We start from the raw sequence: 72089 nt of genomic DNA on the forward strand, positions 1-72089 counted from the left end.
GTGATGGGCACACATTTGTTTGGGTTTTGGTTCTGCTTGCATCAATCCCTCAAGTAAAATTAGAATTTGGATTCTGATATTTGCGATTTTTTTTTAATTTTCTTTATTTATTTGGAAACCAGATTGATGAACAAGAAATCCAGTAATTGTTTTTTTTAGGTGGTGTAGAACTGTGGTTTTGGTAGTGTTTTTTTGTTTGTGAATTTTATGTAGTTCTATTTAAATCTTAATATACATATATAAATATGTAGCAAAGCCACTTCCTAATTGAATTGAATGAGAAGTAGCAAAAGACAATGGTAAATTACATATACCATAATTTGTACTCAGTAATTGAGCATTCTTGACAGAATGGTAGCGCCAGAAACATGGAGGATAATAACAAAGCAAAGTTAACTGAAAAGCTCTACACAGCAAAGATCTGGAAGCAGCTGCAAAGGCTACTAAGGAATCTTATGTAAAAATTGGAAAGCTGAAAATTGTGTACCTCTTTGGCAAGCTAAAAAATGATCAGTTTAGAGTAAGTATTAGTTCTTGGCTTTCTAAATTTCAGCATGAATTTGGCTTGCCACTGTATAGATATCTTACTGAATATTCTAAAAATAGCTACTCATGTGAAGTGCTTTTGGTAGATGCATAGCTAGAAATCTGTATTGGCGACAGGTTATTTTTGTCTCTCATGTTAAGATTGACTTTGGATTTATGCATTTGGGCAAATTACTCATCTGTCTAAATCCCTGCTAACTATGAGTTGCCAAGTTCCTTCAATCATCACATTGGGAAATATATGCCGATTTCAATAGTTCTCTGACTATCTGCAAAGAATTACCTCATGACTTAGAATATTACATACAGGATTACCTAAAAATATTGTCTATTTCTCTTTCACATGGTTGACAAAATTGATTAGACTCTAAACTTTTCTATTTGATTCCCAATTAGAAATCGATTTTTTTTTTTTTTTTTGAGTTTTTTGCAGACATGAATTTTTTGTTAATTGGATTTTGGTAATGAAAATAAAATCTTTGGGCAATTCCAATGGACATGTATCTTTTCTGGATTCTTATATAAATATTAGCTCATGATTTAGGGAATGAAGTTATTTTTGAAAGAAGTTGAAGGAATACACAAACAAAAGAATTTCAAGAAGAGACTTTTTGGCTAATTATATTTTGTAATCAATTATATAGGATGGAGGGGAGAAACTTGGCCAATGCTACCTAGAAGAAATTTGAGATTGCAAGCATGGTGGAAAAAGACCACTGAAGTTAGGAGATATGAAGGAGGAATTGCAAAAGTACACCTTTTAATTCAGGAAAGAAAACCAAACCCGCAGCATCGCGCGGGAAGGATTATCTAGTACATATATAAAAGTAAAATGTTCTGGTACTGCTGAATGAATAGTAATACAGAGATTTTCCGGATTTGCCCCCAAAAGAGATAGACATTTACGCTTTCGTGTCTTTGTTCTTCGCTTCACACAGTGTGTGTATCTTTTGCTTTGACACCTGGGGTGGTATCGTGTCTATGATACCTCACTCCACCGAGAGGTAAATAGACAGAGAGCTTCAGTTTGAGAGAGAAATAGCGTGAGAGAAAGAGAGAGAGAGTGCGTTATATCTATCTAGGGATAGAGAGAGAGTTTGAGACTGAAGAAGAGGGAGACGGGAAGAAGTTGATGGTCGATTGGAACAGAAATCGAGTGAACTGATCATCCCACGTATTCTACGATGGGTTTGAATTTGTTTGATTTACTTTTTTTGTTGGTCTGTCAGTTTTTCCATGATTATACGGTTATGGGTTTGAATTTGTTTGAGCTCCAGTTTGTTGTTCCTGTTCAGAACTAATCTAAGTAGTTTTCAATTAACCTGGGTTTGGATTTGTGGTTTTCTTTTCAGCAAAAGTAAGAGAAGAGTTGGGTTTCTGTTCTTGGTAGGATTTGGATGTTCTTCGGTTATACGGTGGCTTCCTTGATTTCATGGATTTGTTTTGTGATTTTTTATTAGATTAGTGTATGTGATTTGGCTTTGTTTGGTAGTCTGGGTTTTATATTTTCAATGGTCCCAAGATCCAATTTTTTTTGAAGATTCTGAGGGAAAAGGATTGGGTTGAAAAGAAATAGAACAAGAATTTGGGGTTCATTTGTCGGTTTGATTCATTAGGTTGCAACGATATTTTGGGTCAGCCATATTTGAAGCATCATCAAAGCTAAAGGTTCTGTTTTTAGGAGTGAATGAAAAGAAGCACCCCAGGAATCTTCCAAGGACTTGCGCACTTATTCATAGTGATGTAACCTCAAAGCTCACTCTTGCCATCTCACAAACTATAAACAACACTTGGGTAATCCTGATCTGCAAAACCAATATTCGGTGGATATAGTACACACACAGCGTCAAAAAAATTATGGTTGTTTTTATTTAATCAAATTTTTTCCCTGTTTTTTTTTTTTTGTTAAATCTTTTTAATATGCAATCTCTGAATTTGAATTTGCTTTCTGCCTTTCTAAGGGAGACGGTTGTGAGATTTTGCAATGGACTTCTAATTGAGTTTTATGAATGCTTAATGAACTAAAGCTAATGATCAATGTATTAATGTCTACAGTTAACGTAGAGCAGATTTTTCTGAGGAAAGAGGTCTTACTTTTGGAGTCTCTGTTGGAGGTAAACTTCATCTAATTTGGTTAGTTTTGTTTGTTGTTTTGATTAGCAGAAGAAAATAAAGTGTCTTCAGTTTTGTTTATTTTTTATGCTATTTTTTTTTTCTGCATGCCATTGTTACACTAATGTATCTTCATCTGCATTTTGTTTTCTATTTACAGATTTAATGCAAAAAAGGTTGTGTATCATTAGATTGCCACTCTTCCTTATTCTACTGTTTAGTGTTGTCATTAGAGAAGCCTGTATTTTATTTTTAGTTTTCTTTTCTGGTATATCATTATGTATCTATGTTATTCTGCAGAGTTATCATTGTTTCTTTATGTCTTTCACGTGTCTTTCTGTATTGAACATTTGATTTATTGTTTTTTTTTTTTTTTTGATTTAAGCAAAACCTATCACCTTAAATCTTTATATTTAAATATCGTTAGGGGATTTTCTGTAGAGGGTTAAATTAGATACTTGATCACATGTCTACAACTAGCTTTGAAATATGTTGCTCTTCAAGTTTTGTTGTTATGCCTTTTGCTTTCTGTTGTAAGTTTTCCAAGTGTGATCATTTCTCTCTGTTATTGTTATTGTTATTAGTTGAATGAGCTGACACAGAGATCAGGATTGTAAAGAAGGACGAGCCAGGAACTTCAATGCAGTTGTACTTGGTTCTGGACACACCTGCAAATGGCATAAAGCAATATTGTCAAGTAGATTTTGCAAAGCAACGTAGTGGTAAGTAAATTTGTTTATTTCGGGTTCCAGGTATTACAAAGTAGAACTCTCATACAAAGAGTGGTCCTCTTTTGTTTTGCAGATATCGGTAACAGCGAGCTATCAAATTTGCAAGTATTTTGAATTCAGGTATGAATGTTTAAATGATGTTGGTAATAAAAAGAAACACTGCTACCAGAGATATTACAAACACGGGCAGATCCATGTTTTCCAAATCCAAATCACTGAGACAAACGACTTCACAGTAAAAGCAATCTTTCCACACACAGATCATCAACCAGGTACCAGCACACCAGCTCATCCACTGTATGAAAAAAAAAGATTGGTTGATAGAAGCAAGAAACAATTGTTTGCTACCAATCCAGAGAAAAAACCTCCCTGGTAACAACTACATTCATTTCAACTTCATTTTTCCACTCATAAATTCTTTCACACCTTTTATAACTTCTTGCTTTCACAGTGATACAGAGACAAGCCTTGAATTAGCGGCCTCAACATCAGACACACTGAACAAAGAAAAAATAGATTGAAGTGTGATGTGGCTTTTCCTGTAAATACAAATGGAGGAAACACTTTTTTGAACAACCTCCACAACTATGTAGCACCTTTTGGCTAGGCTAACAACTCTTCAACAACTGCTATCACTTTTGGTATAAATGTAACTGGAGGAAGCACCATTTTGAAAAACCTCTGCTGATACGTGGTAACGAACATCAACACCTTTTCTCAGACCGATCAAATGTAGCTAGGTTAGCCTATAAGTAGAACAATATATTTTTGACAAGCTGTGTCAACAGCAGTTGTATTGTATATTTGCACGTTATCGAAACACTTATATTAATAGTAATGTTAGTTGTAAATATAAGTCTCTAGCTATCCAAGCTTGCAGATTCTGTTTGAACACCCACAGCAACGCGCGGGCACCTATTCTAGTAGATAATATATGTATATATATTATATTCCTTGGTGGCCACAATTAATTATTGGTAGTGCATAGGCTGGTGTCCCACCTTAATCAAATAGCTTACTGATTGCACTAGGGCAATCTAAGTGACGTTGAGTCAAATGAGGTGCATAAATGGTTATATGAGATGCACGTTAGATATTGTGTGGATGCTTGTATTGTCGAAGGTTAATATGACGTATGAGTCTAACATGTATGTGGTTTGTGATAGTATAACGAACTGCACATGATGCAAGATATGTGATGAACACGATGACATTTATACATAATGATGTGTATGTTATATGCATATGATGCACATGTGTTAGGAGCGGGAGTGTTGTTGCTTGTCGCGTCCCCCAAGTCATGTAAGTAAAATGAAAATTTGGATTTGGATTAGCCCGGTGGGGTACCTCGCTCAAGCCAGGGGTTTGAAGCAAAGGACCAGGTCATGGCATGAGCATTGAGCACGCGGATGCCGATGAGGTATGAACATATAGCTCCGGTATTGAAGTAACTATTGGCCATATTGGGGAGACTATGGCGTGGCCATGATATACCCCCAAGTATAGGTTAGAGGAATGAAATTTAACTTACTTAACCTGAATGTATAAGCCATAACTCGATTGTTTGGCTAATGTGCGATAGGAGTGTAAGAGTTGAGTTCGCTCATGTCAAGCGGGTGATAGGTTGTGTGAGTTTTGTCCTGTAGTCTGATTAGTAGGATGTAAAAAGAATTTAATTGTTGCGATCAACAATAGGTGAAAAATTACTGAACCAAAAAATGAAACTCACATGTATCGGTGAGGCATAAGCGTGATGTTTGCAGATGCCCAGAAAGTATAAGCGCGAAGCTCAATGATAGTCCTATTCGGGTGATACCTCCACTTGTGATAAGTGCTATGTATAAGTCCCCCAAGTGGAAAGAATGCTCGGGAGGTGAGATGACTCAAAAGCAAGGGATTGGACCTTAGCTTACCCCTTGGGGATACCTCGCTCGGGGCGAGGATTTGTTGCAAGGGATTGAACCTTGGCTTATGTAAGGGAGCTATCCTTTAATTATCCTGTTGCGATACCTCGCTCGAGTAGAGAATTTATGAGGGCTTTAGCCTCCTTGACCCAGTGGGGTTGAATGAGGGCTTTAGCCTCCTTGACCTGGTGGGGTCGAAATGAGGGCTTGAGCCTCTTTAACCCGGTAGAATCAAAATGAGGGCTTGAGCCTCTTTAACCAGGTAGGATCAAATATTAAGAAAATAATAAAAAGAATCATCGTCACCTCACTTTCACAATTACTCACCGAGTTACACAGCACAGAGATTGCGGCTAGGTAGGGCCGATCCATGCGTGACCCACCTAAGAAGAAATTTTACAAAAAATTTGGCAGAAAAATTATACTACCCAAACCTATGAAAACAAAAGAAACACTTTTAACATTTCCAACTCCAACGAGCATGCTTGCTCTCCTCAAATATTTGACTTCCACCAAGTAATATAATATAAAAGAAATTTAAACTCAAATCTCGACTCTCAAATTTCTACTATTACAACCTGTACTTACATGAGCATTTGCCAAGCATAATTAGCTATAATGAGCCATAATCATGCTACCGCCAGCGGTACCAACTCCCACCAACGGAGTGACCTACGGAAACACAGCCAAACAGGCTACCGCCTGAGCCCCGGCTCACCCCCAGATCACAGCTGACACACCGCCACGCGCCGCGCCATGATAGCATCAGAAGCTCTAGAAGCTGGGAACTGAAGCACATCAGTCCCACATTGAAAACATGGAAGAGGTCAGCCTCTTCCCCACCTATAAACGGTCCTCTTCTCTCTCCTCATTAATTACGCATTTGCTACTTACCTACTGTTATTCCGTCAACACAAATACATTGACTAACTTAGGCATCAGAGAAGAGAAGACCGCCCAACGCGGTCTCCTTCTGACACACTTTATATTTTACTTGACAGGTAGCGGAAGCTCTGATAATATCACAAGTAGCGGTCCGCCCACCGGACCAGCGTTAACTGAGATTTGGGCTATCGCTCGATCTTAGATTGATACACAACCAAAAGTTGGTGATTAGAGTAATCTAGGCGAACAACTGAAATAAGATACAAGTAGGTTAAACTTATAACCTACGACCAAGTTGGAAATGGTGGACATTATGCCTTGACTCCTATGCACGCCTGACCTCATCAAATAATCTACAGACTAGGCATAAAAAACTAGAAAGCTCAGGGAAAAGCATTGAAAATTATTAGAGTGAGTGGGCGAAAAATAAGTAATTTCAAGGAAATAAAACAAAATTTAATGCTTTCCCAATTTTAATCTCTTAATAACCGAGCATGAAATGCAAATTCGATAAGATACTTCAAATCACATCACTAGTACAAATCATCTTGTAAACTGATATAGGTATCTCAAGAAAAATTGTTGATTAAGATCGTCACAATAAGGTGTTAGGAAAATACTTTTAATCATTCTCTGATACTAAAACCTCATAATATACTGTAAATCGTCTCATTTAAAATACTAGATGATACTAGTTATCTCATGTCACCTGGAGGATACTGTCGACCAGGTGACGCAGCAGAGGGTATTATCTACCAGAATATGAGGAGATGCTTGCTAGAGTACTGCTAACTAACCATCTCATGCCATCTTGAGATTAATGTTGACCAAATGACGTATCGAAGGATACTGCTGACCGAAATACTATGAGGCGATGGCTAAAGGGTTTTGCCGGCTAGATAACACATCAGAGGGTAGTGCCAACCAGATAACGCATCAGAGGGTACTACCGACCAGAATATATATCCTGAAGGGTATTGCTGACTAGAATATTGTCTGGAGGGCACTGCCGACCATACTATTACCTGGAGGGTACTGCCGATCAGATAATGCAAGCATGCTCTGATAATATGATTAACCTGCTCAATTACATAATTCTGAGCTCATTAATTCTCATAATTTTTAAGTCATCATCTTTTTGAAATAAACTTTTAGTAGCTCGTAATTCAAATAATTCAGTAAATAAAATAAAAAAGACTTTCAGAAAGGAAACTCATTATTAACTTCGTAATTCATCAATGAATTGTCGAAAGCATAATTCATGAAATCTCGATAAACTATTTAAACTCAAAATGAACTCAATGCCGATAAATCTTCAATTAATGGAAATCAATAAATAAAAAAAATTGGATATTAAACTTCATCCATTATCAATTTAAATCAATATGAAAACTTAATATTCGGAAAATAATACTGCATGCCATAATAATTTAGAAACAAATGTCCACTCACAGTGAAACGACTTATTTTGTTGTTAGTTGAATTCCTCCTCGTGCAAGACTCTACCTAACGTCCTGCACAAAATGATAATTCACAAACAACCAATCAGAGGATCAAAAACTAACTTCAAAGTTAAAATGAAACCGGGAAACCTCGAGACCTTCTTTTAATAATTCATCATAAATCCCAAAATTTTGAAGTCACATCAGAATCAGTTCAAACTCTCAAGGTTTCGTCAACTCAATGATTCTAACATCCTAACAAAAAATGGGGTCGATCTAACAGTCGGATCGACACAAATCAAACCCCGAAAACTCTAATCTACTAAAATTCCGATCGTTGCCCAACATCCATGTGAGCCCTGGAAAATTTATCGAGCTAAGGTGAGATTTTTTGGGAGTTATTTAACGATCTTGGTAATTAATATTGTGCTAATAAATATTTTTCAAAGTTTTTTCAAGAGGTGAATTTCTTGATTTAAGGGTTCGATGGTAAGGTACACAACATCATGAGTTCGTGAATATTTATGGGAAATTATTTGAATACCTGAGCTATTTATTATGAATTTTCGAAGTTTATGAGTTATGGAAATTCATTTTAAATAAAAAGAAAATAGTGCGATCTAAGCTATTGAAATTATTCCTCGCTTGATTGGAGCCGTCGAAATTCATTTCAGAGTAGGTATATAAAAGTGTAGATTGGATTGAACGACCTAGATCACGCCGGAGAATTGCAGAGCTCATAACCCATTTTTATAACTCGACAACTTAGAAGCATAACCTGGTCGGAACTCCTTCGTCCGGCGATGATATGGCAGCGGATATGTGTCATTTAAATCCTCTCATCATCGCCAAATTTACTATGCCCTTGGATGATCCATACATTGAACGAGGAAGAAGGATCCAAGCCAAGAATCTCTCGGTGCTTCCGGCGGTTTTTCTGCATTTTCCGAAGACTCCGGCGATGGATTGAGCTGCATGTGGTACGAAAATTTATCCACTTATTACGCTCTACATGATAGTATAATTGGTTTTCAAATTTGGTTGGGTTTTGATGATTTGCGTTTTTGGGTTAGTTTCGGCTCTATCGCGATCGTTGTCACCCGGTGACTGTTCTAACTTCCTTGGGTCATCGTTGACCTCGAAGCATGAATTGACGAATCATAGTTAACCTCTAGAGTTTGGCTGTTGGTGTATGTTTACATGCCTAGTGTAAATTTTGTTTTGAGAATGATGAACTGGACTTGATTTCATTCTTGGATAACTAGTTATAAAATGTGGAATTGAGAAACTGAGTAGTTGTTATGATTCTGAGAAATGTAGTTATTGGACCATTGTATTGGTTTAAAAAAATAAAAAATTAAGGATTGTTTAAGGACACCTAGATTGAGTGTCTGGCCCAAATTTTAGTTACTTGTCTGAGTTGTAATAGAGCTAGTCTTATAGATATTCTTGGAGATATCTTCGTAGATATCTAAATCATTGTATGATTATGTTTCCTTGTAAGACTCTGATTCTATGCTTGTAATCCTCTATATAAAGAGGCCCATATTATCAATGAAAGCATAACTCATTCTCTCAATTCTCTCCCAATTTCTGATTTCCTAAAACACGTTATCAGCATGAAGCTCTAACCCTGAAATAAATAACCAAAACCTAAATTCGAATACAAAACCTTGAAGCCCTTTCTGCCTCCGGCTCACACCTTAAAGACATTGATCCCAGGAGTCCAGAACATCAATGGAATCTCAAGAACCGGCCGGAAAAGTACCGAACCGGCCCTCTGAAGCAGAATTAGATTTTCCATCGGTTAACCACCTTCTGGACCTCCGATTGCCACCAAATTTTGTCAATTTGATCCCAGGATTCAGGAACCGGAAGCAAAACCTTAAGAACCGGTCTAAAAGTCACCTAACCGGCAGCCCATGTGACTGAATTGCAAGCAGAAAATCGAACAGAAGCCTTTTTTGGGCAATTCCAGCCAGTTTCGGCCACCACCGCCCAACCACTGACCATAAGCATCTTTTTTTGGCCAAAAGTTCTGGCGACCCCCGTTTGTTCTTTTCATGGTAATTTTTCATTAAAGTTCCCGCTTTTGTGTACTTTTCTTTAAGATTTCAATTCCGTTTCTTTTTCTCGGGGACTTGCAACCTCCCTTCTTCTACCCCCTTTATTCTTTCATGGGGAGACCTAAGCCGAACTGTGGGGTTCGTCTATCTCCAAGCTTGGAGCTTATTAAGACCTCCAGACTTAGATTTTGTTGAGAATATACGATCGACCACACTCATCATTGTTTTGATCTAATCCAGTACCTCTTGGAATCGAATTTCTTGGAAGCGACTACTCTCAGAAATTCCTAATTTTTTAGGAGCAATTACGCTCAAAAAATTCTTTTGTTTCGTGGTAGCCTTTTGCTCTAAAACTAACCATTTTTCTTGTTTTCTTTTAGGATGAGTAACCTAAACAAACTGGACTTTGCTCCATTGGAAACAACTGGCTATCGATATCACAAGTGGGTTTGTGATGTCCGCCAGCATCTCAAGGCCCAAGGAATCCTAGATACGATTCTTAAGCCTAGCCAGGACAAGCTAACTGTTGTGCAAGCTCAAGCTTTGGAAGCAAATAGAGCAGCCTTTGAGGTAAATAAGCTAAAAGCTATCATCCTAATGACTCGTCATATGGATGATTCGCTCTAGTACGAGTATCTGAAACGCTTTGGCAATGTCCGTAACTCCTTGCTTCCTGACCTAGAAGTGAGATAATCTCCGCTTCTGTGATTTCAAGTCAGTTCTTGACTGCAACTCGGAAGCATTTTGCATTAAATCCTTAATGAAATTCTGTGGAAAAGATACTACCGATGTGATGTTGATTGAGAGGACTCTCTCTACCTTCCCCGTCTCTGCTTTGATGGTTGCTAAGAACTATCGAATCGATATTACTGTAGGATGGATCACAAGGTTTCAAATCCTTAATGGAGCCATAAATGTCGCTGAAAAGCATGATAACATCCTTGTGAAGAACTATAATTCGAGACCCGTGGGAACAGAGCCTATTTCGAAGTCCAATTATAGTCGCACCCCTAAGGGAGGGCGCCAAGGGCGAAACCCTAAATCTAGGGACAATTATAGACACTTTGGTCTATATTCTCGCTCTAATGAGGAAGGCAACCGCCAAACTAGGCGAACACGGAACCGAAGAGGTCAACATGGAAAGAGAAGGGAGGCAACGCCTCTGGCCATGTTGGTGGTGCCACCAACACTAAGAGCCATGCTAATGAAACTTTCAAAACTCCTCAATCAAGGGAGCATGAGCACAGAGATGTATGATCTCAATGTGGAGCATCTAGTAATTGGACACACATTTGTAGAGCTAGTGAAGATATCGTCACCGCCTACAAAGCATATTGTGAAGCAAGAGAAGCTCATTATGTGGAACAAGAAGATCATGAAGGTGATCTAGAGAGAAGGGTTAAAAACTTCAAATCTGGTTGGGATCAATAGATCGCCAATTCTGTTTCAGTTTTTATTCTTCCAAGAGATGTAATAGGCAATTGCCATATATTTCATAGTAAATGCCATTGGTTTAGTTTCTATTGGTATACATATACCTCCCAGGCACAAGTACTGGAAGCACAAGGCTCGTCTAGCCATTATAAAGTAAGGAAATAGCTCCCAGCTAGGGATCCCGATACCCCTTGGGGTGATATCGGGAACCCAAATGTCCCACACTGAAGGAAAGGAAACCAAGCTCTCACAAAACCACTACATGAAGGTCATCTCCAACGACCAAAAGAGGTAATTGTTTACTATCGCTTTCCATTATCATTATCTTATAATGACACTAACTTAGGCATCGAAGCGTTGAAGGCCAGCACACCTGGTCTTCCCTCTGACCTTCATTTATTTTACAGATAAGCGAGACCAATAGCGATAGTGTCAGGTCGAGACACTCCGTGTTTTAGCTGGATTGAACCCCTCTCGAGACAGCTGAAATAGTTTTTCTTCAAGTAGGCTCATCCAAAGTAAGTGTAATGTCTAGGAAGGTTTTGAGATAAGTGGTACTTAAGCGAGCTTTGCTCTACCGACATCTCTCTACTCACCTGGTCATATTTATTTTGGAGTTACCGAATGAAGTCAACGACTACCATTGTTTTGCATTAGCTAGTATTTGGATTAGATTCTCTTAATGGTTAAGAAACAATGATGTACTTCGTTAGCTTATGAATAAAATTTTGAGTCCTTTTCATTATGACTCAATTTCAATTATGACTCAATTTCAATTCTGAGCTTTTGAGGAATGAATCCTAGAGAACTTCAATGTCTTGCGGATAGTGCGACTACGCACACCATCCACCGCCATAGGCAATCATTCTTAGAGATGTTGCCTACACATTCCTCAGTGACTACGATGGCTGGGCCATCAAGTTTAGTTCAAGGACATGGAATAACACAAATTCCTCTTGTCAAATGGCACCTTGATTACTATCACAGAAATTCTCTACACTCATAAGGAAAATCAAACCTTATTGAACTATTCCAGCCAACGGATTCCATGCAAAAATGCATGTAGAGAACAGAAAAGAGTTCATTTGCACTACCTCTAATGATTGCGAATAAATGTACATCTTAGAGAAACTTTTCTGTCTCTCTATTGAACTGCATGCCATCACTATTCGAGTTATAAAATCCAATAGAGTTATGAGAGAAGATCTCTTGGATTTAGACACATATTGGCTTTGTCACGACATGATAGGTCATCCTTGTCATGATATGATAATCCGTCTATTAAAGACTTCACACGGACATCCATTCTTTCGAGCGAAACAAAGCATGAATAGAAGATTGATTCCTGGACTAAGTATGACCGCCGCCGCTGCCTCTAGCGCCGCCGCCATCCACCGCTAGCCTAGGGCTGGTGCAGTCCATATCCATGACCCCATGGATGGCATCCATCATAGTGATGGCACCACAGGTGATGCTGCAATCACCAATTTTGCTTCTAATAGCGCTTCAGACGCTCAGGCCTAACAAAATCCTTATTGGTTGCTTCTAAGGGCCCTCGCTCATTCTACAAAGCCTGTTCCTTATGAAAATTAGGACCGAGACCGTCCTATTGATAGGAGCATTTTAATGTGATATTTTAATAGTTAATTCCTCACATTTTGCTTAGTTAATTCCTTAACGAATCGATTTTTAATTCAATTTTTATTTTTAGGTACATTGGAGTAGATGACGATGAAATAAGTGTTAGGTCCATAAAATGATGGAGAAAAATGGAAATGCACTAAAAAGGTCAACTTTACACATTTTCCTACTCCGGCTAGGAGAAACCAAGCCAAGCAAGGAAGAAGGAGCGACCACCTGACCAAATGAACTTCAAATAAGCTGAAACCTTCCAGATCCATTATAGACATCCTAAGAAACATTTCTTATGAAGAGTGAAAGAGCCAAATAGAAGTGGAAGGTCTTCAAATAGTCAGCCCAATTTTCTGCAGAAGCAAAACTGGAAAACTGGACCTGTAAGGAGTCCAGCAGCCTTCCGGCCCAAAGGCATGGAAATAAATTCTGAAAATTTGACATCATAATCTACACTCATGGTGGATAATTTCATATGAAGAATTCATGGACAAAATCTGAAGTCTTGGTGGAGAATTAATTGAAGGAAAAATGAGCAAAAAGTGACTCAAACCTAACAAATTCCATTAAGTGTTTAAGTATTCAAACCTAACAAATTCCAATAGTGTTTAAATATTCAAACCTAACATATTCCATTAATGTTTAAATGCTCAAACCTAACCCATCATTATTTGTTTAAGGCCAAATAGTTTTGCTTGGTAGCCTATAAATAGAGGCTACAGCAAAGAAGAAAAACACATTCCTTCATCCATTTCATCTTCTTTGTCTCTCCATTTCCTTTCCATTTTTCTCTAGTTCTTAGTTTCATTTCCTTTCCACTCTCTAGTTTCAAGTTTCTGTATTTTCAAGTAAAGAGAAGAAGAGAAGAAGAAGCCATGAAGCCTCCTAGCCGTCATCATCCACCTTGTGTCGTGATAGTGAAGTCTTGCTTTCAAGATTCAAGATCAACGTTTCAAGCTCTTCATCATCCACTCCCTTCACGGTGTAATTCTATCTTTTTTCTTGTAACTTCTTTTGGTTTTCTTTGTTTGGATTTGTAGAACTATGAATTTTAGTTAACAAATAATGTTAAGGGCAAAGTTTAAGCCCATTCTTATGTTTGGATAAAAGTTGTGATTTCTTTGTGTTGATTTTTATGTTGCTTATGTGAGATTGCTTAATTGATTTTGGATTATAGAAAACTTTTATATGTATGTGTTCTTTGGTGGCTAACTTAGGATATATGCATGTTATTGAAGCTAGATTTAAGTAGTAAAGGCTTTGGACAAAAGTCGAAATCAATTAAGGAGGATTGCAAATAGGTGAACTCATTCATAACTAGGTTGTGCACTTTGGTTGACATCCTTTCTTTGTTCTTCATGCATTGAATGTGTTCTTGATTAGCTAGCTTTCTAGACTATGATTGCATGTTCAATAGATTTAATTTAGGTGCTTTCACTTAGATTAAATATTCAAGGAAAGTAAAATATGGGAAATCGTTTGCTTACTAACGTTTCAAATGGTCAACTTATTTCTCATGACATAGATAATCAACCAGTGTTCTAAAACTCGGCCGCCCAGGCCGCCTAGGGGGCGCTTAGGCGCTGGGCGGCGGGTCTCCGACTCGAGTAATGCCAAGGCGGAGCTGTTGGGCGGGCTGGGCTTGGGCGGCCAAAGCGGGAGACTAGGCGCCTGGGCGGGCGAGCGCTAGGCGGGTTTGAGCTTTTTTTTTTTTTTTTTTTTTTTTCTGGATCCATCGCTCTCCCAGCTCTGGAACCCTGAATCGCCGAGGTCTCTGTCATTCTCTTTCACTTATGTGGCTCAGACCTCGTGTTTTTAGAGTTGCAGGTTGTTGTTTAATGGAGTTTTACGGCTTGAATAGAGAGAGAAAGCAGAGGCTGTTGGCTTCGTCGAGAGGGAGAGAGAGAGAGCCAACTGTTTCACAGAGAGAGAGAGAGAGAGAGAGGTAGAATAGAAGAAAGCAAATATGTGGCTCAGGGCCTCAGGCTATTGTTTGTCAGGGGAAATAAAAGAGATAGTATGACGGCATGATGAGATAGGATGGGCAGGTGGTGACCGGTGACGTGCTCAGGCCAACCAAAATTGCTTCTAATTGTATAATAGAATACCACTTAGATTCTTCCTTTATTTAATTAAGTAAATATTTATCTTCTCAAACAAAAAAAAAAAGCAAATATTTAATTTTTGAGAGATAAATAAATATTTAATTACATAAATATTTATTTAAACACTATAAAAATTTAAAAATACAAAACCGCCTAGGCACCGTCTAGGTGCCTGGGCGCTCCTCCCCGGCCCACCGCCCGACTAGCGCCTAGCGATTTTTCGAACCTTGTAATCAACTATAGGAATTGTAATTGGATTTCATTCATATAATTATGGTTTTGATCTTTGTTCCTTGCATTCCACCTTTGTAAATGTGTTTTTACATTTTCTTTATTTTATTTATTTTAATTTTTGATTTTAAAAATCCTAATCCCCCCTTTTTACATTAACATGTATATATTTCTATTCTTTATATTAATTTTGTACATAATACTTTTTACTTTATTATTTCAATTCTTTATTTGTTTTTTTTGCAATTACAGGTGTACCGTCAATCCCCGGCTAGAACGATCCCTACTTATTCTATACTAACAACTACATTTTGCAGGGTTAAATTGCGCGCTTGCTTTTAGCCTATCAATTTTTGGCGCCGTTGCCGGGGAACGAACCCGGGTCACTCGCGTGACAGGCCGGAATACTTACCACTATACTACAACGGCGCATTATTATGGCATACAAGTTTTGACAGTCACAAAAGTCGAGTTCTAGTTCCTTGCATTCCACCCTTATAAATGTGTTTTTACATTTTCTTTATTTATTTATTTTAATTTTTGATTTTAAAAATCCTAATCCCCCCTTTTTACATTAACTTGTATATATTTCTATTCTTTGTTTTATTTTCTATAAATATTATACTTTTTACTTAATTTAATTCTTTATTTGTTTTTGCAATTACAGGTGTACCCTCAATCCCCGGCTAGAACGATCCCTACTTATTCTATACTAACAACTACATTTTGCAGGGTTAAATTGCGCGCTTGCTTTTAGCCTATCAATTTTTGGCGCCGTTGCCGGGGAACGAACCCGGGTCACTCGCGTGACAGGCGGGAATACTTACCACTATACTACAATGGCGCATTATTATGGCATACAAGTTTTGACAGTCACAAAAGTCGAGTTACAAGGAAAAAGATAGAATTACACCGTGAAGGGAGTGGATGATGAAGAGCTTGAAACGTTGATCTTGAATCTTGAAAGCAAGACTTCACTATCACGGCACAAGGTGGATGATGACAGCTAGGAGGCTTCATGGCTTCTTCTTCTTCTTCTTCTCTTCTTCTCTTTGCTTGAAAATGCAGAAACTTGAAACTAGAGAGTAGAAAGGAAATGAAACTAAGAACTAGAGAAAAATGGAAAGGAAATGGAGAGACAAAGAAGATGAAATGGATGAAGGAATGTGTTTTTCTTCTTTGTTGTAGCCTTTATTTATAGGCTACCAAGCAAAACTATTTGGCCTTAAACAAATGATGATGGGTTAGGTTTGAGCATTTAAACATTAATGGAATTTGTTAGGTTTGAATATTTAAACACTAATGGAATTTGTTAGGTTTGAATACTTAAACACTTAATGGAATTTGTTAGGTTTGAGTCACTTTTTGCTCATTTTTCCTTCAATTAATTCTCCACCAAGACTTCAGATTTTGCCCATGACTTCTTCATATGAAATGATCCACCATGAGTGTAGATCATGCTGTCAAATTTTCAGAATTTATTTCCATGCCTTTGGGCCGGAAGGCTGCTGGACTCCTTACAGGTCCAGTTTTCTAGTTTTGCTTATGCAGAAAATTGGGCTGACTATTTGAAGACCTTCCACTTCTATTTGGCTCTTGCACTCTTCATAAGAAATGTTTCTTAGGATGTCTATAATGGATCTGGAAGGTTTCAGTTCATTTGAAGTTCATTTGGTCAGGTGGTCGCTCCTTCTTCCTTGCTTGGCTTGGTTTCTCCTAGTCGGAGTAGGAAAATGTGTAAAGTTGACCTTTTTAGTGCATTTCCATTTTTCTCCATCATTTTATGGACCTAACACTTATTTCATCATCATCTACTCCAATGTACCTAAAAATAAAAATTGAATTAAAAATCGATTCGTTAAGGAATTAACTAAGCAAAATGTGAGGAATTAACTATTAAAATATCACATTAAAATGCTCCTATCACCTATGCAAAGGATACAAAAATACTCATTCTGTTTATACAAAGAATCCGAGGGCATTCTGTGGACCAATTTAACCAACTTACGGATGTTTAAATATTTCATGATGTTGATTGACACACAAACACGCTGGTCACGTGTTGTGCTATTGTTCACTTGTCATGCTACTTATACTACACTCCTAGCACATATCATATGACAACGGGCTCACTCCTTGGAGCATCCTATTCAGTTAACTGGACTTGACAATGATAGAGTTTTTACATCGAAGACTTTTGATGATTATTACATATTACTGGGACTGATGTTGGACATCATATTCCCATGTACACACCTAAATGGTCTCGCGGAAACGGCTACGATGGTAGCTCGGACATTGATAATACGCATCAATCTCCCAATATCCACTTGGGTTTATGCAATATTGCATGTAGCTATACTAATTCGTCTACGACCTACCGCCACCCAATCTATCTCTGCGTTACAGCTAGTGATAGGGCACAAGTATTTTATACTTACGCATATTTGAGTGCGCTATTTATGTGCCTATTACGCCGCCACAGCGTACTAAGATGGGTCATAACAGACAAATGGGCAAATACGTTGGATATGAGACTCCAACAATTGTCCGCCACTTAATACCCTTGCTAGGCGATCTCTTTACCGCATGTCTTGCGGATTGTCACTTTGATGAGACAATCTTCCCGTCGTTAGGGGATATTAGAACACGGATGTTCAATAGGAATGACAGGAATTGTCATGGTCTGTCTCTATTTTATGTCTCATCTCGATCCCCGCTAAGGTGACGGATCACACACATCTGCTGCAAACATGCCTACAAGGATAGACATCCCTACGAGAGGAAGCAGTGCGACCCCACATGGAAGTAGGCATGGCATCAATGCTATAGAGAGTGGCACTCTGGCGTTACAAGCAATTGCCCCAGCTAGGATGCTTGGGAGGCCCGTGGGTTTGAAGGATACTTTGGCACAATCCAATCCTTTCATCATCGACACTCAAAATCCGTCTCATGAGAATTTTCTGGATTATGATTATCGTTGGGGGACGCTTCAACGTCAGAACATACTCTTGAGAATATAGAGCTCTCTGAAAAATACACTAGTGTACATGAGACGTGGGATAAAAACTCCATCATGTTTGATGATGTATTCACGCATTTCATAGTGCATGAGTTTGTTGAGTCTGATGATATCGAACCACGCTCCGTTTGATGAATGATGAATGCCAACGTAGAGAAATTTAGCCTAAATGGAAAGATGCGATCTAGGTTAAGTTGGATTTTCTACCGAAGATGAAGGTTTATAGAGCCAGTAATGCCAACATCTCCTGACATAAAACCTATTGACTAATGGGTCTTCATTATAAAGCGTGATGAGAAAAAGAGATGGTAATCTCGCCTTATGGTGCAAGGCTTCTTATAAAACGCCATGGAATCGACTACGAGGAGACATATTCTCTTATAATGGATGTCATTGCACTCTACTACCTTATCAGCTTGGTAGTTTTTGAATAACTGAACATGTAGCTTACGAATATGGTCACTACGTATCTCTATGGAGATCTAGATACTGAATATACATGAAGGTTCATAGTGAACTTCATTTACCCAAGTCAAGTGGCTCTAGACAACAGAGCGCGTTTGCAATGAGGTTGAAACGCTCACTAAGTGACTACTTGATTGGGATGGGACATATAAATGCTTGCTTGTTTCTATGACAAGTTCCAGATTCTATTGCGGTTCATGTTGGTGACATGATCTTCATTGGAAACCCTTAAAGAGTTAAGGGAAACCGCTGAACACTTGAAATCCGATTTCGAGATGAAGGATCTTGGGAGAATACAATTATGTCTCGGTTTGAAACTTGAGCATCGTGTTGCTAGATGCTTAGACGTTTTGACAAGGTCAAGCTTTCAAGCATGCTCATGATCATCCATAGTCTTGATCCTAAAAAGGATCCTCTTCATCCGAAGGATAATGACGAAGATGTACTAGAGACAGAAGTGCCCTACATAAGTACAATAGGCACATTATTGTACTTAGCTTAATGCATAAGACCGAACATCTCATTTGCAGTGATCTTGTTAGCTGGATATAGCTCTGCGCCAACGTGACGCCACTGGATTGGTGAAAAAAAGTTATATCTTTTGATACTTGAGATGTACGATTGATATGAGCATGTTCTATCCTTACAGAGAGATGATTGATTTGGACCCATCACACACCAAGAACGTCGCCAACACTGGCTTGCGTTACCTATCCCCATCCCAAAACAACATTAGTGTTTTCAAAGATTTTGCTGATGTTGGGTATCTCTCTGACCCACACAAAGGTCATTCCCAAACTAGTTATGTATTCACCATGGGTAAAACCGCGATATCTTGGAGGTCTACAGAATAGACCCTAGTCGCTATATCTTTGAACCATGCAGAGATTATTGCTCTTCACGAAGCGGTTCGTGAATGTATATGGATTGGTACCATAATTCCGCATGTTTGAAGCAATTGTGGTTTGAAGTCTACCACAAATGAGCCTACGAGCATTTATGAGGATAATGCTACTTGCTTTGAACAAATGAAGCAAGGCTACATCTAAGGCGATATCACCAAGCATAATTAGCAACAACAGACTCTCCTCAAGATCAAAGTGAACTAGGATCGATCTAAGGACAATGTGGCAGACTTGTTCACTAAGTCATTGCCCAATTCCACTTTCGAGAAACATGTTGATAGCATCGTTTACGGAAGTTATCCGAACTCCTATGATCGTAGTCATCAGGCGGAGATTCAAACATCAGGAGGAGATGTCTACATGTATGGTCTTGAAACGTGAGGGTGTGTTGTACTTTTTTTCTCCTTCGACCGAGGTTATTTTTGTCCCACTGGGTTTTTGTTACTCGGCAAGGTTTTTGACGAGGCAACGAGAGGAGCACCCCGTTTGGGCGACACAGGGGGAGTGTTTAAGGACACCTAGATTGTGTGTCTGGCCCAAACTCTAGTTACTTGTCTGAGTTGTAATAGGGTTAATGTTACAGATATTCTCGGAGATATCTTTGTAGATGTCCAAATCATTGTACGATTAAATTAAATAATTTTATATACTTTCTAATTGTCAAAAACAAAAAAGTCAAAACTTAAATAAATAACTAATAAGAAAATTTATTATTTTTAGAAACTAACTACCCACTTCTAGATGGGTGACCACCCACTTCTCCACACCCATAGGGTGTGAACTCATAGTTAGTTGAAACACGTACTAAACGTGTATAAAACTTCAATATGCGTATAATTGAAAAAAACTTCAGTATGGTGTATTGAAATTGTAGACTTGGTTTTTTTCGCGTATTATTGAGTTTGACCTTTTAAAACACGTTTTATACACGTATCCTTTTTATACGGAGAAAAAAATACTTGAAATTTGAAAAAAAAATTAAAGCACTAATTAATTAAAACGTGTATAAAACTTCAGTATGCGTATAATTGAAGAGAAACTTCTGTGTAGAGTATTGTAATTCAAGCGCCTGATTATATTTTACTTGGGTGCCATATCCTTTTTTTTTTTCATGTTTTATCACATATCATAAATGATATATAAAATAAAAGCAAGAGTTTAGAGTAGATTATTAGTCATTTTCTTACAAAAATAGTGTTTTTTATATATTCGTATTTTTGAACTCGTTTTTTCTACTACTTGCCGAATTATACATGTATAATTCAAACTTATAAATTTGCCGTATCGCTTTTTTTTTGACCGAATATTTGACCATATCGTTAGACTAGGTAAACAGAATAATACACGTACGTTTCTTTGCCGAATTATACTCGTCCCGTTTTTTACTAACTATGGTGTGAACAGGTGGCATCTTTATTGGAGAGAAGAAAAAGAAAGGATGTGCAGAGTATCATCCCCAACTCTCTTGCCCTCTCATTCATAAAAGAATTCTGCGGAACCCTAAGACCAAAGAGACTTCCATAACTTATCTTAAGTTTCAAGGTTAGGCAACTTCCTAGACTCGATCCCCCTGAATCCGTCCCTACTCTACAAAGAAAGTTTGCATATGTGAATTGGGTGTAGATCACTAGATTGATAAGATTATTTACCAATACATAACTTTAAGAAATTGGATTTATATCTAATCATCTAACGGTGCAAAACTAGTGTCAAAAGTTGTGTCTGTGGCTATTCCATTATAAATAGCAAAGCAGCACTTGCACCTTTCTTCAACTCACACAAGCTGTTCATACAGAAAAATGTTTCTCCAAGTTTTAGCATCTCAAGCTCAAAGGCCAGATACCGTTGCTCATATTAAGCGACCTTCAACTAATTATGCCCCAAGCATTTGGGGTGATCATTTTCTCTCTTATGCTACCACGGTAGGATATATATAATATGTCTGTAGACACGCATATTTTTCTTCAAGTTAGCAATTCCCAGTAATATATACTCTATTGATTTTAAATATAAACCTTCAATTGGGCATCATTTTATTATATTACATCATTGCAGTACCATGTAAGCTATATATTTGTACAATCCCTTTTTTCTGAAAATCATACAGTATTTATTTTCGTCAATTTGCCCGTGTAGGAAGTAAACATTGAACTTGAGCAGCACGTCCGAGAACTGAAAGAAGAGGTGAAAAGCATGCTAATGGATCCCGTTAAAAATCCTTCACAACAAATGGACTTGGTTGATGACATTCAACGCCTAGGTGTGTCCTATCATTTTGAAAATGAGATTGATGGAATTTTGAAACAAATTCACCATAACTACTCTTCTGGTAGTGATGATGACCTTTACACTACAGCTCTCCGTTTTCGCTTGTTGAGACAACAAGGTTATAACGTTTCATGCGGTAAGTCATCCATTTGTGTGTCAATTCCAATAGCTATCTCGCTTTATAGAGTGCTAAATTAGGGGAAAATAGTATATGTTGCTGGATACGTATAATATTAAGTTCGTCATGACTTTGTAAACTCTTATTTGAATTTCTATGCCCATGCATTGCCAATATACTGATAACAATCTGACCTGAAATTTGTCCATATATCTCTGTCTTTGTGTGTATATAGATAATATGATAAACAGAGACTCGTCTAATGGATTGCTTGGTGATGCAGATATGTTCAATAAGTTCAAGGAAGGAAATGATCAGAAATTTAAGGCATCTCTTCTGAGTGATGTATCAGGACTATTAAGCTTGTATGAAGCCACCCATCTTAAGATACATGGAGAAGACATACTCGAAGAGGCACTAGCCTTTACCACCACTCATCTTGAGTCAATCAAACACAGTTTAAGCCCATCACTTTCGCAACAAGTAGCCCATTCCTTAAATCAACCACTTCGGAAGGGCATTCCGAGGGTGGAAGCAAGATATTACTTGTCAACCTACCCAAAACATGATTTACATAACGAAACTCTCCTGACTTTTGCAAAGTTGGATTTCAACCTACTCCAGAAAGTCCATCAGAAGGAACTATGTGAAATCACTAGGTTAATTAACTATCCAACTACGTGTATGTGTGTGCATATATATACACACTAAATCACAGAAATGCTATTTTGTTCTGTAATTTAATTGTAGGTGGTGGAAGGACTTGGACGTGAGAAACAAGCTGCCGTTTACAAGAGACAGCATTACCGAAATTTACTTCATCTGGACTTTGTCAGTGTACTTCGAACCTCAATATGCCTTTGGTAGGAGAACATCATGCAAAGTCACAGCCATGACATCTATCATCGATGACATTTATGATAACCAAGGCACACTTGAAGAACTAGAGCTCTTTACTGAAGCTATTAAGAGGTAAATTTATTACTTAAAATTAATTGTCACTAGCCCTTGTCTAAACTTGATCGCCCAACAATTGAAAGCTAGCTAAAAGATACACATGTAGGGATTTGCCCCAACACACACACACACATGGTTATAGTGAAATTCTCCACTAAAGTTAAGCGTGCATTTTAAAAATACAAAAATTGGCAATTCGATAATTGCATAATAAATTTTAAACAATTGGAACCGTTATACCATCATATTCCAATTTTAATCTATAAGTAACTCTACAACATTTCAGCCATCTATTAAAGATTGTGAAGCATTAAAGATAAATGTAGAGTGTTGGATATAATTGAAATGGTTAAATAATTTCTGTTTTTCCTGAAACTTTGTAGGTCATATATTAATTGAGTGGCCTAGAATTAAGAGGGGTAGTCTAGATCATCAAAAACAATTTGAATGAGATTTTAAAAGTGCAGTTAATTAACCCTACGTGAGAATTAAATATAGTTATATACATGGTTTGTTTTTTATAATAGAAATTGCTATAATTGGAATCAATAGCTGACAACAGCCAATGACTAGAGTCTATCCTCACTTAGTACAAGATTTCTTTCCGGCTAATCCAAAAACCATATTCTAAGCAAAACAAACTCATTACAAGTCGATGTTAAGCTCACTATAATTAGTGAACTTATGAACAAAGAAATTACATGTCTTCTGGGGCAAAATCATTTACTAGCCTCCCATTAGCCAATCACGCAATTGTGGTATTAATAGAAAGTTACTTTCTAACCAACAAATAGGAGCAACTCCTTATTCATAAGCCGCTTGAAAGCTAATCTTATGCAAATAATTACCAACTCCCGCAGAAGTTATGATCCGAAACGATTGGTCTTGAACCATATACCGACCCAAGTGCCCAAAAATGTTTCACCTCTTAGGCGAGGCCCACCCTCACCACTAAGTGATACATGAGGGTGGCAAGCACCCTCCTTACAAGCCCACAAAAGAGAGCCCAACAACCTAGATTTGAGCCAAGGTCCAAACCCGTGCAAGGTGAGCAAAAGCCCTAGCCCTCTACCAAGCAATTATCGTCGCCTTCATGCTTTCCGGCAAGCGGCCCTTCCTGCACAACATCACCACGTCAGCCACTGATAACAGCGACTACCGCCACTCGAGTTTGCCCACCGGAGATCAGAGAGAGCCAAGTAGAGCAACACTCTTCTTGAACTACTGCTCTAAATCTTGAAACCCCAAACCGAGCAGCGCAACATATCATAACAAGATCTCAGACCCACGTCGAGCGAGGTCGATCTCCGTTAGAAAACCCAGCTGCTCCGGCAAACAAGCACTACCGCCACGCTCTATCGCCGACGAATAGCAACTGCTCTGCATATCAGAATGGTCAGGCCCTGTTGCCGCAAGGGTGACACCTCCCAACGGCGAAGAGATCTCGCCTCTACTAGAATAAACGGATGGTTAGGCTGCCGCCGCTCTCCCTCTGCTCAACCTCTAGGGTTGCTCGAAAATAAGTATCCAGTATAAATACAACAAATCAATAGTGTTTATGTTTAAGAGTATTTTTGGGTATGTTAAAATATGTAGGACTAACTTCTCAATTATTTACTGTTTGATTAGGTGGGATATCCGTGCCATAGATCCATTACCAGATTATATGAAAGTTTGCTACAAGACATTGTTAGAAGTCTATACTGAAATTGAAGAAGAACTTGCAAAGGAGGGAAAGTTGTATCGAATCCACTATGCCAGAGAAGCTGTAAGCCCCATTCGCTCTAGTACTTTTTGATGAGTTTTGAGTCTATATACATGGTTTATGTACATAAAATACGACTTTCGTTACAGACTAAAAAATGTTAATCGGTTGTCTCTTATATATAGATGAAAAAGCAAGCTGAATGTTACTTCCTTGAAGCTAAATGGTTGCACCAGAAACACATACCAACAATGGATGAATATATGGCCCTAGCATCAATGACCACAGGCTACCCTATGCTAATAACAACATCTTTTGTTGGAATGGGAGATATTGCTACACAAGACTCCTTCGATTGGTTGGCCACTTATCCCAGGGCTGTAAAAGCGGCTACAATGGTTTGCCGACTCATGGATGACATAGTGGACAACAAGGTACATAATTGTTGCTATATATAGCAACTCTTGATCGATATATATTGTCCACTAAATACCATGATAGATCACTCAAGACTTTATAGTACATATAATAGTTGTTAGTTGATATATTGTACGTAGCAGGGTTCTGGTTCTGTATGTGAGCCAATCCCTCTTGTGTATGCATGCATTTTTTTTGTTTTAACTACAACAATCATTAGGCTTTGCATTTGAACCTAAATGAACATGTACGCTCTGCATTTGTAGTTTGAGCAAAAGAGAGGATATGTTACCTCAGCTGTAGAGTGCTACATGAAAGAATATGGTGCCACAGAAGAAGAAGCAATAATCGGATTGCGCAGAAAAGTAAGTGATGCATGGAATGATATAAACGAATCGTTCCTCCTTCCTAATGCTGTTCCGAGGCCACTACTAACCCGAATTCTCAACTTTGCACGTGCCATGGATGTTGCATACAAGTACGAAGATGGTTACACTACTCATCATGAGGTTGTGCTCAAGGATTTCATAATTTCTACACTTATCCAATCCGTGCCTGTATAAGCTTCAAATCCTGTTGGCCTCTCTCGATTAATCTTGTGAAAACTGTATTATATCGATCGAGTTTCTGCCCTCAATTTCCTTTGCTTCTTCTTCTCAAAATAATATATATAGTTTCAACTCTTTTGTAACCACCGCTAGGTTAATATAGTGTAATTCAAATATGCCACACCGATCATTTGGAATTCTTATTTGCTAAATAAATTTGAGATCTCTACCATTATTCTCTTTCAAAAACTCTTAAAAATGAGTGAATCTCATCGACTTTAACATTCTTCATGAACTTCCATGTCACGTCCCGAATTTCAAATATAGAATAACCAACAAGTTATTAATAAAAAGAACAAATCTGAAACACAATAATACGACATGTCTCATGCTTTTTTAGATATCAACAATATGAGACCGCACGTGGGCATGCATTTAATTTTGTTGTTTATCATTGTCTCGTGCCTCATATTTTTCTCGATTAATATCGACTTGTTGATATTCTCAAATTGGTGAAAGTATAGAGGGATGGAAAACATCCACAGACTCCGATAATACCCGACAACCCTTCCTCCATTTTTTTTAATATATATAGGAAAACAAAGTATAATAGAAGAGGACATCAACCTTACGTCTTATGAAAAAAAAAATAAAGATTTTACAATACAATAAACATATTCACACAAAACAAAATGCAAATAAAATTGAGAAAAATGCTCTGGAAACCCAAGTAAAGATCCAAAATGGGAGGAAGCACATGATCCTGGAAAAATAAGCAGCAACCATAAGAACCTTCACTAAACCAAAACATGGGCAAATATATACAGGGATTCCGAGTATATTAAGGCCGCAAAGGCTAGCAGCTAATGTGACAAAGATACCTAAATAGACAATTAAGAAAAAATATAGTAGTAAGAGTAAAGTATTTAAGCAAACCTGGAACTTATAAACTTTTATCATGCTTTAGTAGAAAAGGCATTATTATTATAGGCACCAAAATTCACATGGGCACATGAAACTTGATTTCCCATAAAGTTAGGAAAAGTAATCATCAACCATAGTCAACTACATCAAAGAGAACAAATCAAAACTTTGAAGTTGCAGTATGCATTACAAAATCTCCAATTGTAATAAACAGCCTTTGTAATTAAACCAAGTTATAACTTTCCATCCTCCATAGAGCTTGTGGACTTTGAAAGCCAAATGATTCTGCAGCACCAAAGATGTATTAAGAAGCTAACTACAGAGAACCATGATCTCTTACAAAAATAAAAGGCAAATTAAGCTCATTAGTCCTCATATTGTCGTTATGAACAAAGCCAGTAAAAGAAAAAGAACAAAAAAAATTATCCCACTCCACTTCTATGTGAACAATATACAGAAACATAACAAAATTAAGATACCTTCAAATGCATAGGCTTGATCTTCAAGGCCTATTCTGTGTGGCAGTTAGTAATTCACCCTTTAAGCACCTCAGAACTAATAGTAGACATAAATAAACATCACACACACACACACACACAAAAACCGAACTTTGCAGAACTATTGACATTTGACAGAAACAAAACTCACCAGCTAACAGTAAGTACAACACCATTCAACCAAATTAAGAGATTTAGTGCCTCTCCATTGCTCAAGTTTTGTGTTTGTTCGCTGATGTATCTCTTCCCCCTTTTTACTGAAATTGTGAAAGGCAAACATCCCCATTTTCATGAACGTACAAAATACAATTGCAATGCCAAATCTAGTGGAATGGGAACAAAACAGGAAACAAACGTTTGCATAAATTGCTAAACATACCTTGAAAAGAAGTAAAGAACTATCAGACTTGCTATTTAACGTGATACCAAAATTATCCAAAAATATAGATACAAAGATTTGAACATTCAAATGACAAATAGATATATGAAGCTTAGAAAACGTTAGAACCATTGTCCAAAAAAATAAAAATAAATAAATAAATTTAGAACCGTATGTGGAAACCTCGGAACAATGATACTAACTCTTAATCAAATTGCTTATTGAAAAGAGAAAATCTAGATGCATGACAATATGTGCACATGTACATATGCTGAACTCATAAAATTCAAGGAATGAAACTTGATGGGAAAATGAAAAAATAAAAGTAATAGAGGTTGTCCTTGTTACCACAGTGATAGAACTCAAAATTAATAAGTTGGGAAATGCCAGAACCAGCTTACTATGAGATAATAGTCTAGAAGTAAGACTTACTAGCATCTTAGCACAATCATAGCGAGGGTAGCACAAACCTGTTGAAGTTCATCACCATAGCGAGAGTTTTTGTTTGTTCAAATGGAAGCGCGAACAAAAGGTATGCCTTACTAGCATCTTGGTTCCATAAATGTATTCATGTTGTATTTTTATCTTTTCTCCATTTAATTGAACTTGGTTTTCCCCATTTCCTTTTTGGTTTCAGTTCTTATGTTTTTCTTTTTCTTTTCATGTCTCCAGGGTTTGGAAAGATGCATCTTTATATGGTGATGAACTTCAACAGGTTTCTGAATAGTTTCCATTATATCTCCTGGATCACAGTTACTGAAAGCTGAATACATGATCAGAACTTCCCTGTGACCATAGGATGGAATCTGATTTAGATACCCTTGAACAAGATTCAGTGCATTCTGCAGGGATGCGTCACCTGAGCATTCCAGTTTACCCATCAGAGCTTTAACATAAGACTCGGGACTCCCACTGAGATCCGTTAAGATATGAGCAACCCCATCTTTTATAGTCACAAGGCCTACTTGACTGAGCGGATTCTGGTAGAAATACTCTCTAATGAAAGCCTCAACATGCTTCGCAACGACACCCATTCGGCTAGGATGAAAATCCATTTCTGAAGCTGCCTGCAAATATATTAAAAGAAACCGAATGTTAAAAACTTAAAAGCCACATCAACTCACCAAGTAAACAAATATAAAAAACAAATACCAATTTCCGAAACACTTTTGGATCCATGCATCCCACACATACCACTTCATTGTTGATTGAAGATAATAAACCATTTACCCCAAACTAGTAATTCTAACCATGCTTCAAACCAGAAAATCCTAGGGATACAAAATAGTAATACTTCCAGTCTGAGTTCAATTTGAAGTTCCAAATTTTAGTAAACAACTGTTGCAGAGAAAAACCCTTTTCATAACCAAAATTCAATAAACTGTCCCGAAAACTCAAAAGGGTATGAACCATACTGAACATTGCTCAGTGTCACGGGCCGACTTTATATGCAGCGGAATTCGCCCGTGTGGCACCAAGGTTCCTCTGAACCGAGGTCAGCCTATCTTCCTTACTCCCCTGATACTCCATTTTCCTTTTTCTTTCTGTGTGCTTCTCTTGTTAACTTGACCCTTTCGACATCGTCTCCTTACTTGTTGGGGTTTACCAACGAAAGCTACTCACACATGAGTCTCACATCTTGTGACTAACCGATCGCTTCCTTGTGTCATGGTTGTCTTCCAAGACACTAGCCCAACCGATAGGCTTTCGTGTCATCCCGGCTTGCGCTAGCCCATTACTGACCCGCGTGCATCCCACACGTCGGTAGCAAGCAACCTGATTGAGTACCGAGACTAAGTTGGCATTCATATTCCTTCCTTGAGTCATTCCTTAGTAACATGCACACCTCAGTCGCCTCGTGGGCATCACTTGCACAACCTACTAGGCTCATGGGCACCACATGCCGCATAATTCGCCTCGTGGGCATCACTTGCACAACCCACTCGGCTCATGGGCAACACATGCCCGCATACTCAAGCTGTGAGTGCCATCTTGACAAGCCACCTAGGCCTTGTGGCCTTTCCCATCTAACGAGGGTCCCATGTTCTCTTCTTGATGACTGTCATGGCTCCAAGGCATATTCTAGCCCGTAGGCCATTCCTCAAGCGGGCATGCCGTCTTGCTTGTTGGCACGCCGCTCAAGTGAGCAACTCAACCTAGATGCCCCTCTTAAGCTTCCTTCAGTCTAGCACGGGGTCGCCCCTCCCGTGCTTGCTGGCATCACTTTGCTTTGGGCAAGGTCGAACCGTAACACATGCCCACGTCGCTTGCTCCGTGGTCAATGAGCACCACGGGGTCCCGACATATCTTCCGTAAGCCCACATATTTGTCTAACGCCGATGGTATAAGGATCGGCCTCATACGAACCTCGTCCCCGACGTCGACCCGCAATATCGGCCTTTCGGCCAATACCGTCCACGAGACATCCTGACTCATGGAAACATATGCCACCCCTTTCTGACGACACATGTCCGGCCCCCTAGGCCCCCACGGGTGCCCAGGAGAAGCTCACTTAGTGCCCCATGAAGGCCAGCACCGGGGGTGGTGGAGAGCTTGACACAATGTCTCCCCCTATAGAGCATATCTTGCTTACATGAACATGGCAGGAGGAAACATCAAAATAGCTGAGGAGACTAATTATCTATAACTAATTCATAGAAACTCCAAATGACATGCTGTCAAGTGCGTTGAACTCGTTTCGACGTCCCGGACATTTCTCGTGTTTTGAGTTTTCCCAAATTCCAAGCCGACGTACCTCGAACCCTAACTTCCACTTAATTACGACAATGCCACTCGTCCTCACTTTAGCTTCAAGCTCGCCCTTCTTGGCTTCTCCTTGTCCCAAGGCTCGCCCCTCTCGGCATCTCCTTTACCAAGTGTCACGATAGCACAACTCTTAAGTGCGGCTCGTGACACTCAGCTCTAAGTTTAAGCATTACAAAATACTCAATGTGATTTCAATTTCAGCTAAATCCAAATTCCAAAGTTCCAAACTTTACTAAAGCAATGTTGCAGAAAACCAAAACCCAGTTCTCCAATCACAACCAAAACCCAACAAATTGTACACAAACCTTTAAAAGGGTACGAAGCAAAATCAGAATCAAATACCTTAGAGAGGTCGATAACGATATAAAGATAGCAAATGAGACCCTTTTGTACCCGAGTGGTGCTGGCGGCGGCGGTACTGAGTGTGTTGGAGGCTCTGGTTGTTAATGGGGCGAAGAAGGCCAGACTCGTCTTCTTGCCGTGACTCCCAGGAGCGCTCGTCGGCGTAAGCTCTTCCCAAGCGGCGAGGCCATTGTTGTTCTCTTCGTCTTCCTCGTCTTCTTCAAGTTCGCCGTTTAAACGTCTCTGGTCGCCGTTGTTCATGGTTGCTGTGGATCTTGGAGCACAGAGACACACACCCTCTTCTTCTTCTTCTTCTTCTTCATTTTGGGCTTTAATGCCTCTAATTTGTGCTACCGGGACTGTAGGTTTTTCCTGTCTTTCTTTTCAAAAGATGAAATATCCGTATTACCCTTCATGTTTTTTCTTACTTCCCTAATTTTTAAAATTTATATCATATCATATCATATCATATCATATCATATCATATCATATCAGATTAATAAAAATACTAAAATAATGGCAAGCGATAGATCAACAGATTTATCAAACTACCCAAGAGGTTTGGTCTAGCGGAAACTTAAATAGGTGTGCAAGTTGGGTGAATGTAAATTGGATACTCGAAGAGGTCTAGTGTTCGATCGTCCGCTTATGAAAAACAAGTATTGGAAAGAGTTTTATACAATTTAGGTTCCAGCTCGGAGTGGTAGCACACTTTATCACTATTTTTGTTAAAAACAAATTTATCAAACTAATCGAGTGATGATGGATTCCACCCATATCTATCACTTGTATTCAAATTCAGGAGGTGGAGTTGGCTCGAGCATATGTAAATCATTCATGGGTTCAGAATCGCTACCCAGTTGATATGCTGACGTTTTTCTACCACGTTTCAAAAAAGTGTTGCTTTCTTTTTTTCAAGAACAACTGACACTAGAAGAAATATAGAAAACTAAGACCGTTTATGCGGCAATTATCAATTTTTTTTACCAATTTCCTTGACTGCATATCAGATTATCCATCAAGATGGATTGCTTGCTTTGGATATCATTTATTTGTCCTTGTGGTCAAGTGTGTTTTTAAGGCAACCAGCCTTGTCCAACATTACCTCGGAAAACCAAATAACTTTCCCTTCAGATAAGCAGGTGTTGGAAACTATGAGTAGAGGGTAGTGCTTTATTCTTATGGGTTACAATAAAACAGATGCATATATTATTCACTTGTACTATGTTTATTGTAGTGTAATAATATTACTAGTCCTGAACTATCATAAAATCTCAGACTACTTGATTTCAATCAAGATTCACAAATTGAGTGATGATGGTGATTAGAGAGTTCTAAAGAATTATGACATCTCAGATATGTAGCTATTTAATTAGTTAATGAAAGACCTTGCTCTATGAGTCAATGGGAACCAAAGTTATATCAGAGAGTTTGGGCTAGGACGAACTGAATTTGTTGAGACTTGGACTATTTTGGTGTGAATGAGCTGATTTAGAGGTTAAGTAGCTTATGTCGAACATTGAGGTGCTTGTTGATTTACATAAGACCATTTTAGTCCATCAGCATTCTGTAGACATTACACTAATTTTTTTCTTCTTCTCAAAATACAGCACATTGTATGGGCTAGCTATCTATCCCATTCTCTAAAGGCTATGAAGAGAGTTCATTGGCCAACAACTGAATGTAACAGTGTTTGCATATAGGAAGCATGGATATATAGTCCGATCCGTTTGGAATTTGCAGGCCTTCAAATGCATCTGATTTTACATGTTACAGGTGCTAGTGCAGTGGAGTTCTTCTTCAGCCGTGCTGAAATTTCAATAGCTTTTGTTCAGAGAACAAAATCCTTGGTGCAAGTTATCTTTCAAACTTTTTATCATTATAATAATTTGTTAGATGCTTAAAGACACTGTTGTCTTATATTGTAATACTAGGATCATCATAAAAAATTTCATGGCATTTGAAAAACGTAATTAAATTTAATTCAATGACATTTCCGAAATGTCATTAAAAGTATTTTAATGACGTTTGCAAAATGTCATTATTTTTAATCGCGTTTATGAAATGTCGTTGAAAGATTTTAATAGTGTTTTCAAAACGTCATTGAATTTCTTTTAACAGCGTTTTGAAAACGTCATTCAATTGAGGCAAGTTAATGCTCGGATGTATAGTAGTGATGTAAAAGATTTACGTGGTCAAAAACAAGAAGGCTTGTGGAAAAATTCATGCAAAATAGTTGTCGAGAAGCAGAATATGGAAACTGGAATCTGCCTTATTTTCTTCTATTTTTGGGAGCCATCTTGAAGACATTTCGAGTGGACTTTGGCAGAAAGTCTTGGCTACAGAAGAAGTAAGAGCAAAGACTAACCTAGAGGCTGTAGGTTTACATATTGCAATCCCAAACCTAAAGTGAAATGTATTCACCTACTACTCAGATATAATGCCATCAATTAGTCTAGGAAAAGATGGCATCGGTTTCTACGGCATCTGGGGATGGCGTTTAAAAATGCCATCAAATGTATTTTCTGCCATTTTCCAATGGTCATTGATATCAGACAAGTCCACTGCTTTCCTAAGAGCGCTTCTCCATTGATCAGATCTGGATCAACCTTTGTCCTTGTCTTTCCTGAATTTTTCTTCATGCTTAGCAAGTGCGTCACCAAAAGTAGATCTCTGGTGTCGATTAATATATCAGACAGATTCACCTGGTAAAAGATTGGCTTTACTATCTGTTTCCTCAATTCCCTACATCCAAGAATCTTAACTAGTTCATCCAAGCACCACGATGAAGATGCAAAGTTCTCAGAGAATATGATGACATCAATTTTTGACTTCTCAATTGTTTGAAGAAGCTATCTTGATATTTCTTCTCCTTTTCAAGCGAGTCGTCTCTGAAAGTTTTAAATCCCTTCTTATCCAAAGCGTCTTACAAATGTCCACCAAACTTGTTGCGCGTGTATGTACCTCTGAATATAATGCCATCAATTTTTCTAGGAAAAGACGGCATCGGTTTCTACGGCATCTGGGGATGGCGTTTAAAAATGCCATGAAATATATTTTATGCCGTTTTCCAAACATCATTGATATATTTATTGTAGTAGTGTGCCAACCAGACAAGTCCGCTGCTTTCCTAAGAGCGCTCCTCCATTAATCAGATCTAGATCCACCTTTGTCCTCGTCTTTCCTGAATTTTTCTTCATGCTTAGCAAGTGCGTCACCAAAAGTAGATCTCTGGTGTCAACTAATATCCGACAGATTCACCTGGTAAAAATTGGCTTTACTATCTGTTTCCTCAATTCCTTACATTCAAGAATCTTAACTAGTTCATCCAAGCACCACGATGAAGCACTATGCCAAAAATGCCTTCAGACGACACACTTCAGATGACATAAGTTTTGTTTTATGTCGTCTGAGTTTTTCAGACGACATAATTTTTTTTTCTGTTGTCTGAATATACACTAAAACCATACTGGTTTAATTTGGAAAAATGGTAAGCATTCAGACAACACATTTGTGTAGTTGTAGAAGGTGGTGATTTCCTATTTCAAATTTGGATAAATGGTGAGCATTCAGACAACACATTTGTGTAGTTGCAGAAGGTGGTGATTTCCTATCTCAAATTTGGAGGGATATCCAAAAGTTGATTGAGTCTTTTCCCTCTCAAATAGCCACGCCCTAGTTGACTGGAAAATATTGTGACATTCAGACAACATTTAAATGTTGTCTAAATGTGGGGGTTGTTTTAAAATTTCCTAAATTATTTTGACTTGTGCTATTTGACATATATCCCTCGCAATTAATTAAGTCACTTTCTGTCCTTCTCACTCAGTCCGACCACGACTATACACTCAAACATCACCCAGCGCGCTCTCTCCTTCTCACTCAGCTCTGTCAACTCGACCTAGAACCCGCGAAACTAGAAAACTCAAACACCAGCCTCTCTCCTTCTCACTGTGCTCTCTCAGATCTCGATTCTCACTCTCTCCTTCATCTTCTCACTCTCTCTATTCTTCTTTGTAGTCTCTCCTTCTTCTTCTTAGTCTCTACTTCATCTTTCATGTTCGTATTAATGGAGCTTTCCAGCAAGAGCTGTTTTCAAATTGGATATTGGTAAGCAATTTAGGGTTTCAATCATTTTGTAGTTTAGGGTTTCGACTGGGTTCAATCTTCGATTGATTTTAGGGTTTTTTTTTCTGCAAATGATTTGTGTTTTGGGGTTTTTTCGACTGGGTTCTTCCATGTTGTCAAACAAGAACTCTTTCTTCTTTCAATTAAAGCTGATTTGTGTTTTGGGGTTTTGAGTTTGGGTATAGTTCTTCAATTTTGTAACACGTTTCTTCTGTTTTGTTGGTCTTGTTAGGGAAACTTGGTGCTACAAAAGGATTTGCTGGGAAGGCTCACTGCTCGTAGTGTAGTGTAGAAAAACAGAAGGCTTGTTTGTCTAAATTTCTGGGGAGTCTTTTTCCCCAATCAATTTATGGGTCTTGTTTAATCGAGTTCTGGGATTTGCCCAATCGAAGTATGTGACCTTAATTCCTATACCACTCAGTCATTTGAACAAATTTAAAAGTTCAATTGTTGTACCGAGTCGGGGCCTCCATCATTCGCAAACACATAAGTTGAAGAACCTTATTGTTCAAAGCTCACAATGATTGCTGGAGGTTTGTATATTGTGCTAAATATTGGTCTATTTTTAACTCAATCCAATTTTGAAATTGATTTTTGCTTTATGTTTCGCTAAAAATACACCTACGTATAATTTGTTGCTTCGATTACGTTTCGGTAAGTGGTGATGTTGTAAAGTTTTTGATAAATTCATAATGTGCAACATTAGTTACTGAGAAAATGCTTGAAAGAGAAAGATATATATGAGATATTTGATACTTTTCTCACTTATGGAAGGCCACACTCTTCTCACTTCTCGGAGACATTCCATCTCATCTTCGTAAACTGATTGCTTTCATTTCCATTGATGGGACTTCTACAACTACTCTCATTGTTGACAGGTAATTAAATACCTTAAGGCTTTGATGCTTATGCGTTCACCTGTAAAGTTCCATTTTCCACATCAAGATTAAATTCAAAGTTGGCATTTGACTTTGAATATGCAGCAACACAGGAGAGCCGTTATGGAGACCTTTCCTCTATAATGAGAGCTGCCCTGATGCTTTACCGACAGTTAAATCCATTGCTCCTCCAAACCATACAATCTGCTTTGGTTCCTCTACTCTGTGCAAGCTTGTCTCCTAGTGGGAGAATGATGATCCAAATAAAAAATCTGCACTATTGTTGCACCAAGCAGATTGGCTTTTGTGGCTTCTTCATGGAAAACTCGGAGTGTCTGATTATAATAATGCTTTGAAGGTAGTTTCTGTAACCCTTTTCTCTAGTTTATGTTTACATCTTCTAGCTTTGAAGCATTAAATTTCTATGTTTGGATAATGTAGTTCCATTTATATGATTTAGGTTGGTTATGATCCTGAGCTTGAATCCTATCCACCCTGGCTACTCTCTCAGCCCTATTCACAACTTTTACCTTCTGTTATAGCTCCTGGAACTTCAATCGGTCATTTGAAAGAGGACATTAGATCGGATTTTGGTAAAATTTTCTTGCAATTGGCATAATAATAGCACTTAAACAAGTTCTTTGAGGCAAATCAGTTGTCCATTTATGTATTGATCATTGACCTTGTATAGTAGCAACTAGCAACTGACAATATCAGGAAAGCTTTCGAGAAAAGTTCATGCGAAATGAATTCTAATTATACACTTTTTTACTTTTTAGCACCAAAAAAAAAAAAAAAAACACCAATCAGCTGAGCTGGTGTGCTCCTGATGCGGCTAGTTAAATTAAACATTATACTAAGCGTGGTAGTTGTACAATTGTATACTGAAAAATGGTGCTCAAATTTCTAAGGTCTCTGCAGATAGGGCAATGCATTTTTGTATCTTTTTATTTAGGTTCTATTGTTCAGATTAAGACTTATGATTTCGAAATATTGCAAGCCATGCAGTACATATCTTAAGCATGTTTTATAGCAGTTTAACCTGATAACATATAAAATATGTAATTGCAGGTTTTCCAAGTGATTGTGCTGTATGCACAGGAACCATTGATAGTATAGCAGCTTTTTTAGCAGCTCGTGCAACACATCCTGGGAAAGCTGTGAGTTCCTTGTGCTCCTTCTTACTCAGTCAGAAACTTCTTTAGGGCATTGCCTAATGGTTAGGTCATCAAATCATATGACTTCTTTTTTTTCATTTTTTTTTCCCTCAACTCCTTGCACCTTATTTTATTTCTGCATTTCCCCATCCTGTGCAAACATTGTTGTGTACAATGCAATCAAAATGCTGTTTTATAAGTTGTCTTGCATTTGTAATTTCCTGAGATCTTGTTGCTTCCAAATGTACACATGCCCACTATTGATTATTTAGCAAATAGTCTAAAAGTTTGTATCCAGGTAACTTCTTTGGGTTCAACACTTGCCATAAAACTGCTGAGCACTACTAGGATTGAGGATGCACGTACGGTTTGGGGTGTGTAGTCATCGCCTTGATGATAAGTGGCTTGTTGGAGGTGCTTCAAATACTGGTGGAGCAGTTCTTAGACAAATTTTCACTGACAAGCAACTGGAGAAATTGAGTGAACAGATTGATCCCATGGAAGCTTGTTGTGTTTTCTGGTGGCAGGTTAAGCTTGTAAAGTGCCTTGTGCAAAATATTGTGGTTGATATATCCTTCAATCAATTAGGAGGGCTATGTACGTTATGCTTTCTTGAGCAGGTAGTCTTCCATTAAAGTTGAGTTTTATTAGTCCAGTTTTGCTACATATGATTGAATGAGTCACCAGATTTGGTTCATGTAAAGGATGCTTTCCTAGGAAGCTCTGGTTTATCAGATGAAATTATTATTATTATTATATTTTTTTTCAAGTCTATTATAGCAAGTAAAAATATTGGACTTTGGTGCTCTTTGCTCGTTTGTGATTTTGGATTTTTTTTTTTTTTATTCTTGATCATCTTCCTGGTGCTGTTACCATACAGGTTGATCACCTCATTGGCAAACATCATCTCTTTAAACGTAGTATCATACTGATTAAGGCATGGTGCTATTGTGAGAGTCAAATTCTCGGTGCCCATCACGGTTTGATATCTACATATGGTTTGGTGACCTTAGTTCTTTTTATCTACGTGTCATTGTTTCAGGTGAAAGGAGATTGATCCTAAGGGACCACAGTATGCAAACAACACTTCAAAACTTGAATCTGATCTCTCAAGTCAGTGGAGATCGCTCCTTCACATGGAGGATATCTTTGTAAATGAAGGCAACCACTTTGTGAGTGTAGCCACCTTCTTGTTTTATTTATTATAAACTTACCTATTTTTGAGCATTTTTCATGCTCTCCAATGTCTCAATTTTTATGAAAATGATCCAAACTCTTTTGCTCTACAATCCAAATTAAATAGACTAAGTTTGTCAGATCCTTAAATCTATTAAAATGTGATCTTTTGCTCTCTCTGTCGAATCGCGACTTCTTTCTTTTCTTATTTTGATAAATATTCTTGGTTCTGCTGTTTTGCTACTTAGTTATTGGTTGCCACTATTATTATCAATTTTGTCAAGGAACAAGAAGGTGCGTAGTTGTACACCTGACTTGCATTCTAAGTTCTAATGTAACCTTCTATATATTTAAATGAATGGTTACATAATGGGAAAATTGGCACATGTCTGTTTACTTTTGCAATTTTAGTTATGTTGTACATTGTGTGATATTCAGTATTGTTGTAATGATATTTTGGGACTTGTGTGGTTTTACAGCTTCCTTTATCAAGTGTTGAACAAATCGAATATGCTTGACATGATTGGCTTCGTAGACCCTGCTCAGACTGGTGTCATTGGCTGTGGAAATCCGACTAAACGAGCTCGTTCTCTGTCAGTTTCTTATAAAAGAGGGAAGCCTAGTCAGATTTTTTGGGTGCCCCATAACTCAGGGTATGAAAGCTTGATTCATGCATATATTTTATTGGCTGCCCAGATTAATAGATATGGGCCATTTTGAACTGATGCTCATGAATAGGTTTGTGTACACGAGACAATGGTGGATTCATGAAAATTGCAATGAATGATTTTCGATGTGGATATTATGGTTTCATGAATGGACAATTTTAATTTCTAGAATGCATGCATACCAATTGTAACAGGGGACTAGAAATATGTGTTATTTCAAATTGCAAGTTACAACAAAGGCACACCAAAACGTGTGGTTGCAGCTGCACAAAAACAACACAAAAACCAATAAGAAGTCTATTGTCTTTTTGACAATGGGACAACAGAAAATTGTAGTCTGAAAGGCAAAACAACAACATAAGTTAGTTGAAAGTATTGGCTAAAGTGTATAACAACAACAAATAAGTGTGATTGGACGTGATTACAGACAATATAAAACATGTACTATTAGTAGTCCTTTTTATATTCAGACCACAAATATTTGTCGTCTAAATAATCTCAAACGACAGTAAATTGTCGTCGTAATGAGACTGACATAACAGAAAGAATATGATATCTATTGTCTAAACCATTTCCCAACATCACATATGTATAATTTCAATATCTTTCACACAACACTTAAATGTCATACAAACCTATCCTAGAACGACACTTAATTGTCCTCTGATGCTCTTTACGACCACATATAATTATCGTTTAAAGTAAATTAGCACAACTTTTAATTGTTGTTGTATGAGAGAGTTCCCAAAATGCAAAACTCATCAGACGACAGAACACTTCTGTCGTCTGATGCCCCCAAGAGACGACACCGTACTAGAGGACACATTTTTGTTCGTTCAGACGACAGAACAGTTCTGTCGTCTGAAGGCCTTTTTGGCATAGTGAAGATGCAAAGTTCTCAGAGAATATGATCGATGACAGCAATTTTTGGCTTTTCAATTGTTTGAAGAAGCGATCTTGATATTTCTTCTCCTTTTCAAGTGAGTCGTCTCTGAAAGTTTTAAATCCCTTCTTATCCAAAACGTCTTACAAATGTCTAGCAAACTTGTTGCGCATGTCTGTACCTCTGAAACTCAGAAAGACATCATATTCGTATGTATAAGGAATGGCTTGGCTTGAAGAAGAAGAAGAAGAAGTAGATCGAGGCTCCATGATGAGTGGCCATTCCTAGAAACTCTAAAGACTTTTTCTTCGATCTCTTTTTTAGGGCAAAGGCGTAATAATTGTTATAAAACGACTCAACCTAGACTTTTGACTAACCTACCAGCCTCGTTTGGTTCACGGAAAGGAAAATAATTCCTTCGTCTTTTCCATGAGAAGGGAATGAAATTTCCCAAGAACTTTTCATTCCTTTCATTCCGATGTTTGGTGTAAGTAAAGTTATCAGGAAAGTTGTTAAAAAGTTTGTAAATACAAAATAATATGTCGTGAGTAGTAAATGCAAGGAAAGAAGGGGGAAAAGTGATTCCTTTGGAGTTTGGAAGGAACCACTTTCCTCTCTATTTTCCCTTCCTTCAAGAAATGATTTCCTTTCCTTTTGCATCCCAAACGCAAGAAAGTAACAAGTTTCTTTTCCTGATGCTTACTTTCTGCGAACCAAATGTGGCCTAAAGTTTAGGAATATTTATTCTCTACCTGCTAAATTATTATTTTGTTAAAATAAACTCCACCATCACTATTATTATCATTACCGGCATTTTGTCAACAAATAAAATATTAATTCTTTCATTCCTTTTTGAATCAATCCCAATGTAGACCTCAATTTCATCAGAATGATCATGACATACTATTCCATTGTCATCCAAGGTTCTAAAAAACGCTAGATGCTGGTCGAGCGGTGACCAGAGGACTAGCGCCTAGAGGCCTAGGCTGGGACTAGGTGGTTTTAATTATTTTAGTTTTTTAACTATTTTTATGACATATAATTATATAAATAAAAATAAGATTAAATTCAGTTTACCCTCTAAGGTTTTGGGGTAACTTCATGTTAGTCCCTGTCCTCTCAATTTAATCAGTTTACCCCCCGAGTTTTTCAATTTTCCTCAACTGTGTCCAATGTCTCATCCTCCGTCCAATTTGGACGTTCAGTTCGACCATGGAGCCCATTTTAAGGGCTAAAATAGTCATTTTAAATTATTTAAAAAAAAAAAAAAACACGACAAAGAAACTCATTTTCTTCTTCATCTGATCTGCCTCTCCTCAAAGCACGAACCCTTCTCTTCCTCTTCCTTCCTTTCTCTCTATCTCTATCCACTCTCGCTGCTCGACAAAAACCATCAGCCACCACCTCCACCAGGTGGCGAAGCTCTGATTCACCATACCTACCGCCACTCTCTCAAATCGTTCTCACTCTCTGTTTTGCAGACCAAATGAAACTCAAACAGCAGCAGCATCAATACTGCACCTCTGTTCCTCTGACAAATCTCAGAGAACGCAAATGCAAGACATATTTAGATTAGTTCGCCGATCACTCATGTTCCGACCACCACCAAACATCGATGACTCCCTTGTAACCATAGTCAACAAGATCAACGCCTCAATTCGAATATCCATAATCTTCTCCAAACCCTCACCGCTGCCGTTGATCCCCAAAGACACTACGCGTCCGATCTGATGGCGAAAAGGCAAGTTGATTGACTGTGGATCGGGTCAGAACCACCTGGGAGGTAGTGAAGGAATGAGACCGTGACAAAGCTGCAGACGACGACATCGACCTAGACCCACCACCCAATGCGAACACAGGGTCAACGATGCCTGGCCTGAAGATTGCCCAAAGCTCTGGCTAATCCATATGTGGTTCTCGGTTTAATCTACTTAGGTGCTTTGATAGTGGACCAGTTCGCGATTACGAACCCTATTGAATCTGCTCGCCGGAGTTTTGCAAATCCAAGCTTTCAAATTTTGGTAGTGGAAGTGTTTGGTTTGGGACTGGTTTAGTAGGAATTGAAGAGTAGGACGATACGTAGAGAAGACGACGTTGTTTTCTGGTCTTCTTCTTCTCAGTTCATTGTTTTGCAATCGAAGAATGGGTTTAGATTTGAAGCAGGCGAAGTCCTATACCCACTCATTTGATGTGTCTGATTTAGGGTCCTATAGCCACCAGGATCGAGGTTTTGGTGGTTTTGTGAAGTGGGTTTAATTATCTGATGGTTTTGAAGAAATTGTAGTGGGTGATTTGGTTTTGTGCTTTGTGAAATGGGTTTAATTCTATGATCAGTTTCAAAACGAGGGGAGAGTTTTAGCCTTTCAGATATGTGTTTTACTCCTTCTGGTATGAAGGAAGAAGATAAGGGTTGAAGGTGTAATTTAGCCCCTCATGTGGGTCCAAAGTGGGAAAGTCAACGTCCACGTCAGCAATTAACGTCCAAATTGGACGGAGGATGAGATGTTGGAGACGGTTGAGGAAAATTGAAAAACTCGGGGGCTAAACTGATTAAATTGAGAGGACAAGGACTAACATGAAGTTACCTCCAAATCTCATGGGGGTAAACTGAATTTAATCTATAAAAATATTTAAAATTTGAAAATTAATTATAAAGAGTTTAATCAATCAAAATAGAGAAAAGAAATTAAGAATTTAACAATAAATCATACTTAATAGGAAAAATTTCAGTTTAGTACCCTGAGGTTTGGGGGTAACATAATGTCAGTCCCTGCTGTTTCAATTTGATCAGCAACACCCCTGTGCTTTCAATTTCAATCAGCCGTGTCTAAATTTTACTGTTCCCGTGCAAATCGAATGTTAAACGATGACCTGGCAACGATCAACTGATTCGGTGGGCCCACTTAAAGGGCTAAATTTGACATTATTTGACATTTCACACAATTTTCCTAAAAAAAAAAAAAAAGTGATCGAATGATCCTAAATTTTGGAAGAACAACAGGAAGGTACTAAGCTACCGAAAGTATACTAATTCGGTTGCAAATCAAAATCCACATTATCCTTCTAAGAATTCCAAATCCTTACAGCTGGGAGGCCTCCGAGTGGTGCAGTTTCCTTGGTCGGCGACGTCAGTGGTAGTGGCGGTAGCGGCAGCGGGGTTCGGCAGTCGATTCGAAGAGGACAGCGAGGACTTGAGTTGAGTTCGGGTTGGGTCGGGGGTTTCTTCCCAGACCGCGACGATGGGGAAGAGTCGAGGACGGCCGCCGAAGGAGTGGACGGTGCGCTGCCTTCTGGCTCTGATCAGAACGACCTGACAGAAGAAGGGAAGGAGGTGGGTGATGGGTCGTGGGCCCTGTCTGGTTGGGCTGTAGAGCGGCGGGGAGAAAAGTGAAAGCAGGGTGTGAATTAAGAGCGGCGGAGTTTTGCTTTGTGAGTGGGAGAAGGTAGTCTTGTAGTGAAGAAAAAGCGGAACGTAGTATTGTAGTGAAGAAGAGTGATGTGCTCTCTTCCATCTTCGATGACCTGCACGTTGGTTCTCCAAAATATAGGATTATTCGATCCCTTTTTTTTGTTTTAAAGGAAAATTTTGTGAAATGTCAAATTTAGCCCTTTAAGTGGGCCCACTGAATCAGTTGGTCGTTGCCAGGTCATCGTTTAACGTTCGATTTGGACGGGAACAGTAAAATTTGGACACGGCTAATTGAAATTGAAAGCACAGGGGTGTTGCTGATCAAATTGAAACAGCAGAGACTGACATGATGTTACCCCCAAACCTCAGGGTACTAAACTGAAATTTTTCCTCCTTAATATTAGCCTAAATAAAGTCTCATTTTAAGTGGGTTTGTTATATGATTTGATCCAATGCAAACTATAAGTACACGTTTGTTTGGTTTAGCAAAGGTTTCAACTTGAAACATCCTTTGCTGGGTTCCAATTGCTAAACCAGTCTCTCTGTCTTTTCTCTTCCTTGCCCCACTACACAAGAAGACAAAGCCTCATTCTCTCTCTCCCACGACGACCCATACATCATTTTCAACCACTATCATTCTGTTCCCATTGCAATACGACCTGATCATCAACCACTTAACTCAGTCTTCGATGGACAACCACCCTCGCCGTCGCGCTGTTCACACTAGCAAATTCGACTCGATAACAACTTATCCGGGTCGGAGTTCGAATTGCCGGAAAGTGAGTCTGTGAGTGAGTGAAGAGTATTAAAAAAAAAAAGGAACTGCCTAATCTCCCAGCACCCAAACAAGCCCGCCTAGGCCACCTAAGGACGGCCTAGCTCGACTAGGCGGCCAACTTTCAGCCCAGCACCTAAAATCCGAATGGCATGGAGGCGCCCAAGGACCCGAGGACTAGCGCCTAGAGGCCTAGGTAAGAGCCTAGCTGGGACTAGGCGGTTTTAATTATTTTACTTTTTTAACTATTTTTATGACATATAATTATATAAATAAAAATATTTAAAATTTGAAAATTATTATAAAGAGTTTAATCAATCAAAATAGAGAAAAGAAATTAAGAATTTAACAATAAATCATACTTAATATTAGCCTAAATAAAGTCTCATTTTAAGTGGGTTTGTTATATGATTTGATCCAATGCAAACTGTAAGTACACGTTTGTTTGGTTTAGCAAAGGTGTCAACTTGAAACATCCTTTGTTGGGTTCCAATTGCTAAACCAGTCTCTCTGTCTTTTCTCTTCCTTTGCCCCACTACACCAGAAGACAAAGCCTCATTCTCTCTCTCCCATGGCAATCCATACACCATTTTCAACCACCACCACTCTGTTCCCATTGCAATACGACCTAATCATCAACCACTTAACTCAGTCTTTGCTGGACCACCACCCTCGCAGTCGCGTTGTTCACACTAGCAAATTCGACCCGATAACAACTTATCAGGGTTGGAGTTTGAATTGCCGGAAAGTGAGTCTGTGAGTAAATGAAGAGTATTAAAAAAAAAAAAAAAAAGGAACTGCCTAATCGCTCAGCACCCAGACAAGCCCGCCTAGGAACGGCCTAGCCTGACTAGGTGGCCAACTTTCAGCCCAGCGCCTAAAATCTGAATGGCATGGAGGTGCTACCTAGGCCGATTTTTAAAACCTTGCTGTCATCTATAGACAGATTAGATGTGGTGGTACTGAAGTGGTGTATATGGATAGGTCACTCATTGAACATCCAACGCACTTCGACATTGATGCTCACTACAACGAGCAAGCCTAAAATTAAAAATACATAGGGGCGGAAAAACGCATAGCTCCTTAAAAAATAGGAAATTATTGAAAATAAACAAAATGTTTAAGAATACATAGAATATGTGTGTGGCCCAAACTCTAATAACTTGTTCCAAGTTGTAATATGGTTTAGTTTTATAGATATCCTAATCCTTATACGATTATCTTTCCTGGTAAGACTTAGATACTTTGCTTGTAATCCTCTATATAAATAGGCCTCTATTATTAATGGAATACACAATTCATTCTCCAAATTCAGCTTTTTCAAAACACGTTATCAGCACCAAGTTCTAATTAGCCCTTAAACAAATAGCCAAATTATGAAACCCAAAACGAAACCTTGAAACCCTAACAGCCTCCGCCACACATAGTGTAGCCCCCTACCTAGACTAGAAGCACAAAACCGGCAGCGAAATCCCTAGAACCAGCCAGGAAAGCGACGAACCAACTGTAGCAAAATCAATTTGAATATGGCAGCAATGTATCCAGTCGGATTACAGTCTCGTGTACATGACGTGGCCAACCTTATAGGTGATGGAGAGAATGATGTTCGTAAGGTAGGGATATGGGGGACTGGTGGAATTGGTAAAACAATAGTTGCCAAAACTCTTCATAATTCAATTGCCTATAGGTTCGATAGTTGCTGTTTTCTGGAAGGAGTAAGAGAAAGATCAGTGTCATATAAAGGCCTACTGGGACTGTGCAATGAACTTCTTTCTCATCTTCTAGGAGCTAAAGAATTCAAGTTGACTAGTGTTATCGATTAATCAGTGTGATGAGGGAAAGGTTGAGCTCGAAATCGATTCTATTAGTTCTTGATGACGTGAATGAATCGATCCGATCCAGTTAAACATATTAGCTGGAGAATGTGATTGGTTTGGCTTTGGCAGCAGAGTAATCATTACAACACGAAACAAGCATCGGCTAAATGCTCATCAAATCAATCTAATATACAAGGTCAGGGAATTAGATCTAGATCAAGCTTTGGAGCTCTTCAGTTTGCATGCTTTCAATAGAAGAACACCTCAGAATGATTATAAGGAACTTGCAAGTTTTGCCATACAGTACGCACAAGGTCTTCCATTAGCTCTGGTAAATTTAGGTACGTAGGGGCCTCTTGGCAAGCTTGGATCTATCAGGAACTGCTACCAAAAAACTGCCTTCATCTATTACACATCTCAGTAGCCTTGAGGAGCTGACAATCAGAGAATGTGAAAACCTTACAAACCTGTCGTGCAACATATTTGAGTTGCAGCATCTATGGTGTCTACATCTCCAGGACTGCTCAAAACTTTTTAGGATTCCAAAGTGGAGTGCAGAGTCAGTTACACCAGAATCACCCAACTTGTGTTATCTTAACCTGCGAGGTTGCAAGATGCTTCAAGAAATTCCTGAACTTCCACCGAAAGTCAATTGGGTAAATGCAGCTGATTGCAAACCACCATGTGGTTTTGAAGGAGCTAGTTGATACATATGAATTTTCTTTTAAAATCCCACAAAACTGCACACAGGGAAACATAGGATTGTGATAAAGTAATCTGGGGTTCACATCTAAAATCAATTGGCAATAGATGGAGTGGCCCAAACCCTTATAAACCTAGCTATAGGCAAGGTCCCATTTTCCCCATGTGGGATGTATATATTCTCAACACGCCCCCGCACGTGTGGCAAGTTTTCAAGCCATACACGTAGACAACTTTGGGTGACGTGGAGCCCATGTGGCCGTTAGACATGTACATGTGGATAACCCGCTCTGATACCATGATAAAATAATCTGAGGTTCACATCCAAAACCAATTGGCTATGGATAAAGTAGCCCAAACTCTTATAAACTCATATGCAATGTCCCATTTTTTCCCATGTGGGATGATTGGCTATCTGTGCTGCAACTTCTACTGTTGAAGAAATTAAGTCGGAAGAAATTACGCAAAACACTTGCTTTTTCAGTATCAGAATTGACATTGATGCAGAGAGCACTGTCACGTGTTCTTTCAATTTTAAAGCAGAAGACATGCAGTCAGCTCATGTGTGGCTGCTCTATATTCCATTGATTAAGTTCGCCTGTAGAAAATCCCCACCTTTTTCCTATAAGTTGAGTTAGATTGGGACATACTAGCCAAGGTTCAATGCGGTGTAGAAGCTATGGTGTCCACCTTGTAACTCCAGAAACTGAATCTGAAGACGAAGATGAGGACTCGATCTTCTATTGTAGATGATGTCTCATGAAAAATGGAAGTGATGAAGACATGAAAAAAATGAAAGTGATGAAGAGACATGAAAAATGAAAGTGATGAAGACATGAAAAAGGAGTGGGTACTTCTGGTATGATTGTATGAAGATGACGAGATCCTTAATTTCTGAGAATAAGATGATCATAATATCAGTTCACATGCATTCAGTTCATGAGCCATTATCCTTGTTGATTTGCATGCCACTGGCACTTCAAAAGTTCCTGCATGTCTTTCTACTTTTTTTTTTTTGCTTTGTAGTGAGACTTCTTATGAACTGACATGCTTAATTAGAGCAGATTCTATGACTTGTTGAATACGGAAGACCTCTGCATATAGTATCGGGACTGGTTTGACTTTTATAGTGTTATGCTCATACGTTTCTTAAACTCTTAACATGCCTCATTGCCAAAAATAAAATAAAGGGATAATGCCAATTTACCCAATTTTGAACTACATTAACCCCACTTAGAGTATCTTTAGCAGACTCTCTATTTTGACTCCTTAGCTATTTTAGAGAGTATGTTTAGCTTTTTATCAATTTTAACAGCTGCACCAGACTCCTAAGTGGCTCTCCATTATAACTTTTAGCTATCTCGCTCCTAAATATAGAGAGCGAGATGAGGCTCTCTATAATTTAAAACATTCATTTTGAGTTATTTTATGTAATTTATAAATACATTTAAACTATTTAATCTTCATTTTAAAAATAATATAAATTTAAAATTATCTAAAATAGAGAGCACTGATATAGACATATTTCTAAAGTGGCTAGCCAAAATGACTTTTTAGATACTTTAGCTAAAATTTGACTCAAAAATGGCTAGCATTGCTAAAGATGCTCTTACCCAACAAATTACATATTTTTTGCCCTAATACCCAATTAAGTATTTTTTTATTATTCTTTATATATTTTTGAGACAATTTTGCCCTCCCTTTCTTTGTCACTCTCTAAGTCAACGGAGACTTCACTGGTCTACGATCAACGGGCGCCGGACTCCGGTTACCGGTCGCCAGATTCCAGTCAATGGCCGCCGGAATCCCTTCACCAGTCGCCGGATTCCGTTCATCATTTGCCGGATTCTGGTCACAGGCCGGAAATCTCACCGGAGGTCTCCGGATTTTTCCACGGGAGGATATTATTGCCCCCTAATAACAAGTTTATTGGGGATCGATGATTAGTACGTGAAAATGAAGATGTTTGGGATTTTGAAAGTTTTAGGAGGTTTATCCAAATAAATAATCTAATTATTGCCCCCCAATAATCTAATTATTGCTCCAATAAACATATTATTGCCCCCAATAAAATGCCAACAAGACGATTAAAACAGTTAAACATTAGTACAGGCAGTCACATACCAATCTACAAAATCTACCAAACATATGCTATTCTAGTACATAACTGGAATGAAAACATCTTTTCTGCATATTTTCACATACCAGACAACCTGTGGCCTGTGTTCTGCCCAAAAAAAAAAAAAAGGACAGCCTGTGGTCACCGCCCACCATGTTGAAGCTGATGAGGTGGCTCTCCTCGTCCAGCAACTCTAGCCTCTCCATGCGGTTGTAGGCCGGGACCTCACGAAGAATACAGACGTCGCCTTCCCCGACGATGACATGGTAGCTCTTGACGAAGGGCTTGTATGCTTAGCCGTAGGTTGTCAAGCGCCGAACCGGACCGGGAACCACACGGTGGCGACGAGCACGAGGGCAGTGATCTCCTGCGTCACGGGGAGTGGGATCGGGGCGCCCTGCTTCTTGATCATCATCCCCAACCGAGATCTCCAATCGTCGTCCATTCCTCGCTCGACAGAGATGGTGGAGGGACGCCGAGATCTTCATCCCCAACTGCCTCGCCAACCTGCGTCACAGGGAGCGGGATCGGGGCACGCTGCTTCTTGATCATCATCCCCAACCGAGATCTCAAATAGTCGTCCATTCCTCGCTCAGTAGAGATGGTGGAGGGACGCCAAGGTCTTGATCCCCAACTGCCTTGCCAATAGCCGTCAATTCCTCGCCCGGCAGAGATGGTGGTTGGTGTCCACTGGTTGCGACTCACTGAGTCGAGAGAGAGAGAGAGAGAGAGAGAGAGAGAGAGAGAGTGAGTGAGTGAGTGAGTGAGTCTCTAAGAGGAGTCGAGATAGAGAGAGAGAGTCTGAGGGGAGTAGTTTGTTAATTAAAATGAGGGTAACACTGTCATTGATGTTTAAATTGGGTAAATGGGATTAAAAACTTCTTAGTGGAGTAAGTGGGCAATTTTTAGGCTCAAATTGTGTAAATGGTCAATATCCCTAAAATAAAACTTAACATGTCTGTATTATGACTGTATACCCCATTCATTATGCATGTTTCAATAAACAGGGTTCTGTTTATGTTTCCTTATCTTTTTCAGCAACTCTTCGTTCATTTCACTGTGAGTTTCTAAACTTCTACATGTATTTCTAATCTTCCAATTTTATTATCCCTACATGTGTTTCAAGTATAAGTTCTCACTGTCAAGTAGTGAACTCTCAGTGTGATTGAGTTTCATTAAATGTGATCGATTAAGTTTTCATAGTTTTATATGTTGCCGCTGCTAATGCCCTTGAGTTCATCACTATATTTCAAGAACACAGTCTTGTCATATCATAATTTGTTACATTTTAAGGCCACAGAGTTCGTTATGTTTTGATACTGAAATCAGCATAACCAAATTCTTTTGAATAGTTTGAAGCTTATTAGTTTGAAGATCTTAGTCCCTTTACTAATATGGGATTTTCTTTTAAATTTTAATCAGTTCTCTGTTCTATATATTCATTTCGAATCTCCTGCTCAAGTGGTAAGTTCTTGTGCGTAATTTATTATCCCTTCCAGTCTTGCACATTTATATGCTCTTAAAGACTTCGAAGTTGAGGCGCAAATTGTGAGGATTGCAACTTAAGTATGTGTCTGCTTTGTTCAGCAATCGTCAGCTTCAAAAAAATTTAGCACTCAACTGGTGGAACCTAAAGAACATGCGGTATTTCTTTTGTTATGCAGAACTCTAACTAGTGTTAGAAAAAAATAAAAATTAAAAAATAAAAAAAAATTCTTTTGGATTACATCCAACTGAGGTTTATATCAGCTAGTATTCTGTGAGTCGAATTCACAACCTCCCACTTACGAAAGAAAGACTTATTATATGTCTAAATGTTAATGAGTTCTTGTTGACACAAGAAATGTTAATGTCCAACAACTAAGTGTGGAACTGGCACTTAGAGCTAGGGAATTATGATTACTCCAATCACCGTTGGAATCTAGATTTCTAAGGGAAATTAGGAAAAGCCTTGAAGCTAGGGCTTCTCGCCCAGCATCCATAGATCCGCAATAGTCCACGTTAAGGGTACATTTACTTAGAATGGAAGAGAATGATTCCTGCGTATACTAACACATAAGCCCTATTTGGTTGGCAGGAATGTGAAAATAGGAAAATTATTTATTTTCCTTCCCAGACCGATATAGAATGGATTAGGTTTTGGTATTTCTCTTAGGGTGTTTGGAACTTAAATTAAGGAATTTATTCTCCATTTCTATCAGAGTGTTTGGTTAAGGCCCATTTGGTATCGTGGTTTGGGACATACAATCACCTATTTTTAACAATTTATATATATTAGGTGTTTGGTAGCCAAATAATAAAATGCATTATAAAAAAACTAATGGTTCCTTAACCGCGATTTCAAGAAGCAGGGATGGGGATGCTTTTTCAAAACTGTGTTTTCTTACTACACGGATTACACGCAGAACTGCGACACAATCAAATGAATGTTTATTTTTCCAATAACACCCTCATTTTCTCTCAAAATGACAGGCTTTTATCCTCATCAAACGATTCAATTCCTAATCGATCTCCTCTCTCTGGACCCTTCATCAGTTTCAATCAATTGGTTCAATCCCTTCGGTTGAGAATTTGTTCTCTAGTTCTTCTTTCTCTTTGTTAGTTTTAGGATCCGTTTATCTTATGGGCTACACTCTTACATGTTTTTTTATCCATTATTGTGTTGTAGGCTTATTACACTTTATGGTCATCTTTTATAGCTACTGAGATGTACTGCAAGACTAGCAGTGAATAGAAGTTTTCATTTACTTATTTCCTTTAGTTTTATTTAGTTTTCTTCTTTTACTATGTCATCAAAACTAGCAGTGAATAGAAGTTTTCATTTACTTATTTCCTTGAGTTTTCTTCTTTTACTATGTCATTTTCCGGTTACGATCCCTGGGATCGTAACAGTTAGCTAGGTGGGGTGATTTTCATTATTTCCTCAGTTCATGGCGTGTGAAGTGTGAACCCAATTTCCTGCAATTCTCTTCATCGCAGCTTTTTTTTTTCTTCCATTTTTCTCAACATCCAATCTTCGACTTCATTTTCTGATTTGCTTCAAAAGCTTAGCTATAACGGATTTGTTAGTTTCCCAGAATCCCAGCTATAATTATGTTGTTTTCTTACTTTTCTTTTTCTTATCTTAATTGTCCACGATGGGTTAAATGTCTATCTTGATTTGAGTTGTTGATTATACTTTTATTTAGTTGAGGATATCGGTGATTGAACCCAATCTTTGCTTCTATTGATATTGAACGTCTTTCAATCTGCTATCAAGCAGATCATTCCATAATCATGCAGAACATTCCATAGCGGCGTCATGCTCTGGGCACAATGCGAAGACAATTTTGGCAAGAGTCAGGTCCTCCAGATGATGGTAGAAGAGCTGATGCATACTAGTTAACTAGTTGATGTAACCTGGGAAAGTGGTTCTTGTTCATCGAGTCCGTATATTTGTATATTTATTTGTGCTAGAAAAGATAGGAGATTGCTCTTTTTGCTGAAAGTAAAATCATGTCCACTTTTGTCATTTGGCAGGGTCAGAGCGTTTCACACTAAATTTTTTCAAACAATTAAACGGTGTTTTTATTGATGACATTAATTTTGAGAGTTAATTTACTAAGTGTTTAAGGAAAACTAAAATTGTGAGAGAATTGAGTCGTGCTTTCATTGATAATAGGGGTCTCTTTATATAGAGGATTATAAGGTACATAATCAGAGTTGTATGATGTGCTCATATTTTCCTATATTTCTTTGCCTCTTAATCTTAGTATTTATGCTTGGTCCTATTTATTTCGAGTCATTTATGTTGTTATAGTGTTTTTGTAGGTTTGTCTCATAAAGAGAAGAAAAGAAGCTAAAATGAGCTAACTAGGATTGAAAGACGCCCAGGTCCCAGAATCTGTCTGTGCAGAACACCCAACTTCACCGAATTACTGGGAGTTATCTAGATCGAATCAGACAATGAACGTTATATGCATAGAAAGCTACGGATGTCTACTTTCTGTAGAATTTTACAGATCTCGATTTCGATACTTCTGGAGAAAGTTATGATTATTTGAGTGAGATAGGTCGGACATGAAATCTTCTCAGGAATTTACAACCATTCGTGGAGAACTCAAGTTTCGTGGCACAAGATCGTCAATCCTAATGTTTCAAGGAAGTTAATTCAGATGAGGATTAAATGATGAACTTATTCCTACTTCTACAGAGATATTTCAAGGTTTTCCCATTCCAAATAAAGAAAGGAATCTAAACCCAAGTTAAACCTTTTTCTAGAGTTAGGATGATGCCCTAGCATGATTGTTTATGTACTTTGATGATTTATTGATGGATTTATAGTTTCTTTATGATGAATTCTTAGTCACTATTTGAATTGATGCTTTATGTTTAAGTTCTTTAATTGATCACTTTAGGGCTTTGCATCTAGTAATTAGAAGATGAATTTGAGGCGTACCTGCAATATAATTCAAATTAGCTTCTGTGATTAAGAGTTGTGAATTACATTATTGTCGTACCTGAAGTAATGGTTTGCATGATTCTCTTGTTTTCTAGAACGTAATGAGTCCTATGTGTTAAATTTATGTCGTACCTGGATAAACTGCATGTTAGGATATACGACCTCTGCCGTACCTGGAGAGAATCATACACTTAAGGAAAACTATGGTCCAAGAGTCGTCCTGGACTTAGATACGAGAATTGTCATCAAAAGAAATAAAAGAATCTATTAATTGCATCAAAACATAAATAGGATTATTAGTGGTTGATTCTGAAACCCTAGGTTTTATCATCTTTGCTTTTCAACTTATAAACTTTATTTTGTTTGTTTGTTTGTTTCACATTATTTCTTTATTCGAAAAATCTAAAAACAATACTTTCTTTATCTTAATTGTTCATTGTGTTTTTGTGATTTTGTGTTTGGATTAATTGAGTTAGGGTCTAAATTAATTATCAATCTTCAGTTGGAACGACCTCGTACTTGCACACTATACTAACGACGATTCGTGCGCTTGCGAGTTTTAATTATAATTTCACAACAAGTTTTTGGCACCGTCGGCCGGGGATCGATGATTGATTTTGATTCTAACTTGATTACCAATCTTGATTTTATATTTTTTTATATTTAGTTTCTACAATTTTTAGTTTTAAGTTGGCAACATGTATCTTTTTGTGTTTCAGGTTCTGTACCTTCTTTGTGATGTACATTCTGGACTTCTTCCTGGTACTTTTAATAGGCTTATTGCATGTCACCGGAAAGCTACACGAGTCTAGTTTCCAACAAAAAAAGCAGATCATCATTCGGAGCTGTGAGCTAAGAGATATTTTAGAAATACCGAACAGTGCTCAATCTGCGTGGAAATTTTTCCTGATGACTTCTGCAATCTTTTTTGACTTCAACATCGGCTTTGTGCTATTCTTCACTAAATCCTAGGGAGCTCTAAACTCTTCTGTTTACTTTCTTGTTTTTATTTTTCACTTATGTCTTCTCCATGCTTTTATGTGCATTGCATGCTTTAATTCTTTCAACATTGAGGACAATGTTAGATTTAAGTGTGGGGGAAGAGATTTTGATTTTTGTTTCTATTAGGTTGTTAGTTTTGTGGGTTTATAAAAAAAAATGAAAAGAGAAAAATTAAAAAATTGTGTTTTCTCTGTTATTTGTGCGTCATTATTTTTGGTTTTTGTTTTCTTGAGTCTTAGGCCTTTCAACAACTATGACGAGTATATATTTCAGAAATTATGGCTTAAGAGGATCATAAAATTGAGATGATGTTTGGCTTTATTCTTTGGTTAATAGGGATGTATAATTGTCATATGTATGTGTAGTGGATGTGGTTGCTTACATGGTACAGAAAATAGCATGTTAAGACAAAGTTTTTGATTCATGCATAACCTATGTGAGATATTTGAGCCTATTTGCCTTTTCTTTGTTGAGTGTTAAATGAAAAAATATATATAATCTTATTTTCTTGGCGATGATTTTGTTGATCTCATTATTCTTTCATCTTGATTGATTACTTGCCATAGATTAAGTTTAATGGACTATAGAATGCTAGAATTCACTCTTATACTTGCTGAGACTTTTATCAATACATGCTTGGACCTTGAAAAGGATAAAGGCACCCTAGGAAATTATCACCATTGCCAAATAACACTGTGTCCCTATTTGTTGCACAAGATGTACACCCCCATAGATAAACCCCTTTGAGCCTACATTAAACATTTTCTTTCATCACCCTCATAATCCTTAACCCCTAAACCTTAGTATAGTTATAACTTTATTCTTTGTTCTAAAGACTTAGTGGAGCTAATTTTTGAGACATACAAGAGGTTTTTAGCATCAAGAATGAAGATTGAGAAGAGATGGAAGTTCGAGTGTGGGGGTAAGACTTGTCCATAGAAAAATATATATGTGTATGAATATGCCGTGAAGAAAAAGAAAAATTGAAAAAAAATTATATGTGACGGCAAAAGAAAAAATATGATAAGTGTCTATGGATTTTAGTCCCCCCATTGTGGATTTGGAGTTTGCTTTGAAGTGAAGGCCTATTCAAGAAAATTTGGTCTTTGTCCAATTCACAAGTGTTCAAAAGAAGTTTAGAATGAAGCATGAGCCCAACAATGATGACATTTGGCCCTTTATGAAGACTTTGAAGGAGTCTATGACGTTTTTATTTGGTGGAATTTCAAGATTGTCTCTCTACATCAACAAGAGCTCTACTAGATTTTTAGGATACTTTGTGATTTTCCTATCCCTTCGTTTCTATAAACCCTAAGCCTTGGCCCCATTACAACCTTAATTATAAGACCTCTTTGATCCTTGAAAAGAGCAGCCTTTGATCTGTGGAGATGATTTATAAGAGTTGAACCTATGGCTTGGGTCCATTTGTGCAAGTAGTTGGTATCCTTCATGAGATCATACATGAAAAAAATATTTTCAGAAAAAGCTTTTTCTTTCTATTATATGTGAGCTATTTGTTTGTCTTATATATTATCTCTCTCACATATAACTTGAGTGAATATATGCTTATGCATGAGCCAATGAATCGGAGAGAAGAAAGAGGGTAAACCGGTGAGAATTTGAGTCATAACTTGTTTGGAGCATGCTGAGATTAATATCACCAATGTTGCCCCCATGTCCTACATGTTTATATGTTAAGTTATATGTTTTTGTTAACTCTCGAATAAATGTTGGATTGATTCTTAGTTGTTGTGCTAATCTTGATGCCATGAAAGTATGAGATTTTTGAGACTAACGTTGAAAGGCTTAGTGTGTTTTTGTTTGTTTTGTTTTGTGTCTTTGCATGGTTAGTTTTTTATTGTTTTGCTCGAGGACAGGCAAAGTCTAAGTGTGGGGATATTTGATGTGCTCATATTTTCCTATATTTCTTTGCCTCTTAATCTTAGTATTTATGCTTGGTCCTCCTTATTTCAAGTCATTTATGTTGTTATAGTGTTTTTGTAAGTTTGTCTCATAAAGAGAAGAAAAGAAGCTAAAATGAGCTAACTAGGATTGAAAGACGCCCAGGTCCCAGAATCTGTCTGTGCAGAACACCCAACTTCACTGAATTACTGGGAGTTATCTAGATCGAATCAGACAATGAACCTTATATGCATGGAAAGCTACGGATGTCTACTTTCTGTAGAATTTTACGGATCTCGATTTCGATACTTCTGGAGAAAGTTATGATTATTTGAGTGAGATAGGTCGGACAGGAAATCTGCTTGGGAATTTACAACCATTCGTGGAGAACTCAAGTTTCGTGGCACAAGATCGTCAATCCTAATGTTTCAAGGAAGTTAATTAAGATGAGGATTAAATGATGAACTTATTCCTACTTCTACAAGAGATATTTCAAGGTTTTCCCATTCCAAATGAAGAAAGGAATCTAAACCCAAGTTTTACAAGGAAACTTGGAGCCAAAGATGAGCAGAAATCTTCCCTATATAAGGGAGCACGAATTTACAAGAAAAAGAGAGTCTTGGGAGCACAATGTAGACGCCTAAGGAGCGGAGACGACTCATCCATTTTTCCTTCTTTTCCCCTTCCATTCTTTTTACGTTTTTGTTATGTTTTATTTAGTTATCTTTTGCTAAACCTTTTTCTAGAGTTAGGATGATGCCCTAGCATGATTGTTTATGTACTTTGATGATTTATTGATGGATTTATAGTTTCTTTATGATGAATTCTTAATCACTATTTGAATTGATGCTTTATGTTTAAGTTCTTTGATTGATCACCTTAGGGCTTTGCATCTAGTAATTAGAAGATGAATTTGAGGCGTACCTGCAATATAATTCAAATTAGCTTCTTGTGATTAAGAGTTGTGAATTATATTATTGTCGTACCTGAAGTAATGGTTTGCACGATTCTCTTGTTTTCTAGAACGTAATGAGTGCTATGTGTTAAATTTATGCCGTACCTGGATAAACTGCATGTTAGGATATAAGACCTCTGCCGTACCTGGAGAGAATCATACACTTAAGGAAAACTATGGTCTAAGTGTCGTACCTGGACTTAGATACTGGAATTGTCATCAAAAGAAATAAAAGAATCTATTAATTGCATCAAAACATAAATATGATTATTAGTGGTTGATTCTGAAACCCTAGGTTTTATCATCTTTGCTTTTCAACTTATAAACTTTATTTTGTTTGTTTGTTTGTTTCACATTATTTCTTTATTCGAAAAATCTAAAAACAATACTTTCTTTATCTTAATTGTTCATTGTGTTTTTGTGATTTTGTGTTTGGATTAATTGAGCTAGGGTCTAAATTAATTATCAATCTTCAGTTGGAACGACCTCATACTTGCACACTATACTAACGACGATTCGTGCGCTTGCGAGTTTTAATTATAATTTCACAACATTGTACAAGGAAAGATAAACATACAATTACTATGAATATCTCCAAGAATATCTCTAATTCAAAACTCTATTACAACTAGGTCAAGCAACTTAGGGTTTGGGTCAGACACATATTCTGGATTTACTTGAACACTCCCCCTTATGTCGCCCAAACGTGGTGCTCATTTCGTTGCCTTATTAAAAACCTTGCCGAGTAACAAAAACTCTGTGGGACAAAAATAACCTCGGTCGAAGAGGAAAAAGAGCACAACACACCTTTCACGTTTCGAGACCATACATGTAGACATCTCCCCCTGATGTCTGCATCTCCCCTTGATGACAACGGTCATGGGAGTTCGGATAACTTTCGTAAACGATGCTACCAACATGTTTCTCGAAAGTGGAATTTAGAGAATGACTTAGTGAGCAAGTCTGCCACACTTAATTCCTCAGATCGAATCTAGTTCACTTTGATCTTGAGGAGAGTCTGTTGTTGCTGATTATCCTTGGTGTTGTCGCTTTTGATGTAGCCTTTCTTTATTTGTTCAAAACAAGCAGCATTATCCTAAATGCTCGTAGGCTCATCTGTGGTAGACTTCAAACCACAATTGTTCGAACATGCATAATTATGGATTCAATCCATATACATTCACGAACCTCTTCGTGAAGAGCAACAACCTCTGCATTGTTCGAAGATATAGCGACTATGGTCTATTCTGTAGACCTCCAAGATATCACGGTCTTTACCAATGGTGAACACTTAACCAGTTTGGGAAGACTTTTGTGTGGGTCAGAGAGATACCCAACATCAGCAAAACCTTCCAAAACACATGTTATTTTGGGATGGGGATAGAGGACGCAGGCCAATGTTGGCGGCGTTCCTAGTGTGTGATGGGTTCGAATCCATCGTCTCTCTGTAGGAATAGAACAAGCCCATATCAATCGTACATCTCAAGTACCGAAAGATATCTTTTACACCAATCCAATGGCGTCGCGTTGGCGCAGAGCTATAACTAGCTAACAAGTTCATGGCAAATGAGATGTCCGATCTTGTGCATTGAGCTAAGTACAATAATGCGTCTATTGTACTTAAGTAAGGCACTTCTGCCCCTAGCACATCTTCGTCATCATCCCTCAGACGAAGAGGATCCTTTTCAGGATCAAGACTACGGACGATCATGGGGGTGCTTGAAGGTTTGACCTTGTCAAAATGCCTATGCATCTATCAACACGACGCTCAAGTTCCAAACTGAGACATAATCGTGTTCTCCCAAAAATCGTTCATCTCAAAATCGGATTTCAAGTGTTCAGCGATTTCCCTTAACTCTTTAAGGGCTTCCAATAAAGATCATGTCCAACATGAACCGCGATAGAATCCGAAACTTGTTATGGAAACGCGTGGGCATATCCGTTCCCAATCAAGTAGTCACTTTAGTGAGCATTTCAACCTTCTTGCAAACGCGCTCCGTGGTCTAGAGCCACTTGACTTGGGTAAATGAAGTCCACCATGAACCTTCATGTATATTTCATATTTAGATCCCCATAGAGAGACGTAGTGACCATATTCGTAAGCTGCATGATTAGTTATTGGGAAACTACCAAACTGACGGGGTAGTGGAGTGCAATGACATCCATTACGAGAGAATATGTCTCATCGTAGTCGATTCCAGGGCGTTTTGTGAGAAGCCTTGCGCCATAAGGTGAGATTGCCATCTCTTTTCCTCATCACGCTTTCTAACAAAGACTCATTAGTCAATATGTTTTATGTTAGGAGGTGCTGGCATCACTGGCTCAAAAAACCTTCCTCTTCATTAGAGAATCCAACTTAACCTGGATCACATCTTTCCATTTAGGCCAAACTTCTCTACGTTGGCATTCATTCATCAACGGAGCGTGGTTCGATATCATCGGACTCAACAAACTCATGCCAACTACATCATCAATTATGATGGAGTTTCTATCCCACGTCTCATGTACACTAGTGTAATTTTCATAGAGCTCTATATTCTCAGGAATAGGTTCTGACGTTGAGGCGTCCCCCAACGATAACCATAATCCGGAAGATTCTCATGAGACAGATTTTGAGTCTTAATGATCAAAGGTTTGGAATGTGCCGAAGTATCCTTCGAACCCACGGGCCTCCCATGCATCCTAGCTAGGGCCATGGCCTATAACGCCAGAGTGCCACTCTCTTTGGCGTTGGCGCGCCTACCTCTGTGTAGGGTGGCGTTACGTCCTCTCGTAGGGACGTCCCTCCTTGCAGGCATGTTTGCAGCATATTTGTGTGATCTGATCACTTTAAAGGGAATCGAGATGAGACATAGTGGGGACAGGCCACGACAATTCCTGTCATTCCTGCTGAACATCCGTGTTCTTATCTCCCCCTAACGACGGGAAGACTGTCTCATCAAAGTGACAACCCGCATATCTAGCGGAAAGGAGATCGCCTTGCAAGGGCATTAAGTGGCGGACGATTGTTGGAGTCTCAAATCCAACGTAGTTTCCTATTCGTCTGTAAGGACCCATCATAGAGCTTTGTGACGGCGCAATTGGCACATAAGTGGCACACTCAAATATGCGTAAGTACGAAATACTTGTACCCAGTCACTAGCTGTAAAGCAGAGGTAGATTGAGTGGTGGTGTGTTGTAGACGAATTAGCATAGCTGCATGCGATATTGCATCACCTCAAGCCGATATAAGGAGATTGGTGCACATTACCAATGTCCGGACTACCATCGTAGTCGTTTCCGCGAGACCAATTGGGTTCATGGGAATATGATGTCCAACATCAGTCCCAAACTCCCAAAGCAATAACCATCGAAAGTCTTCGATGTAAACTCTCTAGCATTGTCAAGTCCAATTGATAGAATAGGATAATCCGAGGAGTGAGCCCGTTGTCATATGATATTTGCTAGAAGTGTAGCATAAGCAACATTAAAAGTGGACAATGGCACAACATGTGACCAGCGTGTTTGCGTGTCAACCAATCATCATGAGATATTTAAACGTCCGCAAGTTGGTTGAACTAGTCCACAGAATCCCCATGGATTCTATGTAAGAACAGAATGAGTATTTTCATATCCTTTGCATAGGACGGTCTCAGTCCTAATTTCCCTGAGGAACAGGCTTTGTAAAACGAGCGAGAGGCTTTAGAAGCAACCAATGAGGATTTTGGTTGGACCTGAGCGTCTGAAACGCTATTTGAAGCAAAGTTGGTGATTGCAGCATCACCTAGGGCGCCATCACCATGATGGACATCATCCATGGCGTCATGGATAAGTATTGTGCCAGCCCTAGGCTGGTGGTGGACGGCGGCTGCGCTAGAGGCAGCGGCGGCGGTCACACTTAGTCCAGGAATCAATTTTTGATTCATGCTTCGTTTCGCTCGAAAGAAAGGATGTTCATGTGAAGTCTTTAGTAGACGGATCATCATATCATGACTAGGATGACCTATCCTGTCGTGACAAAGCCAATATGTGTCTAAATCCAAGAGATCTTCTCTCATAACTTTATTGGATTTAATAGCTCGAATAGTGACATAGAGTCCACTAGAGAGACACATAAACTTCTCTAAGATGCGCCTTTGTTCGCAATCGTTAGAGGTATTGCAAAGGAACTCATTTTCGTTCTCTACATGGGTTTTCGCATGGAATCTGTTGGCTATTCATAGGGGCGATTTGTCCTAGGAACGTAGAGAGTTTTTGTGACAGTAATCAAGGTGCCATTTGGCAAAGGGGAACTTGGGCTATTCCATGTCCTTGAATTAATATTGATGACCCAGCCATTGTAGTCACAAGAGTAATATGCTCAGAATCAAAATGGAGTCATAATGAAAAGAACTCGAAATTTTATTCATAAGCCAACAGAGTACATCATTGTCTCTTAACCATTAGGAGAATCTAATCCAAATGCTAGCTAATGCAAAACAAAGGTAGTCGTTTGACTTCTTTCAGTAACTCCAAAATAAATATGACCAGGTGAGTAGAGAGATGTCGGTGGAGCAAAGCTCGCTTAAGTACCACTTATCTCAAAACCTTCCTATACATCATACTCATTTTGGATGAGCCTATGTGAAGAAAAACTAAACCAATGACATTTACTACAAAGTATATGGCAATTGCCTATTACATCTCTTGGAAAAATAAAGACTTAAACAGAATTGACGATTTATTGATTCCAACCAGATTTGTAGTCTTCAACCCTTCACTCTAGATCATCTTCTTGATCTTCTTGTTCCACATCGTGAGCTTCTCTTGCTTCACAATATGCTTTGTAGGCGGTGACAATTTCTTCACGAGCTCTACAAATGTGTGTCCAATGACCAGATACTCCATGTTAATGTCTAAGATTGGGCGGTAGCCTAATCTTGGTTAACGCGAGTTCGGTGGGCGGATCGCTACTTGTGATGTTCTTGGAGCTTCCGCTATCTGTCAAGTAAAATACAAAGGGGTGTCAGAGGGAGACCGCGCTGGGCGGTCTTCTCTTTTCCGATGCCTAAGTTAATCAATGTATTTATGTTGACAGGATAACATTAGGTAAGTAGTAAAGATGCGTCATTAATGAGGAGAGAAGAGTGAACCTTTTATAGGTGGGGAAAAGGCTGACCTCTTCCTTGTTTTCGATGTGGGACTGATATGCTTCAGTTCCCAGTTTGTGGAGCTTCTGATGCTGTTTTGACGCAGCGCATGGCGGCACGTCAGCAGTGATCTGGGGGTGAGCCGGGGCTCAGGCGGTAGCCTGCTTGGCTGAGTTTCCGTAGGTCACACCGTTGGTGGTAGTTGGTACCGCTGGCAGTAGCATGAGCGTGACTCATTATAACTAATTATGCTTGGCAAATGCTCATGTAAGTATACTCCACATCGAGAACATACATCTTTTTGCTCAGACTCCATTGATTGAGGCGCTTTGAAAGCGTCATTTAGATGACTCTTAGTGCTGGTGGCGCCACCAACATGGACAGAGGCGTTGCCTCCCTCTCTCTTTCCACGTTTACCTCTTCGGTTCCATGTTCGCCTATTTTGGCAGTTACCTTCTCAAGTAAAGCGATTATATGGACCAGAACGTCCAGAAGTATCCCTAAGATTAGGGTTTCGCTCTTGGCCCCCTCTCTTAGGGGCGCGACTATAATTGGATTTCAGAATATGCTCTGTTTCCATGGATCTTGAATTATAGTTCTTCACAAGGATGTTGTCATGCTTTTCAGCGACATTCATAGCTCCAACAAGCTCATAAAACCTTGTGATTCGTCCTGTAGTAACATCGATTCGATAGTTCTTAGCAACCATCAATGTAGAGACGGGGAAGGTAGAGAGAGTCTTCTCAATCAACATCACATCTGTGATCTCTTTACCACAGAATTCCATTAAGGATTTAATGCGAAGTGCTTCCGAGTTGTAGTCAAGAACTGACTTGAAATCACAGAAGCGTAGGCTATGCCATCTCACTTTTAGGTTAGGAAGCAGGGAGTCACGGACGTTGCCAAATCTTTCTTCGAGTGAGACCCACAGCCTTCTGGGGTCTTCTTCATTCATACACTCGTACTGGAGCGAATCATCCATATGACGAGTCATTAGGATGATGGCTTTCGCTTTATTTGCCTCTAAGGCTACTCTATTTGCTTCCAAAGCTTGAGCTTGCTCAACAGTTAGCACGTCCTGGCTAGGCTCTAGAATCGTATCCAGGATTCCATCGGCCTTGAGATGCTGGCGGACATCACGAACCTACCTGTGATATCCAGAGCCAGTTGTTCCCAATGGAGCAAAGTCCAATTTGTTCAGGTTACTCATCTTAAAAGAGAACAAGAAATTAGGGTTAGTTTCAGAGCGTAAAAGGCTACCATGAAAACATATAAAATTTCTGAGCGTAGTTGCTCCCAAGAAATTATGAATTTCTGAGCATAATCGCTTCCAAGAATTTCAATTCCAAGAGGTATTGGATTAGATCGAAACAATAACGTAAGTGGTCGATCATAAATTCTCTACAAACTCTAAGTTTGGAGATCTCAACAAGCTCTAAGCTTGGAGTGAGCACGCACCCCCACAGTTCGGCTTAATTAGGTCTCCCCTATGATGAAGAAAGGGGGGGTAGAAGAAGAGAGTTTGCAAGTCCCCGAGAAAAAGAAGAGAAAAGAAATAAAAACTTCAAAAACGGGAACTTTTAGTAAAAAATACTTCGAAATAGGTCTTTGGAAAATTTGACCGTAAAAAGTCGCCGGAAAGTGCCCGGAAAAGTTGCTGGAAAGTTGACCGGAAACGGTCAACTAGAGTTTACCGGTGCTGACGTGGCAGTGGGGTCCAGAGATGACGTGGCACATGCTGCTGACGTGGCAGCTGACTGGTTGCTACTGACTGCATGTGTGGTCATGACGTGGCTGCTGACGTGTCACCTTGGTGGGCCTGCCGGTAGTGGGCGGCTTGGGCTGCCTCCTTCTCTTTCTCCTCTTTTTTTTTCTCTTTCTCTGCTGGTTTTTTTGCCGGATGTTCACGTTGCCGGTTCAAGATCTTCCAGACCGATTTTTGGGCTATTTCTTCTGGTCCCTGAATTGTTGGTTTGAGTAGCTTCTGCTGGAAAAATATGATAGAAGTTGGAGGTCCGGAAGGTGGTGAACTGGTGGAGTATTTGCTGCGGGTGCTTTAGAGATTCCGGTGGCCGGTTCGATAAGTTTCCAGCCGGTTCTGGATTCCTGGGGTTGAGGGCTTCAAGTTGTGTGGCGGAGGAAGAAAAGGTATCAAGATTTTGTATTCGGATTTAGGGTTTTGGCTATTAGGTTTTAGGGTTAGGACGTCGTGCTGATAACGTGTTTAAGGAAAACCAAAATTGGGAGAGAATTGAGTCGTGCTTTCATTGATAATAGGGGCCTCTTTATATAGAAGATTACAAGGTACAGAATCAGAGTTGTACAAGGAAAGATAAACGTACAATTAATCGGATATCTATGAATATCTCGGAGAATATCTCTAATTCAAAACCCTATTACAACTAGGTCAAGCAACCTAGGGTTTGGGCCAGACACATATTCTGGATTTACTTGAACACTAAGCACTTAATTGAGTTTATTTTGACAGCTGATTATTTTGACAGTTGAGTTTTTTCACAGTTGGGTATTCTTACAGCAATACCAAACTAAGCCTAATTAAGTCATAAGAATGAAATATAAAATTATAATTTTCAATAATACATTTTACTAATTAAAGTACAAATATGACATCAACTTATAAGGAATGTTGGCGAGAGAATATAAATATTTTAGAGGGATAAATTTATATAATTTTGCCTTTGATGGCGGGAAACGGAATTAGAATACCACCTCTTACTAATTACTTTAGGCTTTATGAGGGAGTCAATTTCCAGTCAAATCTCATTTTTTATTTCCTATCCAATCTCTAGTTACAACCAAATGACATCTCTATATGGAAAATGAAATTAATTCTCATTCCATCCTATGATTTCCTGCTATTCAGACAGGACCATAAAGGAATCAGAATGATTCCGGGTAAAAACATTAATCATACGTTTACTAACACATGAAGCAATCATAATGGGTATAGGTCCCACTTTTTTGTCAGGAAGCGATTATGAAGGGTGAAGATGAGTTTAGGAATCAAATCCTCTGGAATTAATATCGATATATTTATTTCTTCGCCCATTTCAGTTGTTTCCGATTCATGATTATTTTTCATTCTAAACGTGCCATAATTTTTCTCAAGACATTCTATTAGGTATCTTCAACAATTTAATTAAGCCTCATTCCTTCAATGTCTTGTTTTCAATAGCTAACAATTTACATTAAAAAATGTTCTTCACACTTCTCAAAACATAAATTTTTTCTTGAACCCCTAATGACTTGGTTATTAGTTAGTAAAGTACATTAGAGGAAATACCTTTTCTTCGAAGATTAGTGTGAGCAAATTTGTTAGTCTAGTGAGTAACTTGAATGTGTTGTTTAATTGAAAAGGTTTGGTGTTTAAATAGGAACTAGTGAAGACGGTGGTTGTTATTACATGGGTGCACTAAGGGCAAGGACAACAAAGAAAAGCTTAGATTCCTGGTAGGGGATGCCTTTAACTTATCTATGCTCTTCTTCCATGTATTATTGGTGCTTTTATGAATTGTTTTCAGCGAGGCCTCTTGCATGTGAAAGTTGTTTTCATTATAAATGGTTTGCGTTGTTGAATGTATTGATGTTGGCAATTGATTAGGATGCAAGAGTTGGTTTGACAGTTATTGACAAATTTAATTGGTATCGGTATCGCAAACCATCGGTGGTGGGCAGTGTTCACGGCTCTTGTTGGACGTTTAATTCTACATTTTTCTCTGTCCATTTATGCCTTAGTAAGATCAAATTTCTCACCCAACTAATCTTATGTGCTATGCAAGTTGCACTTTTCTTCTCAAATGTGTTATTTTGATATGTTTTTCGAGTTTAAAAAGTACCAAAACATGATGTATGAACATAACTTCATGTGCTAGATGAATATTGGAGAAGATTCTAATAAAAATACTAAAAATAATGGTAAGCGGTAAATCAACAGATTTATTGAACTAAGAGGTGAATAGATGAACTAATAGATAATGGGACCAAAATGGTTTCAAATTTTGATTAGAGGTATCGTTAGTGAACTAGAGGTATAATGAGTATTTTATTGGGTCCTTGCCCAAAAGCACCAAAATGAGCCAAACTTTTCTCACTTACTCCAACAACAGATTTTTATTTTCACTAACCCAATTCAGAGTACAATGACAAATATACCCTCAGTCTAATTAAACAACTTCATTTTATGCTATTCTCTCATATCTCTCTCTCCAGCACAGCACAATATTCTCTCTCTCTCTCTCTCTCTCTCTCTCTCTCTCTCTCTCTCTCTCTCTCTCTCTTCCCTTTGTCCGGCGAGTTCTCGATCAAATCCGATATCAGAACTCGGATCAAATCCAGAAATCACAGTCCGCCGGAATGTGAGCTCGAAGAGTTATGGTCTGCCGTCGCCGTCGACCTTGTAGAAGACTTCCGCGAGTTCTCGATCAAATCAGATATCAGAACTCGATAAAATCCGATATCAGAACTCGATCAAATCCAGAAATCACAGTCTGTCAGAATGTGAGCTCGGAGAGTTATGGTCTGCCGTCGCCGTCGACCTTGAAGAAGACCTCCGAAGCACCTCCGCCACGCGAAGAAAACCTCCAAAGCTTCGCAGCCACATGAGGAAAATCTCCGATTCCAGGCTCCGCCGTTACGCGACATGCACTCTGATTCCAAGCAGTGGCGACCCGACCCGACCCGACCCACTCCTCCCTCTTCCGGCCCCAGCGCCACCACGCGACTACATCTCTAATTCCAAGTAGTGGCGACCCGACGCTGCTATCAAGCTACCCCAGCAAAGGAAGCCATATGATTTGAATTCGAAAATGGGTTTGGTTAGGCAGCAGAGGCAAGATGACGGTGGGTTTGCTCCGATTTGGTGCCCATAGCATTTTCTGGGTGACCAAATCAGATTTTTTTAGGGGGCATTTTCCAAGTAACGGGACAGAAGGAAAGGAAAAAAAGTTTTGAATGTCTATTGGGGGGCAATAGATGTTTTCAAATTGATATAATCTCTTCGTTTTTTTCTTTAATCAAAGTTTTATTTGTCTAATTTTAGGAAGATTAGTTCCCATTCCGGCTACCGAAAGTTCTATTAGAGGGCAATACATGGCTGATAGTCGTCTATTGGGGGGCAATAAACGTCTATTAGGAGGCAATAGATGTCTATTGGGGGCAAAAAAACATTTCCAGTGAGATTTTCAGCAATTCCGGTGGGCTGCCTGTGACCGGAATCAGCGAAAGTTGGTCGGATTCCGGCGGCCGGTGACCGGGCTCCGGCGAAGTCTCCTATAGTTTCTCTCTCTTCCATTTTCTCTTTCTCTCTCTCTAAGTAACAAAGGGGTGAGGGTAAAATGATATTAAAAAAAATTTAAAAACAAAAAAAAAATCTTAATGGGGTATTAGGGAAGACCTCCTTAGAGTGTTTTGGGTAAGAGGTAATTAAAAAAACTTAATGGGGTAAGTGAGAAAAAAATCTATAAAAATGGGGTAAATGGACAAAAACCCTATTTTATTTTTTCGTATGTGGAATAATATAACTAAGGTTATTTGAGGAATTTAAATTAAGGTTTAGTGAGCAAATTTTTGTATTTAAAAGCACAAAGGAGTCTCTATGAGAGGTCAAATGAGCAAATTTAGAGGTCTTAATGAAAACTCTCAATGAAATATTGGCAAATATTAATATTCGACAAATCACTTTTAACAACATTTAAAAATTCCAATAAAAAAAATTTTCAAAAAAAAAAAAAAAATTAAAAATTCCAATAATTTCAAAGAAAATTTAAATTTCTATTGGTATTTCCTCAATCAAAACTGTCTTACATCTGCCCACCTCTAAGCCACCATCCCGCGCCACCAAGCGTCGAATTTTAACGGTGCTTGCATGAAGTAATCACGTTGCTGCATACTGAAATTGCTGTAAGGTCTCCATTGCTGGGTTCCCTTTCGGACTCAACCCAGTTTCTCAATCACGGTTTCAAACGGTTCCCAGAAACAAAGTTCCTTAATTTCCGACTGGGTTTTTAATCACCCATCGAAATTAATTTCACCAATATGTACTAGCCCGAACCAACAAATTTCAGCTTTGTTAGTGCTCCAATCTCCGTGTTCCACCAAACCCATATCTCAATTTCGAGACTTGAGACGATGCAGCAGCAGCAACAGCATCATCTGGGTTTTGAAGAACCACCAAGTAGCAGTAAGGCGAGTCTATTGATTCGTCACCTTCCAGAAGCCATTCCTGAAGAGACCCTGTTCCGCTTACTGTCCCACTATGGCGCTTCTTCTGTCCGCTCTTGCTCTCCTACCGGCAGGTCCATACTACCCTCTTTCTCTTCTTTTTCAGTTGTTCTTGTTTCTCTCTTTTATCGTTTTCGCTCTTGTTGTAATTGTAATCTTTGAGTATAACTACAGGTTGAGAAATTGTGCTTTTGTGGATTTCCAAAACGAAGGCTTGGCTTACCAAGCACAGCGTCAGTTGAATGGGTATAACAAACTATGTCACGTTCTCAGTTTTCGTGCTCGATACAAATAAAATGTGTAATGTACTAATTGGGTTGGTGGCATTTTGTTTGGGCAGGCTGAGGTTTCTTGGGAAGGTGTTAAAAGTGGAGAGGGCTACTAGCAATAGTGATAAGCCATTGCAGGATGGCAAGAAGGAATCAGTTTCTGTGCCTCCCACTTCCACGTCATCTTCGGGGTACAATCCTGCCGTCAAAAGGGAGACTCGGGAAACTGAAGTTTCAAGATCAGAGCCTATTGCCCCAAGGCTTGGTGTAGATTACTGCTTTCCTCCTCACCTTGAGTATGTATATAGCTTATGATGGTGTCCTATATATGAATTATGTTTTCCTGTTGTGATTGTCTGCTATTTTTAAGGATGTTCTGATTTCATATTACATGTAGTTCCATTTGTGATCGTATTTAGCTAATGGCTGCCAGACAGGAGTCTTGCTATTTCAACCTATTTGTAACTAATTAACTGAGGCAACAGAGAAACCCTACTTGTTTAAAGATCGTCCTTCTTGTTAATATCAGACAATAACCAATTGCCTAACTTTTTTCTTCCTGAACATATTATCTCACGTCGTGAAAGTTAGATATATGATTTTCATTTGAGTTTATGACTGTGTCTATGACAGACAAACTGCTTTGCTTATACATAGTGAATCTTCTATTACAGGTATGCTTACCCACCACCAGATGGAAATATTCTGACCAACGTTGTAAATGCTCTTATTGCTGTTCCTCGCTTTTATACTCAGGTTCTCTCCAATCTCATGCATAGCTACTGTAACATTATCCTTCAGCTCCCATAATTTGAATATCTACCTTGTTAACACAAAATCATTGCATTTTAGGTTTTGCACTTGATGAACAAAATGAATATTCCAGCTCCATTTCGCATGGCTCTTCCCTCTCCACCTCTACCACCTGCAGCTCCCGTGCCATTTTCCCCACCTCCCCCTCCTCTAGCTGCAAAGCCTCCCTCAGCAGATATATCAAGTGACGAGTCTGAAATGGAGTCTTCAGATGAGGTAACTTCTTTCCTCTAGACTGAAAATTACTAGTTTGATGATGTTGTTCTTGTTTCTTTTGGTTTTTTGTTTTTCTTCTTCTTCTTTAATTTATTAGGTGAAAGAGATATGAGAGAAAGTCAGGGAGAGACTAGAGGCGGAGTGGTTTTTACAATAAAAGCTAAAGAGAAAAAATTGTCTACTCTCTTAAGGACAAAAACCAAAAGCTACAAGTTGGAAATTTTAAATTTTTTGTGGACATTGAACAATGACACGTGGGGAAATGATTCATGACTCTTCAATTTGATATGTTCATACATCCACATTAATATTGTTGATTCAAACAAAAGTAGTTAAATTGATTGTGTGATTATCTACTCGCTTTACATATCATTCTTTGAGACTTGACTTTGGTTGTTATTAGGAGGCCTCTAGAGGAGCTTCAAGAGGAAAGAAGCGTGTCAAACGGGAATCTATTCTTGGTCCTGCAGTTGATAAAGGTGTAGCACATGAAGATGTTGGATTGAAACAAGCTATTCTAGTCCCAAAAGAGAGGCCAATGATAAAGAAGAAGAATCCTCTGCTACAGGTCATATACCTTTGAAGATTAATGATTGTAAATATTGGCTTACCTTCCAGTGATTTTATTTAATTTTCTTGGATTGTTACAGATAACAATTGCCCAGAAAGTTGCTAACAATGAGCACAAAGATGATAGCACTACCAAAGTAGAAGAGCTTCCGGAGACTGAGAGTTCAGTTATTAACCCTTTTGCAACTCCAGAAGAACTAGAAAGAGGAAAGTTGCCTCCAGAAGAAATATTATCGCTTCCAATGTTTAAGGTACCAACTCCAAATTTTGGTTATATTTTGGTAAAATGAGCATGGCGAAACGTTACCTTTTTCTAATATATACAACCTAGCTTTCCCAGCTGGCAAGAGCAGACCCATTTTGATATAATTATTATGAACTCATTGCATTTTGATTACTTTGAGAAAATTCAATTCCATCGTCATAATGTATTGCCTTGTGCAAGTCACGACTGATATACTACACACGCGCGCGCGCACACAACTAGTTCGGTTTTGTTTTTAGGCAAAGAAAAATCAATTTATAAGTTTGACTTCATTACCAAAAATGTGTGATAATTGGTTACGTGGAAAGCATAATTAGCTGTTACGAGTTCATGGCAGTGGACACGAGGATTTTCATGTCTGCAGTGACTTTGTCTGCAAGCTATCTTGTTTTTCTATTTTGTTTATACTTTAATCCATTTTAGATCTCAGTTGTTTTCTGGAAGTCAATTGCTTTTTGTCTGTTATATATTCTACAAGGTTGGTATCTGGCCACTGACCTACCTTGTATAGGTGTACAGTTTTTCTGAGAAATGTTTAGCCAGCAAAAATATATATGAGCTTTGAGGAGGAACATTTTCCATGAAAATATTTTTCCGAAATTAAGATTTAGCTGACTTCAGAAAACAAATTAAAATAATTTGGTATCACCATTTCACTTGGTATATGCAGAACTATACTGCCGGGACTCCTGCCTCCGTGTTGTATATAAAGAACTTGGCAAAGGACATTGTTGGTGATGACTTCTACTACATATTTGGTGAGCTCACAAACTTGATAAGTTATATATTTTGTACAATTTGGAATAGTAGTCTTCTGTAATAATATTTTGTTTCGGGATATTCTGAGAGTAGACCATTGAAGAAGTGGTGTCTTGGATGTACATTCTCTTCATATGTCCTCTACTTTTGGTGTCAAAAAGGAGAAACGATTCTCCAGTTTTCATGGTCCAAGCACTTTTGAACTGACTACCCTTTCTCCCTATAATAATACTGCTGTAGGGTCATTATTTGGAAGCATTGATGCAGCCAAATCTGCTCTGAGCGTGAAGCTTATGCAGGTAATCTCTCTCGATAACTTTTATGCTTTTGCAAAATTTAGCGTCTGAAGTTGTTCTTTAGATACACACCACAATGGAAAATCTCTTCAATTACAGTAGCAGGATGCTGGTAATCTTTTGTACTCCTAGTAAAAGAAGGTGCAACAGAGCTGTAAATGAATTTGCAGTAAATCTCCCTGAACTATTATTGAAATCCTTTGGAGTTTGGCCTGACAAAAGAAGTAGAAAAAGAGAACTATGAACAGTTATGGCATAGTTTAAGAGGGAAGTGGGGGCTATGGGGTTGCGATGAACCTTTAACCTTGACTTGCGAAGAATGGATGTTACTGAATTTAAAGATAGAGACCATATCTAGATTTGAATTCCTTGCCAACTTTGTCCTGAAGATGCCATTCTTTAAAAATTATCTGTTGCATGATATATTTTATAGTATTGAAACAAATGAGATCTTTTCCTACTTTGAAAAGCTGAAAGTAATATTTTGGATGTCAGGAAGGACGAATGAGGGGCCAAGCTTTCGTAACATTTCCTTCAGTTGAACAAAGCCAATATGCTTTGGTATGCATCTTGCCAATCTCACTTTGTTCTGCCTCAATCTCTCTCTTCTTAATTATAGCGACTGATTTGTTTTATTTATTTATTTATTTTTTTAATATTTTTTTTATAATTTTATTGATTTATTTATAAATAAAATGTAGACAGTTCATCTCTTGTGTGCATTATGAGTAAAAACAAAATGTAAAACCGTTGCACAGTTTAGCTCCTAACAAAGCATTAAAATTAAAGAGCGACATCTATAGCTAATATAATTGTTCTTTAATATCGGGTGGATTTCCCTGCCTGAGCTAGGCCCTGCTTCTTTATGCATGGCAGTCGCATCAGAATTTGATTTTGCCATGGGAACATCTTTCCTGATCCTTTAGTCTCAAACAGTTGCTTATCATTGTTTTTGGAGGCCTGTCTGCAGGGCCGGTCCTGAGATTCTAACGGCCTGAGGCGAAGAATTAAAATGTGGCCTCCGTGTGTGTGTGTCTATATATATATATATTTATATATACATATGCCAAATAACAATATAAAATCATGTATTTTTGAAAGAGTAAATTAAATTTTAATAGCAAAACCAAAATATATGAA

The 72089-nt window shown here is 38.4% G+C and overlaps 2 protein-coding genes, 3 long non-coding RNA genes and 2 pseudogenes across 8 annotated transcripts in view; 5 read left to right on the top strand and 2 right to left on the bottom strand.

Annotated features, from left to right (window-relative positions):
• The window catches only part of LOC133728137 (uncharacterized), a 5996-nt gene extending 4662 nt beyond the window's left edge, over positions 1-1334 (top strand). For both annotated transcript variants that reach the window (XR_009855638.1, XR_009855637.1), the window contains 2 exons: positions 351-520; positions 1191-1334. This is a non-coding gene — a long non-coding RNA (uncharacterized LOC133728137). The remainder of the gene's footprint in view (positions 1-350; positions 521-1190) is intronic.
• Positions 1335-1618: 284 nt separating this feature from the next.
• Positions 1619-4283, top strand: LOC133733885 (uncharacterized). Of its 2 annotated transcripts, none has more exons than XR_009857954.1 (5): positions 1619-1720; positions 2602-2660; positions 3243-3380; positions 3463-3761; positions 3841-4283. It is a non-coding gene; the product is annotated as an uncharacterized LOC133733885 (long non-coding RNA). The 2 variants fall into 2 exon arrangements; XR_009857953.1 differs by lacking the exon at positions 1619-1720 and adding an exon at positions 1739-2340.
• Positions 4284-21243: 16960 nt separating this feature from the next.
• Positions 21244-25717, top strand: LOC133733072 ((-)-germacrene D synthase-like). Its single transcript, XM_062160681.1, has 7 exons — positions 21244-21402; positions 21617-21884; positions 22150-22525; positions 22617-22838; positions 24453-24591; positions 24714-24962; positions 25212-25717. The coding sequence occupies exons 1-7, from the start codon at positions 21280-21282 to the stop codon at positions 25506-25508; spliced, it is 1674 nt and encodes a 557-aa protein (XP_062016665.1). The 5' UTR covers positions 21244-21279; the 3' UTR covers positions 25509-25717.
• A 789-nt stretch (positions 25718-26506) lies between these two features.
• On the bottom strand, positions 26507-27295 carry LOC133731523 (uncharacterized). The gene is made up of 3 exons (XR_009856701.1): positions 27066-27295; positions 26897-26972; positions 26507-26702 (listed from the first exon to the last, which is right to left on the bottom strand). It is a non-coding gene; the product is annotated as an uncharacterized LOC133731523 (long non-coding RNA).
• Positions 27296-27400: 105 nt separating this feature from the next.
• On the bottom strand, positions 27401-30731 carry LOC133727975 (general transcription factor IIH subunit 2-like; annotated as a pseudogene).
• Positions 30732-35294: 4563 nt separating this feature from the next.
• On the top strand, positions 35295-37621 carry LOC133730490 (D-ribulose kinase-like; annotated as a pseudogene).
• A 29708-nt stretch (positions 37622-67329) lies between these two features.
• Positions 67330-72089, top strand: part of LOC133731873 (U11/U12 small nuclear ribonucleoprotein 65 kDa protein) — a 6124-nt gene continuing 1364 nt past the window's right edge. For both annotated transcript variants that reach the window (XM_062159309.1, XM_062159310.1), the window contains exons 1-10: positions 67330-67835; positions 67936-68007; positions 68102-68326; positions 68705-68786; positions 68883-69059; positions 69463-69627; positions 69710-69880; positions 70565-70652; positions 70894-70952; positions 71445-71510. In XM_062159309.1, the coding sequence (XP_062015293.1) occupies positions 67669-67835; positions 67936-68007; positions 68102-68326; positions 68705-68786; positions 68883-69059; positions 69463-69627; positions 69710-69880; positions 70565-70652; positions 70894-70952; positions 71445-71510 (1272 nt within the window). In that variant the 5' untranslated portion in view covers positions 67330-67668. The remainder of the gene's footprint in view (positions 67836-67935; positions 68008-68101; positions 68327-68704; positions 68787-68882; positions 69060-69462; positions 69628-69709; positions 69881-70564; positions 70653-70893; positions 70953-71444; positions 71511-72089) is intronic.

This window comes from Rosa rugosa, chromosome 2 (genome assembly GCF_958449725.1).
Source record: "Rosa rugosa chromosome 2, drRosRugo1.1, whole genome shotgun sequence".
Lineage (NCBI taxonomy): Eukaryota > Viridiplantae > Streptophyta > Magnoliopsida > Rosales > Rosaceae > Rosa > Rosa rugosa.

What these genes read in the sequence shown, in the direction of transcription:
- LOC133733072 (XM_062160681.1), top strand. Translation starts at nt 21,280, where the DNA reads ATGTTTCTCCAAGTTTTAGCATCTCAAGCTCAAAGGCCAGATACCGTT. An exon ending in GAACTATGTGAAATCACTAG is followed by an intron (nt 22,526 to 22,616) that starts GTTAATTAACTA and finishes ATTTAATTGTAG; the next exon opens with GTGGTGGAAGGACTTGGACG. An exon ending in TTTACTGAAGCTATTAAGAG is followed by an intron (nt 22,839 to 24,452) that starts GTAAATTTATTA and finishes CTGTTTGATTAG; the next exon opens with GTGGGATATCCGTGCCATAG.